The 63,358-nt window shown below is 35.0% G+C and overlaps 1 protein-coding gene across 1 annotated transcript; it reads right to left on the bottom strand.

Annotated features, from left to right (window-relative positions):
* Positions 1-3,571: 3,571 nt before the first annotated feature.
* Positions 3,572-41,014, bottom strand: LOC123231737 (desmocollin-2-like). The gene is made up of 16 exons (XM_044658038.1): positions 40,938-41,014; positions 39,205-39,404; positions 36,213-36,332; positions 35,693-35,848; positions 32,088-32,232; positions 30,083-30,249; positions 28,964-29,098; positions 28,321-28,506; positions 24,796-25,043; positions 20,139-20,281; positions 18,313-18,537; positions 15,111-15,338; positions 13,339-13,463; positions 4,963-5,250; positions 3,729-3,774; positions 3,572-3,650 (listed from the first exon to the last, which is right to left on the bottom strand). Exons 2-15 carry the CDS (start codon positions 39,304-39,306, stop codon positions 3,739-3,741), a joined length of 2,304 nt encoding a protein of 767 aa, XP_044513973.1. The 5' UTR covers positions 39,307-39,404; positions 40,938-41,014; the 3' UTR covers positions 3,572-3,650; positions 3,729-3,738.
* Between the last annotated feature and the right edge of the window lie 22,344 nt (positions 41,015-63,358).

Genomic DNA, 63,358 nt, shown 5'->3' with positions numbered 1-63,358 from the left:
GAGAGAGAGAGAGAGAGAGGGAGGGAGAGAGAGAGAGAGAGAGAGTGTGTGGTGAGCTGGGATGATTAATACAAAACCATTAGTACAATGGGAAACATTGTATTTGGTGGTTCTAAAGCCATTCTCTGCAATGGTGATGATTCAATATACTGTGCCACTCCTGTAAGACTTAAGAAACTTTATAAAGGGATTTTTCTTCCCTTGGTCTCCAGTCTCTCTCTCCTAAAGCCTGTATAATACACAGCTTAACTTTTTCCCTCTCCTAACCATAATAGTATATACACTTCACCTGGAAAGTTGATTCAAGTCAACCCAATCTATTTTCCAACCTTTTGATAATTAACATTTTTTCATCTTTAAGACACATTTGTCATTATTAATTCCTATTCATTACACATCAGTCTCTTGTTTGTCCCATTTGACAGTAAGCTCCTTAAAAGAACTATCTGCTATGTAATTCTCTAAACATAAAGATAGAAAATTAATTAAAAGTCTTTTTATTGATATGTATAGTAAATGTTTTGTTTTCCCATTCCATTTACAATCTTATAAAGTTATAACTAATATAACAATGAATATCTTTAATTTTAGTAATGAAAGGTTCTTCACTAACAAAGATATCTTAAAAAAAGAGCATTCTACATATAATTTACATTCTAACTATGTACATTTCCATAAAACCAAGAAAATTATACTATACATTTGCATAAAAAGCTGAGTAACTTTTTAAAAAGTTTTTTAAGTTTTCCTTTTAAGCATCCATACCCTCTGGTTAAGTAGCACACAATTTAGGATTGTACAGTATAAGTAAAGATAACATCAATTGATGGAAAGGGTATTAACTTCTTTAAAATATAAAAAGAGATAACATACTTCCAAAAGTTTTAAGTATACACTTCTATAACAAATTAATTCAAAATATAAAATAAAGTTCTAATGACAAATACTGTTATCTACATAAATATTTCCTATAAAACCTCCTACCAAGCGGTATATATAAAGTACCTACACCTTTGAGATGCAAATAGCAAATTGTAAATCCATCCTTTCCCCAATATGACTTAGGCTATCTTGCTACACTTATATAAACCCTTTTCCCCTTGAATTTACTGAACTTCTAAAGTAGAAGAAAGCAAAGGATGTGGGTGGAAAGAGGGGAGGCACTGGGATAGTATAAAAGAGATCTAATAAAGAGTTTTTGTTGTTCAGTGTGTCCAACTCTTCATGACCCCATGGCTTTGGAGTTTTCTTGGCAAAGATACTGGCATGCTTTGCCATTTCCTTCTCCAGTTCACTTTACAGATGAGGAAATTGAGGCAAAAAGGAATAGGTGACTTGCCCAAGGTCAAATAGTTTGGGTCTGAAGCCAGATTGGAATTCAGGAAGATAAATATTCCTGACTTCAGGCCCAACACTCTATTTACTGTGCAATGGCACTAAGTTATATGAAAGCAATTCTTGGCAAATAAAAGGGGTGAAGAGTGGTAATACTCAAGTAGGCAAAAATAGTCTTTGGTATCCTATTCCCCCCTTTTCCTTTCTTCTCTCTTACTTCTCAGAATCCCTTCTGTTCCAACATCAAGGGTTCCCAAACCCAGTTTTCCCATGCTCAAAAATACTCAAGATTCTTATCCAATTTACTTCAAAACCCCTATTCCCTTACTTTGCAATCACCAAGGAAACAATCATACTATATCAGGTGAGAATAAACAAAGTGTAACAATTTAGCCTTCCAATAGCTGTTTCCCTGTTATTCTAATTAAATCTCAATCTGGTTGTGCTTGGGGCAAGGATATAATGAAGTGACTTCTCTTAAATCACATTGATTCTTGAAGCAGGGGAAGATAAAAGAGCATTTGGGAAAGCTCAGCTTGTATGGAAAGGAGGTAGAAGTGGAGAGGGAAAGGATAGCAGAAGGGAAGAAAATCATATGTAGGCCAAGGAGAAAGGTATTCCAAGATCCATTTATATGCATCATAATTCATGAACTCAGGGGAACACAGATGTCTGGATCTCTACACTTCTCTGGTTAGAAAATGTCTATGGCCAAGCTATCGTGGGAAATATCAAAAGCTTCGTTTGGCTGTATAAAAATAATCATTATCCTTTCTTTACCCATTATGACTAATGGCCATGAAAATAACTGATTATATCATTAAATTATATCATGACTTGTTATTCTGATTTGATTATGATACAAAATTCTCCACATATACTCATTCTTCACATTTGTGGCTTATTAAGTTCAGCTGCATAATCATAACTTTTTAGAAAGTGTATTTAGCCACTCTATACAAATTTTGAAGATATGGAAAACTTAAGAACATTAAAAGTTTAATGTTTATATTATTGTTCATAAGCAGTATTAAAAAATCAGGTTAGCATGTTGCAACGCTATATATTATTAGGAGTAAGTTTCATAGTGAAAACCAGAAATTATCCAATCAAAAGCAAGTCATTTTTCTTTTCTCTTCCAAGAGGGTGTCCATGTTGTGCACCCTACAATTTTAGTACTGAAAGGTCATACTTATTTCTGCCATTGAATGGAAGGGAATAAGTCAGAGAAACTGGAAAGGGCTTCTAATTCACAAAGAGAATAGAGAAAAACAAATAGTTATGATTATTTAGTCCAGGATTAAAGGTATGGAGCTAAGTCCTTGATTTTACAGATAAGGCAGAAGAAGATGAAAAGACTTACTCAAGGTCATACAACAAGAAAGCATCAAAGGAAGGATTTGAGTTCAGATCCTTTGATTCAAGTTAGTATTATATATGTTCAATTATTTAATGAGTTCCTTTTTTTTTCTTCTAACATAGTAAGTAAAAGTCTTTTTCTCCCCCTTCTCCAGCTCTCTTCCTACTCCCTCTACTAACATTTCCTCCTCTCTCTCTTCTCTCCCCTTTTTCCTCTACTTCCTCCCTCCTTCCTGTCTCTCCTTCTTTTCCTTCTTCTCCTCTCTTCCTCACCCCTCTATATGACCAAGGCACTATATTCACCTGACAAAAGTTTCAAGTAGTGTCTCATTGTGTTTAGGTGGTTTAAAATTATTACAATCCACAAGAGCATTGGTATGGAATCACTTAGCATGGTTTTTTAAGTCCTGTCAAAGCACCATCACCGAAGTCTTAAAGACAAAATATTTTTGTTTTTTAGAATGAGGGAAGAAGGGAAGAAAAACATACAAGTGAATTCAAAAATCCTTACAATGAAGTCTTAGAAATAGTTATTTGTCTATTTAACCACCCAAACAACGAAAATGAATTTCACTTTGCCATCTGCTGGCCTCTTAGGAGATAAAACAGATTAGCAGAGGCAAAAAATGTATGAGAGTAATTCTTCCCTTCAAAATTAAGAAAAATTTGCCCTCATCAGTCATCAAATTTAATTTTTTATTCTTGGAGTCCTCCAAAGTATCTGGAAAAAGCTGTAGAACTATTAACAAATACATTTATCTTTTCATGCATGTTTGTGCTAATGTAGCAAATTTGGGTTCCAGCTGATCTAAAAACTCAAGCCCTTCTTCTTCTTCATGGCGCTCACTGCAACACCCTACAGAACCAGCCGCAGAGCCTCTTCCTTCATAATTATATGTAAGGACATAGTCTTGAGCATGGGTATTGTCTTCATTCTGATTACAAAGATGCAACTTCTGAAAAGTAAGAAAACACATTTTATTATTTTAAAAGAGGCACCTAAATTGATAAACTTAAAAATTATTTTTATTTACCTTTGATTGCTTAATTTTTAACCAGAGTGTGTCCTCTAATGGATTCCTATACACAAAAAATGTACATGGTTGGCCTGTATCATAAGCATACTATAACATCAACATTTAGCAGATCACACTGATAGAAGGCTGTGCACAAATGTGTTCTACATAATCATGTTTTCATCAGAAAATTACAACTAAAAGCAATATTTGCTCATGAAATGGAGGTAGGACCAAGATTCAGATTTTTGAATATTTAGTACAGTTGATAAGCAATTTAAGAAGATGTTTCTATACCTCAACCATGTTCCCCCAAACAAGAGCAACAATGGAAAATATTTTTCCATAGAGTTTAAATGAAATCAACGAATCACATGAGAAATGCCAAATGAAATTCAAGGACAGAGATTTCACAAAGAAGTCAATGCTTGTACTGCAAATAATAAGCCTCCAAGTATAGTATATTGAACCAAAAAACAAAAACAAAAACAAAAACAAAAAACCAACCCACAGATAAATGATGTTATTATCCTTTCTTTTAAATTTGAGCTTAGAGTTACCTCATGACATGAAAACTAGTCACGAGAAAAGAGACCTAGACTTGGATTTACTAATAGTATTCAATAGATTGATAAATCATATGTCCTTATCTCGAATAGAGATCCAAAAGATTAAGGCATCTGAAATACATGAGGCTCAAAATATTTGAAAATTTAGAGAAAAAAGAAAGAGGATAGACTATCTGTTCTTTATTTCCTCTCACAGCCCTGTACTGTGTAATGAACTTGTTGAGAGAAGGAATACAGATAGTAAGAAGTACAGACTTAAGGAGTTTGTGAAATTTAAGTATATGTTTATCTTAATTTTGCTATAGTAAGTGATTTTTTTTCTGATGAAACACTGAAATGAAATGAAAGAATTTTAATGGATGTCATTAGACACTGCTAATGGTACTGAAGAATTACATACTAAGTGAAATTTAACGGATAAAATAAAGTCTATTTCTGACTAAACATAATCAAATTAGTATCTACTGGAAAATATGGAATATTTATCCCCAAAATATAAATTTAGGTTAGCTTGTTGTTACAAACTGTCTTCAGTACATGTGTGTTTATATGTACATATAAACACACATTATAATATATATTATATATATACATATATAGCTATACATATATATACTTTCCCTCCAAAATAATTCTAATGCAAATGCAAATATCATGGTTTGAAGACTACCCAGAAAACTTACTTCACCAAGACGTGGTTGAGTAAAATTGTGCCACTCAGAGTATGTATATCTGCAGGCATCAACTTCAACTTGTCCTCCAGCCCTGCCTGAATCCAGGGTGTGATGTCCTCCTCTGAATGATTCCAGAGTGTGATGACCTCCTCCTCTACAGGATTCTAAGGTCTGGTGTCCTCCTTTCATCATTTCAAAGCATTCCTGGCCCCCATTTTTAATTCCTGATCCCAATGTGCCGCAAAACCCTTGACCATTACCATTCAGCATCTGTGTTGTAAATCCATTTGTGGAACACTGAAAGAAAACATAATCATTTATGTTATGTGAGCAACAGAGGAAAAACATGAAAATATTTATTTGCAATAATATTGAGGCAATTCAACTTTGATATTTGTACATTACTATGTAATATGGAATGAAATTCACTGTAAGGGAGGTCTGCCCTTAGCACCTTTGCAATAAACATTAATCATATATCACATAAGGAACTAAGGATACCGTAATAAAAATGTGCTGTCAAGAGATTACAATCTGCTGTAGGGAGTAGGGGGAATGTGTATTACACAGCATGTATGCAGATAAGAAGAAAACAAGCTAGAAAGTGACAGAACCAGAGGAACAATCCAATCAAAGTATTTTATGAAAATTTGGCAGGGAAGAGAATTCTAATCTAGGAGGATCAGGAAGCGTTACAAAGAGGAGGAGAACCTAAACTGAGAAAGAAAAAGCAGACAAACAAACTAAGCTTCCAAGGGTCAGTTGTTTTTTTAAAGTATCCCAAGTGCTTTCCACATAGAGGTAAGGATGGCTGATAGAGACTGGATAAATGATTGCAATGTTAGTAGGGTTTCCCAGATAAGAAAACTATGTATTGGGTCATTTCAGTCCCTTAAGTTAAATCTCTCCTCTACTAGCTCATTCCCTACTATATCCCAACTATAAATGCCCTTTGTGGAACAAAAATTTCAGGAAGAAGAAAACTCAAAGACCTTGAACATAAACAAATGAATCAACAGGAAAAAGAGTAACAGCAGAAGAAAACATGGTCTCCAGATCTAGTAAATGAGTTCAGATATCTCTGAATAAAAATTGCAAAATAAAGGGAAATGATCCAACACTTCATGAGGCAGACAAACTTGTGGAATTTGGGAAGAATATGAAACTAATATGTTATTCCTAGGTTTCCCAGAGGATTACAACAGTATATAAAACCTTAACCCAATAATGAAAGAAATAATGAACGAGAACTACTAAATATAAAAAAATGAAATTCCAATAGAAATAATCAGAAAAAAATCTCAAGGCTGCAGAAATCAACACAAACAGTGGTTAAATTTAACAATCTGATTCAGAGACAAGTTCCACAAGGCATCAAGGGAAAGACCTTCAAATACAAAGGAAAAGATTAACACTGCATTCTGGAAATTCTGCATTCACTGGAAAAAGAGGAAGGGAATGCAATAATGTGTTCCAAAAAGTAATGTAGTTCAGAATAAGCCCAGGGCAATCTATCCTGCAAATCTGAGCTTAACCATACAAGACAAAAAATGGACCTTCAAAAGAAAGCATTTGAAATATTTCAAAATGAAAATTTAAAAATTTAAAAAATGAAAAAATATTTGAAGAGATTATTTGCTACTCAAAAACACACAAAGGAAAGAAATGTAAGAGTAAATAAATGTAGCAGGCAAGGACAGCAACAGCAACTGAGTGACAACAGCAAGACAAGTAAGAGACTTTTTTGCAAATATACACAAGGAGATAAGAATGAAAGTGGAAATCTGTGCATAGGAGAGGGGTTAAAACCATGAAGAATTAGAAAGGGAGTGTTATCAATAAAACCTTTAGATTCCCAGACTACAGGTGAATGCTTCTTTTGTGGGACTACATTACAATATGGAAGGGTACAGAAAAGGAAGGGAGGAGAGGTGGAAGATAAAAAAGAATGAGTATTGTATACATGTCAATCATGGGCTAGCAACAAGGGGAAGGTGAACTCTGTGATTTCAGAAAGAGAAGAGCCTAGAAGGGAGTGAGTGAAGAGGAGGAGGGCAAGATTAAAAAGGTATAAGAAGGCCTTACTTAGGAAATGGGAGGAAGTTTCACTGATGAATGCTCTTTTGAGTGAAAAGAGATGGTTGGTGAAAGAAGAGGAAGACTTGACCCTGACAAGGTGTGGGGGATTTGGTGCTTGAAACATCAATTTGTTTTGGAAGAAGGGAGATGGAAACCTTAGGGGCTGGCACTAGGAGAAAGGGACACAGGAAGATTTCCAGGGAAAAGTAGAAACAAGAGAGGACGTAGTTCAGTGTTGGATTGCACAATCAGGGATGTAGTGGAGGAGGGACCCTCCCATGAGGGAGCCTCCTCTCAGAAAGCTATAATAATTGGCATTGTTCTGAAAGTGAGGCACAACAGAAAAGAAGAATTCATGGGAAAAACCCTCCAACATAGTGGAGAAAGCATCTAGAGGGAAGCTTAGTGTGTATTTTTCCCTCTTCAAAAAAAAAAAAAACCTCATTTATAATATGAGATCTCTTAAAGGGAGAATAGAAGGGATAGACAGGATACTATGGTGATATAAGAAACAGAAAATTGAAATTGAAATTTATTTTTTAAATGAGCTATCAGTGTCATTGCTTTCATTTTTTCCCTATAATTATAAATCTCACCATCAAACTCCTCCCTGGATCTCCCAAGTTGATATAGTGTGGTCAGATTTGAAAGTAATGATAAAAAATAGTGATGTGCTGGTAAATGTTAAATAACCACCTCACCAGAAAAAAAAAGGACAGCAAGATAATACTTTTTACATTTACTTTGCATTATTAACATTTTCTCCGTTGCTTTCTTAGGTTTAGACAATTAAAAAACAATAAAGCCATGATTTGTAACATTTGTCAATTTAAGAGTTATAAGTTCATTGAAAATTTAACAATTTACAACTCACAGTGAAAATTTAGCAATTAGGAATCTGGTTCAAACTGTCTCCAGCAACGTAATCATATACCCTTTATCTATGACATTATCAAATGAAATGGAAACTTTCTATTTTCTCCACCAGAGAGCTGATATATATGATAGTTATGTAATCCAAACTCTATGCATATGACTAATTTTTCTATATTTCCCTTCTTGATCACTTACCCAAAATTGAGTATAGTATATACAATTGGACATGTGTTACCCCGTCACTTTAAATTCAGCACATGTAAAACTATGGAGAAATTGCTCTAAGTATTTTAAAAAGTATTAAGACCTGGAAATTGAGGGGATGCTCAACAATTGAAGAATGGCTAAACAAATTGCAGCACATGATTGTGAGGGGCATACTACCAGTGTGCCTTAAGAAGTGATGAGCAGGCTAATTTTTTAAAAAAACTTGAAAACTATATGGGATAATGAACAGTGAAAATGAGCAGAGCCAAAATAACAACATACACAGCCACAGAATTAATGCTGAAAGAATAAATTTTGAATACTAACTACAGAAAGTGAACTGAAAGGTAAAAACATGAAAAAAAAAAAGACTTAATTCATATAGATGTGTTGGTCTCCAAGATACTCAATACTTTCATGTAGGGAAGGGTTGGGATACTGGTGGATAAGATTTATTATGTAGATACAAAGAAAAGTAAGCTAAACATATGTCAACTGGAATCTAGAAAACCCCAAACTTATAGCCACATAGGATCTGAAAACCCCGCTAAGCTCAGTTAGTTTAACAGCTGATGACCTCAAAAGTCTCATGTGACAAGGTCAACTTTGAGGTCTTCAATTTTCAAGTTTTATATCTCCTTCTCCTAGTGGCCATTTCACCTGGATGTCATAACGAATGTCAAATTCATTTCTCAATCTGAACATCACCTTTTTCAACTAAGTCTAGCTCTTAATCCAAATTTCACTAATTTTCTAGATACTACAATTTTTCCAATCGTTCTTTTGTTATTTTTCAGTTGTGTCCAACTCTTTGTGACCCCATTTGGGGTTTTCTAGGCAAAGATAATAGAGTAGTTTGCCATTTCCTTCTCCAGCTCATTTTACAGCTGAGGAAACTGAGGCCAAATGGGTTAAGTCACACAAGATCACACAGTCAGCAATTTCTGAGGCTGGATTTGAACTCAGATTTGAACAGGTCTTTTTGACTCCTGGCCCAGGGAAGTTTATCCATTGTGCCATTTAGCTACCCATTTTTCCAGTTACCATGCTCAAAACTTGTGGGTAATCTTTGAGTTTTTCTTCTATATTCTAGAAGTCTAATCAATTGGCCAGTCCCTTTGGTCCTCTCTATAGCAGCTCATATTCTTTCCTTTTCCTTCCACTCATACTAATTTAGATCCTAATCTCTTGTATTGAGAATCTTCCCTCTAGTCTCACCCCATTCCAAATTATCCACTTAAGCAAAACTTAATTTTATCAATACATAAATCAGTGCACTGCTGAAAAAAACTTTCATGACTTCTTATCAATAGGTTAAGAAACAATCTGCATGGCCTGGCGTTTTAGCCTATATTACAATTAAATGCAAATATAAGGTCTTCTCCAATTCCAACATTCTCCCCCTAAGGGCTGGCCCACATGTATAGATCCATTCTTTGCTCACCAAAACTTTTCAGAATAGAGAACTTCTTTCAAAGTTCAGCTGGGATACCAGCTCCTCTCTGAAGTCTTCCTTCAACTCTTGAGTAAAAGATTTTTTCTTCCTCAAATTTCCCAGAGAACTGTCAGGAGCTCTCATTTTTTTTTACACAGTAGTTTATAATAGTATTTGTGAGAAATGCATTGAACCATTCTAAGGCATTTCATTTCATTTCCTTAATTATCATTATTTTTTATTATTTCATACTCTACTTTAAAGTGTTTCTCTAACTACTAGTTAATATTGATTTATATTTCATCAGTGTGCATTTTCCCTCCATGCCTTAAGATAGTATCCATGAATTACTATGGCTAAAAACATCTGGACAATAACTTTCTGATAATAAGTGCCTTGCAACTTAGACTCAATCCTACATGATACATATTCTAGTCCAGTGATGGCGAGCCTTTTAGAGACAAAGTGCCCCCCCCCCCAAAGACCATGTGTCCTACCTCCTGATTCCCAGGCCCTCCCACTCAGGGGAGAGAGAAAGCACTCCCACTGGCTGCTAGGCAGAATCACAGGTGAAGTGAGGAATGTCCTCAATGAGTGTAGAGAGAGGGAGGGGAGTGGCCTGAGTGCTCTGCTCCCCTCTAGCTCTGCCACCTGTGAGCCACCCACTTGACCCGCTGTGTGCTCCCATTGGCTGCTGGGCAGAGGGTCACCAGATAGGAATAAAATGTCATCAGGCACGGTGGAGAGGGGGAGGGGAGGAGCTTCACATGAGTCCCTCTGCCTTTCTAGTAATGAACTGTGTGTGTGGGTGTGTGCATGCCCACAGAGAGCACTCTGCATGCCATCTTTGGCACCTGTGCCATAGGTTTGTCATCACCACTCTAGTCACTTGTAACAGATACTTTTTAGTTTGGTAGTCCCTATGCATGCTTGGAGTCTGCAAGTATAGTCCTTCCAAAACTTGGTATCACTTCTGTGCCACAATGAGTCATTAGATGAGGACCTTAGGGGAGGAGTTAGTGTTAAGTAGGAAAAATAGCTATTTTAATAGGGTTTTTTTTTTAAGTTTAATTGATTGGGAAAGCATGGCATGCTTTCTCAGGTAGACATGCCTAGAGGGGATCTAGGTTGTTATAACAAACATATAGAGAAACTAAGGTATTATCGTTTTAGATGTTGGCTGCATATATCAGTTAAAGACAAACATAGGAGAGAGAAAAACAAAACAGCATTTTTCATTCTGGCTAAGCCTACTGTATTAAATTAACAATAAACAACATACTGCAAGTTATTTCTTTTCTTTCTTCCAGTGACTCCAACATAGGTAAAAAAAAAACAAAACCTTTGAGTCCTTTCTTTCCTTTAAGCCTCATATGGACATCAATCACCAAGATATGATAGTTCTTCATCTGAAACTTCTCATATCTGCCTATAATGTCTTATGTTGTCCTACTAACACCAGAAAGGGAAAGTAATTGACTGAAGATCAGTGAAAGGGCAGAAACACTCAACTCTAGTTTTGTTTCGGTGTTCTTCACTAGAAAAATGATCAGTATAATGAATTGGGCCTTTAAGAAGGACAGGGTCTTCAACAGAAGATTAGTCATGAAATGGAATACAGAAAGGAATTCAGTTTGACTTAGCATATATGAAAAAGGATAGTATAAGGTTAGAAAAATAAGCTGGAGGGGGCAACAAGGTGAGTCAGTGGATTGAGAGCCAGGCCTAGAGATGGGAGATCCTGAGTTCAAATCTGCCAAGTCCTTACTGTTTTTCTGCCTTGGAATCAATACATAGTATTGATTTTAAGATGTAAAGTAAGAAATTTTTAAAAAGAAAGAAAGAAAAATAGGCTAGAGTTTGAATGAAATAAGGATCTGGAATTCCAAAGGCAGAAGTTTATATTTTTTTATGTAGAAAGTGAGCCTTGAGGGGTCCTTTTTAAAAAACAGAGGATCAGATTAGTATTCAAATACTAATATTCATTAATTATAGATTAAGTTATACTTCTTTTGCAAAGCTTTCCTAGACTCTTCTAGGACAGGCACATCATATTCCATTATGCTTCATTTTATTTAATTTTTCCAACAGCATGTATTCATATCATGTCTCTTTGTCACATTTTGGTCATTCTAGCAATATTTCTAACTTTTTATTTGGTAAAGTACTCTGTGACTTTTGATGTTACTATTGTAATTGTTTTGGAGTACCATAAACCCTGCTTGTATAAAATAGCAAATTTAGTTAATAAATGTTGTGTTTGTTCTGACTGTTCCACCCACCAGCCATTCCCCATCTCTTTTACACTCTTCAGGCTTCCTTGAGATATAGCAATCCTGGAATTAGGCCAACTAATAACCCTATAATGGCCCCTAAATGTTCAAATGAAAGGGTCAATTGATGCAGCAAACTTCATTATGGTCTTATTTTAAGAAATTGCCACAGTCACCATAACCTTCAGCAACCTAATCAGTCAGTATCCGTCAACATGGAGGCTATACCTTCCTCCAGCAAAAAGATTATGACTTGCTAAGGTTCAAATGATGGTTCTTAAACATTTTTAAATTAATTTTAAAAATTGTATTTTTAACCAACAAAACATTAAGTATGAAACTACTTTTTTAGATATAATGCTATTGCACATTTAATAGACTATAGCATAATGTAAACATAATCTTTATATGCACTGGGAAACCAAAAAATTTCATATAATCCACTTTATTGTGGTGGTCTGGAATCTAACTCACAATGTCTCCATTTATGTCTGTACACAATTCTACTTATTTTATTGAACTCTGTTTACTCATTCTCTTTATAGTATTTGCTCATATGTTTATTATCTCAAAGGGCATTTTCCAGTTTCATATGATACCAGCTGTGTCTGCAAGTTTTAAAGTATTTGAAGAGAGAAACTAGTTCAAGCTTCTTTTGTACCACCCAAAGCATGGTATAGTTTCCTGATCACATGCAGTAGGCATTCAATAAATATGTATTAAATTATATAACTATTTATCAAGTAAAAATAAGAGGTGCTTTGAAACCTACAAGGAAATAAAACTAGATACTCATATGTACCCCATCTCCTATCAAGTGTTGTTAGGGAATCTGGGAGGGATTCTGCTATGTTCAAAGAGAAGAAGGATGAGGAGGACTTAAAAGACACTTGCAAGATAAAAACGGACTATAAAAAGTTCAATTTTCCTTCCAAATCATTTTTGCCTGTATAATGAACAAACAGATTAAGTATTTTATTTTTAAATAGAAAGGTACTATTTGCTCAATGATCACACAAAACATGTTCAGTTTTTTTGTCCAAAACACAGTTATTGACAAGGAAAATACAATCTTAAGTAGAAGGTCTATAATCTCAAGCACAGAAAGTTTCCTTCATAATTATTTAATATCCTAATCTGTGGATCTATTTTATATTCCTATATGTTTGGCTCCCCTCGCTATATGGTAAACTCCTTGATAGTCAAGACTGTCTTCAACCTTTCCTTTGAATCTCTAGGGCCTAGTACATAAAATATACTCAATAAATGCTTACTAATTGATTGCAGAAGAAAACTAAATTAGTTATGGATTTTAACCACTACAGTTGCCAAAATTTAATGTAGTCACCAACAAATGCCTTCTGAATATTCTTGTGTTTTCTGAAAAGGTATCTGATGACATTAAAAAAATTAACAGATATCAAAACTGTTTTATAGGAAGAAACAAAGCCTCACACATACAAAATGTCTATCCATTCCTGATTGAAGATTTGTTCCTAAAAGCACATTACTTACCACTCTATCATCTCCAGGAGCTTCTGTGTTTGATATAATTAAATTTTGCTGTGCCATATCATCAGGAAAAGGTTTTTTTGCTTTTGAAGGACTCCAAATTCCACAGACTAAGGTGAATAAGACACCTAGGTGAGAAACAGAACCACTTGAGTTTAATATGTAAAACAAAAAATGCAAGGTATATAGAAAGATTATTTCTCAATTGATTATTTTAAAACCTTAGATCATTCTTCAACTTTCTACTTATAGATTAACTGAATACAGTTGAAAAATATCATCAGATGTACCTGAAGTGGCTTTTTTGGCCACTCCAAACTGACCATATGAATGTCATCTTAGGTTTCACATTCAGTAGTAGTCAAATGTTTAGATAAATTTGACCATTTTCTCTAGGTGGCACAGTGGTGTTAACCCTAGAGTCAGAAAGACCTGAGTTCCCATCTGACTATAGCCAATCTGTGTGACTTTGGACAGGTCATTTAACCTTACTTGTCTCAGTTCCTCATCTGTAAAATGGAGACACACTGGAGAAAAAAAATGACAAGCCACTCTAAGATCTCTGCCAAGAAAACACCATAGACAAGTCCACAGGATCTCAAAAAGTTGGACACAACTAAACAGCAACAACAATTATTCTCTAATAGAAGTAGAATCTGCTCACTCATTATTCTGCTACTCCCTTCAGAAAAAGGTTATAAACTTTGAATAGAATATAAAATTTACATACTTCATAATACATATTTAGAGAAGAGGTTTTTTTCCCCCCAAAATAGTCTACTAAACACAAAAAGTATAAATTGTTCCTATGAATACAAGGCAAAGAAAGATCGCTCTGTCCTGAATAAATATTCTTGGTGAGTATTGTGATTTAAAACTCTGCATCATTTCTCAACTGTTAAAAATTTAAATTCTATATAAATCTTTAAATGGCTGCAAAGTGCAATAAAATTATGTGTTTTTGTTAATACATGGCGTCCCTAAGGTCTTCATACAGTTTTAAGCTTTAATAACATAATTATGCAGTAAGACTTTGGAAACATCTTATATAAGTAAGATATACCCACATATTTATAGAAACACATAATTGCCTCTTCATATGACCCTACCCTGTGGTGTAGAAGTTAAGGAAGGTTCTCAAAGATTTGCATAATAGAGCTTAAACTCTGAAAGATTCCGCTGTGCCAGAGTCTTCAAGAAGAGACCTGACAATATTTTGAATCTTCACTACGAAGACCAGCCTAGCTAAGTAAGGAGTAGCTTATCCCCAAGTGTGTTGACCACATAGCAATTAGCAAAACAAAGAAAAACACAAGTTATATTTATGCATTATGTATTCCCATACACAATGAAGATAAAGTCAGAACCTTTTTGAGGACTGATGATTTTCACATTGGTTGCTGAACATACATATATATATATATATATATATATATATAACATATTTATATAAAAGCACAACAGTGGAATGAGAGGGAGCCTTGCCTTGCAATTAGAAGCTTTGGACTGGATCCTCAGCTCTGTCTCCTGCTACCAACCTGACCTTTTGCAAGTTACCATTTCCATAATGTTCAGATTTATCATTGACAAAATGATGGTGACAACAGTTATATTATCTCCCTCACAGGGCTGCTGTAAGGAAGACAATTTGTAAAATGTAAAATTCTATATTCACAGTATGTCATTGTGGCAAGATCTCAGGGTTGGAAGGAACCTCAGAGTCCATCTAGTCCAACTAGCACCATTATTATAGTCAGCTAAACAAATGGACTTACAAAATAGCAGTGCTATTCCCAATAGTATTGCAAGGATGGCCCATGGACCCAGTCTGGTGTCTGGATATGCCGATCTAGCAGAAGCACAATGATCTGGATGATCACAATTACAGAGATAAATGTTCAATCTCTTTGTTGACGTCTGGCCATGACTATCACTCACAGTGATTGGCACGATATATTTTCCATATTGAGCATTGTTCTGATAAGAAAGGCGTGCAGCTGTATCTGAAAGAAAATAAAAAGCCAAAAAATGATCAAATCTTAAGTTATATTCACTGTTGCTCTATGGTTTTCATTATAATTTTCTACAGTGGTTATACTTCTTTTGAGCTATGTGCCATCATTCAGCAACTTTTATTCAGTGCCTAACCTTTATAAGTCATTTTCTTAGGCAATGAGGTAAACAGATATGAATAAGGCACAAACTGGCTGCTGGGAGCTTATACTCTAAGAAAATAAATGAAACAAAATGAAACAAAATAAATGAAACAAAACAAAATAAATGGAACAAAATAGATGAAACAAAAAAAATGAAACAAAATAAAAGAATATGAAAAATTCAAGACACTTCTGGTCAGTAGTAGATCACAAAAAATTCCATGGACGAAATAGTAATTAAGCTGAGTTATTAAAGATTGATAGTTTTTCAATAGGCTAGATGGGGAAAGGGAGGGAGTTAGAGAAAATTATTCTAGGCATAGAAGATCTGACAAACATTGAATGAAGGTAGAAAAGGGTTAGCAAAGATTATACAAAGGGATTGTCTAGGATAAGTCTAAAAAGGGAGAATGGAGATAGATTAGGAGAATGTCTACAATGCTGCCCCTAAGGAGTTTAGGCATTTTTTTGGCAACCATTGAAGGGTTCTAAGCAGAATGACACAACAAAAATTATTTTAGTTAAATTTTCACTACTGCTTAAATTATAAATATAACTATCTTTACCTATACCCTGACTACAAATAAGTACAAATGAAATCATCTTATTTGTACTGACCAACACATCTTTCTATAGAATATCTCTGTGAAAACCTTCTAAGCACAAAATACCAATATTTCACCAACATTTGTCACCTAGAATAACAATTAGTAGTTTTCAACATATATTTAAAAGAATTAACCATAATATTGGGTATCTTTTATTCTTTGAATATTTGTCACTAAAATTACATAAATTGCTAATCACATTCTACCACTAAATGCTTTCCCACCACCTTACATACTGTGGCAAACATTGAGAAAACAATACCAGAAAAAATTAAGATTTCATTCTCACATAAAGGATACATACACATTACGCCCATGTGTATTTGTGTCTTGATATACAGACATAGTTGATATTAGCTGAGCTAGTTGTAGTCACAATTCTGATTTTGTGCCATTAGAGAAACATAGCATCAAACTTTTGTTATCTTCAATCTTTATCAAGACTTTCACCCCAAGTTATTCAATCATTCACATAACCCAAACATTCAATTTTCCACAAGCTAGCTTTGTGATATTTTGTGTAATTCAAAAACAAATCATAAGAAATGTATTTCAAATATAGTTCTTAGTTCTGTACTACTATTAATGATTTTGAAGATAGGTTGATACAGAATGACTAGTAACTGACATTAAACAAGAGAAATAAAGTAGTTTACTACCTTGGAAAGTGATTAACAACTAATACTTGCCACTACTAGGTTAAGTTCTAAAAAACTTGGAGGCTCAAACAAAAACTTTATAAGATTTTAGTTGTGGCTAATATTTTATTTTTTTATTTTATTTTTTAAATTAAAATGTTTTTATTTTGACTACTTTCCTATAGTTACATGTTTTATGTTCTTTTCCTCTCCCCCAAACTCCCCCAACCGCCATAGCCGACGCACAATTCCACTGGGTTTTACATGTATCATTGATCAAGACCTAATTCCATATTATTGATAGTTGGGCTAGTTATCATTTACCGTCTATGTCCCCAATAATATCCTTATTAGCCCATGTGTTCAAGCAATTGTTTTTTCTCTGTGTTTCTACTCTCACAGTTCTTCCTCTGTATGTGGCTAGTTTCCTTCTCATAAGGCTGATATTTTAAAATAAATCAAAGAATTTTTGCATTAGCATGGGTTTAGAAAGTTATCTAGTACAACTCATAGCTGAATAGGAATATCCTCCCCAAATCCCTGACAAGTACTAGTTGAGTCTTCAAATCACTAGTGTTCATAAACTCTCCAAGGCTGATATCACATTCTGCTTTAAGACAATTCAAATTTTTAAAATTTCCCTGACATTTAATAAAAATGGGCCATAGAAACTTCTAGCCATTGCTCCTAAATTTGTCCTCTAATCTGGAGATTAGAAACAAGTCTAATTTCTCTTTCATATAATAGTACTTCAAATATCAAAAGCAGAAATCATCTCTCCCCCTACAACCTATCCTCTTCCTACCTTTTCCTTTTCCTTTTAAGACTACCACCATTATCTCAGTCACCCAGTCAGTAGTTACTTTGGTGTTACCCTTGATTCCCCACTTACATTCATCCGTAATCCATTATCAAATCTCATCATTTTTACCTTCATAACATCTCTCCTATACATCCCATTATTTTCACTCACACAGCTACAACTTTAGTACAGATGGTCATTAAGGTAATAGCTTTCTAGTTGGTTCCCAACCCCAAGTTTTTCCCTATCCCAACCCATCTTCTATTCAGAAGCCCAAATGATTTATCTAAAATGCAGGTCTGAACAAGTCACCATTCCCTCCCACACATACACACTCAATAAACCTCAGTGGCTCCAAATTATTTCTAGGATCAAATATAAAATCATGTTTAGCTTTAAAAGCTTTTCATAACTAAGTGCTTTCCTATGTTTCCATTCTTCTTACATTTTATACCTCTCCATCTACTCTTAGATCCAGCTACTTTGGTCCACTTGCTATTCTTCACAAATGATATGCCTTGTTCAGTTTCTTTGTCTTTATATTGCTGTTGTCTGGCTCCTAACAGCCTTCTGCCTGTTAACTTTCCTGAATTCCCTAAAGACTCAATTTTAATCCCATTTTCTGTAGGAAGTTCTTCCTAGTCATACTCCTCCCAAAACCAGTGCTTACTTTCCCTGAGAACAGAGTTTGTATTGTACTAATCTTTGTACCTCAGGTTCTTAGCATATATCAAGCATCTAGTAGATAAGAAATTAAAGAATAGAACAAGTACCATTAAACCTGGTAACTGTCCACATTTTCTGGATATCAGGAGAACTGGGTCCTAATCGGAAATCAAATGGAGGCCCATTTGTGGGTTCATCAGAATCAACAGCAACAATTGTCGTATATTCCATCTTTGGTTTGCAAAGTATTATTTTATCTTGATGGATGATTGGAGCATTATCATTCACATCTTCAAGGATAATTCCAAGTGTGCCAGTACATGTTTTACCATCTAGGAAAATGAAAAATTTCAATGTATCTTATACTCTTTTATCCATTTCTTGATAGTAATCAATTAGATTCAATTTTAAATCCTAATCATTTAGAATCTTAAATCCTTTACTACATCTGAATGTTTGCATCCCTCCCCCATCCTACTCTCAATATTTGGGACTCTATAATCAGAATAATAAGACATTGTGAAGAGAAACTAATGCAGTAAAAATATTAATTATATAAACTTAAAATATATCATTTGAGTTGATCACTATCCTAACCTCTGGCATAGTTATTTCTGATTAATGTAGTGAAACAATGCAAACATAATAGGGAAAATCAGGGAAAATACCAAAATAGAATGCCTCTATAATTCAAATTTCTTATTTGAACCTATCTATCCATGTTCCCCCCCTCCCAAAAACGTTTTTGTCAGGTCTACTAAAGACAAGACTAAAGTTTCTTATTTTGAACATTCTCTTCTGTTTTCTTCATTTCTACAAGCAGTGTAAATAGGCACTTAAATGACCAACACGCTGTCCTATATTGGGAGTATGTCCAGGAAAAACAAGCAATTTTGAGGAAGGATAATCTATAGCTGACTATCACCCTGAATAAGTTAAACTTCAATTAGGAGAATGGTAACCTAAAAAGATATGCAAAAGTAGTTAATAAACTATTATGAATACTATGCTGTTGAAAAAAAATAAAATCAACTCCACTGATATTTGATGTTAAACTACTTCAACACTTTCAAGATCCTCGCTTTTATTCAAATGATTCCATCCTCCATATAAATACCAATTCCCTTTCATCATATGCCAAGGTAGATTTTCACATGCTACAGTATCCAAAAGCACAAATCACTGAATGCCCAAATCTCTAGGCCTAAGTTTCATCATCTATAAAATGTAGGAGTTTGATTATGACCAACAAAGGATTTCTAAAAGTCTACCTTAAATTAATGATAACATATGCACTCCCTCAACACTTGCTAAATGTAGGCAGAGAAAGTAGCCTCAAAACACACTAGGTAGTTCCTTAGGAGTAACAGTGAAATTGCATATATATAAATATATATACACACACACACACACACACACATACAAATATATACATATTTAATATTACTGTATAATACATTATACATTGTTGATATGCACATATATAACTACATCTTATATATGCTATAGATACTATTATACCTGGTATATTCTATTATACATACTTATATGTATAATATATATGTATACATGAAATACAATACATATTTTCAATATATATTACATATTTCTCTGAGCTAATCCAAAAAATGAACAACCTACACACAGGTCATCATGAGTTTATCGTATTTTATCTCATGAATCTTAGATGGAATATTTAATAAATATAAAAGTCAATATATAAATTAGAAATAATTAGAAAAAGATTTCTAAATTATCAATAAAAAAGGCCAATACAGAGTAGACATTAAGTTTCAATAGCAATAGAAAAGGATGTAAACCTCGACTGGACATTAGTAATAAAAAGCAGTACAATAATAAATACACTTTGGTTAACTGAGTTCTGGCATCACTTTATGGTGATTTCTTTTCAATATTACAAATGTCTATTTACCTTTGTCTATTGCAAGCACTGTAATGCTGTAAACACCATTTTTAACAACTTCTGCCTCTCTGTCCAGTTTTCTGGAAGTTATTATTGACCCTGAAGTTTCATCAATAGTGACCCACCCTTTGGGATCATTTAATTTCTTATACCTGTTAATAAGAAATCAAAAAAAATTTTATGAAACTTACAAATGTGAATCATTCCAAAATATAACACTGACATTAAATGACTTTCTTATTATGATTCTGCAAATACATTGAAAGCATGATCCCATTACTGCTGAAGCTGTAAGGAGAAAGCATGATGAACACAGGCCTAGAAAGTACCCCAGCCTATCAGCAAGGGCAAGGACAGGAAATAAAAGGGACCATCATAAAAGACGAACGCTGTGGGGAGACAGGCTCCAGCCAACTAAGTGATTGGTTCTTTTAAACTCCTGTATGTGTCATCTCATGCAAAGCTAACTTCAAAGCTTGATTCTCTCTGTCCTTACAATTAATTGGTTTCATACCCACAACCCACCCATCTGAGACTTGGGTTCTCTGAACCAAGTTTGACCTTTGCTTTACACTTATTTGGCTCTCCATTTATTTATTTTTTAAATTAATTTACTTATTTTTAAATATTTTTCCATGGTTACATGATTTATGCTCTCTCCCTTCTCTCTTTCCTTCCCACTCTCAGAGTAGAGGCAATTCCACTGGGTTATACATGTATTATCACTCAATATCTATTTCCATATTATTCATTTTTGTAACAGAGTAATCTTTTAAAACCCAAACCCCAAGTCATATAAACAAGTGATAAATCATATGTTTTTCTTCTGCATTTCTACTCCCACAGTTCTTTCTCTAGATATGGATAGCATTCTTTCTCATAAATCCCTTGGGATTGTCCTGAATCATTGCATTGCTATTAGTAGCAAAGTTAATTACATTTGATCATTCCACAATGTTTCAGTTTCTGTGTACAGTGTTCTCCTGGTTCTGCTCATTTCACTCTGTATCGGTTCATGGAAGTCTTTCCAGTTCATATAGAAATCAAGCATTTCATCATTCCTTACAACATAATAGTATTCCATCATCATGAGATACCACAATTTGTTCAGCCATTCCTAATCGAGGGACACCCCCTCATTTTCCAATTTTTTGCCACTATGAAGAGCATGGCTATGAATATTTTTGTACAACTCTTTTTTATTATCTCTTTGGGGTACAAACCTAGTATTGCTAGATCAAAGGGCATGCATTCCTTTAAAGTCATTTGGGCATAATTCCAAATTGCCTCCCAGAATGGTTAGATCAATTCACAACTCCACTAGCAATGCATTAGTGTCCCAATTTTTTGGCTTTCCATTTAGAAACCACTTTTCTCTTCTAGAGAAGTGCTGTCCTCTTGCCTATTTGTTTTTGGTTTTGTTTTTTTAATAATTCCTGGTACACACAGCCAGTCCTCCCCATGTTAGACTACCACAATTTTATCTAACTCAGTACTTGAAGCCTACAATGTCAAAGCCAGTTCCCCTATCAAGAAGGCTCCAGAGCTGTGAAGAAATTTGGCCCAAACATTAGAAAAATCACTAATTTGTCAGGTGCACTTTCTATTGCTTCAGAAAGAGAGAAGCAAAAGTTTAGTTCAGGCAGAGTGGGAGTCAGTGAACCTTAGACCTATACAGCACCTGGAACAGCTTCACACTTCTTCCATGGAGCAGTGAATCCCCTTAAGCTTCTAGGCAGTGAAAGATGCTCATGGGCTACTAGCACTGAGGAATCCTTTGAGAATGAGCCAAGGTAACTTTTGTGGGTATCCTGACAAAGCAGAGCAGGTTTTCTGCTAAGTTACTCCCTACCAGACTAAACTACCACCCTTTCCACACCCTGGACAATGTAGACAAATTACTTTAGAAGTTCAAAGGTGCATCCCTTACCATCTTAGAGTTAAAACTATCAACTAAAAGGTTTACTGACTTCAGCAAGACAACTTGCATTGAGGTCCTAAGTGAGGAAAGAACTTCTATTCATGCAAAGATATTCATGACCTACCTGGACTGCTACTGCTATTACTACTACTACTACTGCTATTACTACTACTACTACTGCTATTACTACTACTACTACTACTACTACTACTACTACTACTACTACTACTACTACTACTACTACTACTACTACTACTACTACTACTACTACTTCTTCTTCTACTACTACTAAGTACAACATAAAATTTTTAGAGCACTTACTTTGTGCCAGGCACTCTCCTAAGCAGTTTACAAAATTATTTTCTCATTAGATCCTCACAACCTCTCTGTGTACTATCATTATTGTCATTCTGCTGATGAGGAAACTGAGCCTGAAAAGAAATTAAATAACTTGCTCAGGATCACATTTGAATTTGAAGCAGGATTTGAATTCACATCTTCCTTACTCCAAGTCTAGCACTCTAACTCTACTGCACCATAACAATCCAGGGCAATTTCAATGCCAGGTCAATTGGGCAGATTCACCTTTACCCTGACTTATAATGCTGAACTGTGAAATGTGAAGGTAGATGTGTTATCATGAAAAGCCAAACTGGACATCTAAGTGATCAGTCACTCTAACTAAAGCTTTATACAAATTATTGCTCCTATACCTTAACAAAGCAATAAAATTCATCTGCCAGAAGGAAATGAAGGAAGCTTATAATCAGATTTAGTTACCCAACTTTCAGATGGACAAGAATAGACCTATTCCACCAGGATGACCATTTTTCAGTGTCAGAGGGGTCCTATACCTCACTTGCTTGGCTTTCCACTTAGAAACCACCTTTCTGCCCAGTGCTGCTTAGATACAACCTGACTAGTGAGGCTTTATTGTTAAAGTTTTATATTTTCCACAATGGCTCAGAATAAGGCCACATGAAAAATTCAGAATATTATGCCTGGTTGTGACTGAAATTGTGACACAACTAGGTAACTACAGTGGTGACATAATGTGAGCTCAAATATCAAATCATGAGGTATGTGCCTACCCTAAGGAACTGGGATAGATATAAGGACAGAGCAAGCAATATTGCTAAAATCTCTATAACCTTCCCTCATTCCTAGGTGGTGACAACATTAAATTTCATCACAGACGACTTTAGACCTAGACATAGGATCTTATTTTGATTTGTTCCAAGATGCCTCATTTCCTTCTCTAGACTCCAATCACAGCCAAAGCCACCTGCCTGTTCCTGAAGAATATTTTGTTTTTGCTATGTATTCTTCCCTTTTCACATTACATTAGTTTCTCTCATATTTCTTGATAATTTGCCCTCCTGAATGACATGGAAAGAATTCACTCCTTCATGAAACTTTCCTTTTTCTATCTGTCATAAGTAGAACATGAACTAAATCCTAGAAAATATCTCAAGGAACATCCTTACTCCCAGAATGGCTCCTCCACCTAATGCCCACCCTGAATTTTTGTTGTAATACCATTCATTCATCCACTGAGAACATGGACTTCTATAAGAACTATGATTTCCACCATTATTGTCCACCCCCATCCACCCTATGTTCTGCAGCTCCTAGAGAAGCTGGAAGCCAAACGACTAACTTGCAACAAGAAAAGTGGCATAGGAATGAGAAGTTGACAATACCATGCCCCTTGGAGCCCCAAATTTGCCTATATTCTCATAATCTCTACCCTGACATATCTTCCCAGAAATTGGTTCATCAACCAGATTCTAATTCCACTCTCCTATTGAGTGATTATTCTCATTCCATCCCTCCTGTCCCTTTGGTCTAGAGAAATTTTTCTAGCAAAATCACCTCAATAGTGAACTGAAATATTCTCCAAGAGTAGAAACCTTTTAATCTCCTTTTGGCCCTGAGTGTGTCCCTAGTGTCTAGAATTAAGTATATTAGGGGTGCTTCATAAATATTTTGAAATTTACATTGAATTCACATCCTTGGCTGCTATAGATAATAGGATAAAGGTTGGAAAAATACATTGTTTAGATGATTATTGCCTCACATAGGCAGTGGGACAACCTTCAGGACTTTGTGGACTGGCAATGATACAAAGCTAAAGAAAGGACATGGAACCTGGAAAAATGCACAAGCCACAGACAGCCCTAGAGAGTTCCTCCTTCCCCAAGGCTATTCCAAACCACAGCAAGTTTAGAGAGGTCTCCTGACTGGTAGAATGGTGTCTGAAGTCATAGTATTCTTTCAGAAGGACAAATCAAGAGAAAACAAAGCTGACCCTGGCCTGTGGCAGTGCTTCTTATCAGCAAAGGGTAAGGGTGGAGAAATGCAAACAGCTGACAAAGGAAGGTGACTGTCAGACAAATGGTCAGTTCTTCTGACATGGTTTGTATGTTGCTTCCTGATCCAGTACTAACCTCCTAACCTCAAGCTCCATTCCTAAAACCGGTTTTTCAGCTCATTACAGCACCTGGAATCTCAGTGCTCTGATGAAACCCTAATAAGGACACGGTCTCACTTTTAATTTTCTACTTTCTTGGCTCCTAACCCAGATCCTGCTTGTTTCCTCAGCAGGGGATTGCCCTTCCCTAGCCTTGGTGTTTGCCTAATCCCTGGACTTCACTCAGGCAGGAGAGGACACTGTGTATGTAGATAAGGAATTGTTCACATCCATTTATTTAATTATATATTTAGATAAAGAATTATTTGTACCTTATATCACTGCTGCTTCTGGTTTCTGTATCATGTGCTTTATACCCACTGGTTCTAGTCCCCACATCAACATTTTCCTTAATGCGAACATTTTGTGCTGCTGGGTTACAATCTGGACCTTCATCCTGATCTATAACATTAATGGTGACTGTAGCTGTGTTCATGCTCCGTATATCACTGGAGAATGGTGCTTCATTGGCTGCAGTAATTTCCAGCGTCACTTTGTGATTTTCTTCATAGTTCAGTGGCTACAAAAGACATCATCAGTTTAAATGTGCATATGCAACATGGTCAAGTCAATGGTAAGTAGTCAAAGTAGAGAACAAATGGAATCCCATCCAAATAAGAAGAGATATGAAAATTCAGTCTCATAATTATACATATACCCCAAATATGAGGACAATTAGATGATCTTTAAGATCCCTCCAGTTCTGCCTCCTATGAAAGCCCATAAACCTGTAATCCTCATATGTCTCTATGGTGGTGGTGGGGGGGGGAGGAAGAGCACCATTGCTCCAAAGGAATAATTAGAAATAGGCAGCTGTCATTTGTTTTGATAAGTCTTGGGAGGTTCCCTGTTATGGATACATACTCCACAAAGACAGTAGTGTTCTCTACTGTTGTTATCAAGTTGACAAATGGGTGCCTCAGTTACCCCTGAGTAGAGAATCACCAACTACTACTGCTACTTGTATCATTTCTAGCTAAAGGAGATTCTAGAATCTCATGCACTCCCTAGACCATAAATCTTGGAATGTGCTGACTTTTTCTCCAGTATGTCCCAGGTGATAATCACTTGGGAGGACAGCAGGTAAACAATGCAGAGCCCAATTTTGAAGGACAGACAGTGTGACATTATGGGAGACTGCCACTCCAATGTAAAGAGGGTTAATCTGGCTAATCAAGATTAAGGGTTTATTAGTTTTTGTTTTAGAAAATTAATGAAAAAACTCACAAGGAATCATGCTTTCCAAGTACTCTCAACATTTATACAACTGAACCCTGTGTTCATGCTAAGAATGTTCCTCTTCCTCACCTTTACTCTCTGGCTTATTTGGCTTCCTTCAAAACTCAATACTAATCTACATTCTTTAAAGGGTCTTACTTAGCTATCCCTCCTAGTTCCTTCTCCCTACTCATCTCTTTCCTCTGAGATTACCTTCCATTTATATTATATGTATTTTTGATAATTTTTTTCTTCTCTATTAGAATATGAGCACTTTGGGGGCAGCAACTGTTTTCCATTTAGTTTTGTTTGTCTATTTTCCTTTTTTTTTGTATCTCTAAAATTTAGTAGAATGCCAGGCACACAGAGAATGTTTAATAAATACTTGTTGTCTGATTGTATACAGACTCCCTTTTCTTTCATCTCCTCAACTCTTTCCCCAGATACTTATGCATTCTAAGAGAAGTAGAAATTGGGGATTCACTGATACTTAAGAGCCAAAGAATGAGAAGAATAACAAGAGAGGTTGGTGGTTTTTTTGCTCCGTGGTAACTGAGGCAGTTATTTGTCAACCTTTTAACCACAACAGAAAAATTTATTGTCTTTCTGGAACATGTGTCCATGTGTCCATGGCACAATTGAGAATTACTTACAATTATTAGAAACAATTGACAGCTACCTAGTCACATGGGCAAAAAAAAGAAAACTTCAGAAAAGAACCTAAAAAAGTCTTGTCAGCAATTGTGAAATTTTGAATAAGAAACTGAAGAATACAAAGACACAAGTTACATTATTCTTATTGTTGTTCATTGAAGGAAAGGGAGATAGAAGAAAAATACTAATTTGTGAATAGAACAGTTGGCTAAGAAGGCTATGTCTAAAAATGGGATTTTTATATAACTTACAATACACAGATGACTATTTGCTTACCAGATATAGAAAACACTTAACAGAATCTAATAATATTTACAAGGTATCTTTCAAATCAGATCAAAGGGTTTAAAATTAAAATGGATGGAGAATGAAAGAGACTGTCTGTGTATATGCTCCAACTTAGATGATAGAGAGAATAACCACAAAGGAAAAAGTTGGTTGGATATGGCATTGTTTCTAGTTTGGATTGGAACTCAATGGCTGCCCAATTCCTATGATTCTGAGATTTAAAGTATAAAAAAATATAAAGTGGTTTCAAACTTTACCCACTGAGTATATTAGTGAAATGTGATACTAATTTCCCAATAGCATGCCCTTTCCAAGAAGCCAGAAGCTCCCCATAATATTTGAATTCCAGCAGATACGATGAGTTAAAAATACTCAAATATCAGTATTTACTTCTGGGATGCTACTGAAAATAAGGGCAACTAGGTGATATAGTGGATACAGTGCTGGGTCTGGAGTCCAGAAGACTCATCTTTCATAGTTTAAATCTGGCTTAAGTACTTACTGTGTCAACCTGTGCAAGTCACTTAACACTGTTTGCCTCACTTTCCTCTCTAAAATAATCTGCAGAAGAAAATAGCAAACCACTCCAATATCTTTGTCAAAAACCCAAATGGGGACATGAAGAGTCAGATATGACTGAAAAACGACTGAACAACAACAGATTGAAAACATGACTAATTCAGAAATCACTAAGTTGGTAGCTTTTTTTGTTTATCTAAGAATCACTTAGTTTAGAGCAAGGGTTCTTAACAAGGGGTCTGTAAGTTGAATGAAAAAATTACATATTCATCTTCACTAAATTTTTCTAAACAAAATGTGTCATTCCTTTCAATTATTTAAAAATTTTATTCTGAAAAGTAGCTGTAAGATTTATACTAGACTGCCAAAGATGCCCCCCCCATACACACACACACACACACACACACACACACACACACACACACACACAAATAAGACTTTCTTCTTTAGAGGAAGAAGCGGTCTTAGAGAACATATAACAAACATCTAATTTTACTGATGAGGAAATTAGATTGTTAGAGGCCAAGTGACTTGTTGCAGTTCACATAGCTAATCAGAGGCCAGGATAGAATATGAAACATGACCTTTGACTCCAAATTTAATGGGGATTTTTTTCCATTATTGTCATGTTGTCTCTCAGATAATTATATGAGAAAAGTTCATGATATTTGTCAGCAATAGGAAGCTACCAGTAACTCAGGGGTCCAGCCACTTGAACCCTATTATAGGTTGGGGTGCCATAGATATTCATCCTAGAATCCTTTGGTCAAAAATGTGAGCTTAAACAAACTAATTTGAGAAAATTTTGCCTTAGTTCTAAGGCTTTTGAACTTTAATAGTTCCATAGCAGCACATGAGAGCAGGAAAAAATATGGCTTCCTTTTTACTTTGGAAAAACTTTTCTTCTGGTTTTAATATTTGAAGATTCACAGAAGGGTCAAGACTTCCCAATTATATATCCAAGTGTCAAAGAATTCTACTCAGAACTAGAGGTTGACATGAAAAAAAATCTAAGTATTTGCTTTATTCCTGTATATCACAAAGTTCATTTCACTTAATTCAAGTCAATATGGCAAGTTTCAGACTATCCAAGCAATCATTTTTTTCTTTTTTCTTACCTTAATAACAGATAAAACACATTCATTGGTTTTGGGGTCTGTCACAATCTGAAAATTTTTATTTCCATTACCCTTTAAAATCGTATAATTAGCTCTCCAATTTGGAGTGTTAGGCAAATCCTTATCTTCTACGGCTATTCGCAAAATATCTTTCTTGACTGTATTTTCCTCAATTGAGATTTCATACTGAAATAAAGAAAAGTCCTATTAGAAATTTCCATTACAAACAGAGAAAACTATATTAAGGGTGATGAAAGCTCTCCTCCCTCCCCCAACTCCAAGAGCACTTGATGTCATAATATTCACAGAAATGGTTTAAAATAAGGAATTCAAATTGTCCTGTTATTAAAGGTAATTTTTAAATGATGCATTTTGAGCAAACCTTGGCCAAGTCTATGTGACAAGGGAATACAACCACTATACTAATCAAAATGATAAAAATAGTTTTCTACTTCTTATGTACATCAGCTACTGAAGCTTTAATTTTACTTGAAGTAATTTGAATAATGATACAGTCCATTCTGTAGGTTTCTTCAGGAAGTTAAACATTATATTAACTCATATAACATGATTCATGGTGGAAATATTTAGATATTTCAATTAGATATAATATAATTTATGTTAAATAGAAATGAATACTTACTGAAGACTTTGTGAAAGTGGGCACATGGTCATTTGCATCTTTTACTGAAATGATACAAATTGATGTATTCATCAAACCAAAAAATTTACCATCCATATCTTGTACTTTCATTGTCAACTTATATTTGTCTACCACCTACAACCAAAAATGGGAAAAGTTAATGTTTATTCATGGTTTAAGATCATATATCAATTTGGGAATGAATCTTTTTCTCATGAATATGTCTTGGATATAGACATTTATCAGAGAAACTTATAATTTTTTCATAGTAAATTATTTCCCTTATAATCTGAATTATGATCTAAACTTAGATTTGTTTGTTTAAAACTTTATAATTTTACATATCAAAATTATACATTTTGTTTTTTAGAGATACTACATTGTATTCCGAATACTTCTTTCAAGACAAACAATCAGCATGTGTTGGTCCATCATCCACATTTGTTCTTTCAGTTCCTTTCATGACCAAAACCATATTTCTTCAAGTCCACTTATAGAAGTTAAGGGTTTAGACTTATTTAGGTTCCAGCCATGGATAAAGCAAAGTAGAGTGATCTTCATTTAGATTTGACTATAACCATGGTTTCAGTTGAATGAACCCATGAAAAAATAAGCTATCAATCCACATGAAAAATCAAAATAACAATTTCAAGAATGATTTTCATGAGACAATCCCATTGTACTTACTTACTTACATTCATCCTACTTTATACTGTTCTTCCATCCTTGGGTAACTAACCCCCCAAATATCATATTCCTTTTTTTTTTTGGTGCATCTCACAATATTAAATTAACAAAAGAACCAGGTTAAATAAAATATAAAAATCACATAACATCCTCTCACTGTATGTTGACTTTTAAAAATCTCACTGACTAGCACTCCCCACCTCCCACCCAAACTTTCAGCAAAAAGGCATTTCTCTAAGTTGGAAATACTGTTTTTTAAAACCTTACCTTCTGTCTCAGAATCAGTACTAAGTATTGGTGGTTTCAAGGCAGAAGAGTGGTAAGAGATCTGACTGTCTATCCACTAAGCCACCCAGCTGCCCAATAGAACCATTTTAGTAGTATTTTCAGTGAAACCTGATGCTGATATTAGATGTTATGCTTAAAACTTACCTCTCTGTCCATCTGATGTGATACTGTAGTGATCACACCTGAAACTGGATTTACTGAAAATAATTTAGGAGAAGGGGGCTGTTGATCCATAATGGAGTACTTCAGGCGAGTATGCATTGTATCGGGCTCGTCTCTGTCTGTCGCAGATACCTGCCCCACCGTAGTGCCTATGCATTTTGGGGGGAAAAAACCTCTTCAGTCTCCACAAAAATACATTATTCCTCCCACCTATATAGTTTTATCCTAATAAGGTGGCCTCAAATAATATTTTTTTACCTTACTACTGTTCCAAGTGTTATGCTAACCCCACGCCATTAATTCTCAAAATCTTGCTGGACCACTATTGGATAGATGATTTATTATTTCTGTGAAATTCACTGTCCCTATAATAGCACTTGATACAACATTAAGGTTTTGTGGAACTAATCCATGCTATTAATGAGAGTAAACCTATACTCAGAAAATTCATGAGAGTATAATCAAAAATATGATAAATAATTCTGAAAAGAAATAACTTTAAATGTTTTTATAGCATTTTCCTAAATATAGATAGAGAATAGACCTGCAACTGAAATAGCCTGAGAAACTCCCACATCAAGAAAATTCTTCCATCTATTTAGGATGGTACTTTCTCTTTAATTTATAGAATTTCTTAAATCACCGAAAACTTAAGTGGCTTACTCTGAGTCACATAGCATAATATGTGCCTGACACAAAACTTAATTTTAGGTGTCACTGACCCCAAGTTCAATTATGATGCCTTTCATAAATTTTCACAAATAATTTAAAATATTTTTAAGCTACCAATTATATGTAACTATGTGTTGAACAACCACTGTGCTTTCTATTTAGCATGGCTCAAATACAATGTATTTCCAAAATTACATACTTTATCTATAATGTTATTAGTTGTCAGGAAGTTACTTGATTTGAATTAATAAGCTATGTAAAGTTAAAATAATAAGAAAACTATAGTCATCCAAAAGAATGCAAAGTCTCTATTATTAATAAAATTGATAGATCTTTTTATGATGGCAAAAAATTAGAACTTGAGAGAATGCCCATCAATTGGGTAAAAACTAAACAAGATGTGGCATATGATTGTGATGGAACACTATTAGGCTATAATAAATGACAAGCAGAATAGTTTCAGAAAAATCTGGGAAATCTTATGTGAATTGGTCCAAAGTCAAGTGACAGAACCCAGTGAACACCATATATAGTAGCAACAATGTTGTAATGATGATCAATTGTGAAAAATTTAGCTTTCTAATCAATAAAATAATTCATGACAATTCCAAAGGACTCATGAGAGAAAATGCTATTCACCTTTGGATAGAGAACTGGTGAACCCTGATTGCAGATTGAAGCATATCTTTTTCATTTTATTTTGCTTGCTTTTTTGGCAACATAGATATAATATATATATATATCTATAATATAGCATAATATAGAAATATGTTTTGCATGACTTCACACATATAATAGGCATCAGCTTGCCTGCCTTCTCAATGAATGGGGGAAGGATAGGAGGGATGGTGGGAATTGGGAACTCAAAATAAAAAGTTTTTTCTTTCTTTAGAGAGTGAAGAGGTTAAGGGAAATGGGTTAAGCAGAAGGGGTAAATTTTCTTTAAAGAAACTACATTAAAGCAACCTCTTGCTAAATTATCAGGGGTAGTTAGATGAGCAGATGGAAAAAAACAACATGAATAATAGTTAAAACAGATATTTTGAGTTTTGGTTTAGTGGCTCTTGTAGGAGTTAAACACAAGCAACAATACAAAGAAACAAGAAGCAAGGGATCTATATAAAGCAGAAGTTGCATGAACAAGATTAAATATCTGATATCTGCCTATAGAAGGAATTTCTTTATAAGAGGCTTCCACTGAAGGCAAGATGATTTACTGCAACACCAAGTCAATATGAAATTTGACAAATTAAAAAAATATTTAAAGACAATATTCAGAGCAAACAATGTTAATAATTATAAACAATGTGCTTACCAATTCTAGAGCCTTCAAGAACCTCAAAATTATAAACTGACTCTGTGAAGATTGGGTAGTTGTCGTTTTCATCTTCAACTTTGATAGTAAGTGGTAAAGGAACATCTGAAGAATATCCATCGGGAGTAGTGGCATATGCTACTAACTATAAAAGAAGAGCACAATATAATAATTTAATAAAATAAGATAGCAACAAACTAAAGTCAGAGATTTCTTCATTTTCCTTTTTAAATATTTTTTCATCACCTCTATAAAGCACAACAGAACTGAAATTGGAAGTGGCATTATATCAACCACAATAAGAGATATAAGACTATTTTTAGAAAGTGTTACACTTCAAATGTAAATTAGAAATGCAGAAGGATAAGCCAGAGTCAAGTAGGTCTAGACTAGAAGAATGAAGAATGACATTTAAATTCAGGGACTCTATTGCTATTCTAAGCTCTGCCCATACTCAGAGATGTGTACAGAAGGCAACCAAAGATGAGTTTCCTGGTTATATTTCCTATTAATTCATTTATATTACATACCCTAAAATCTTTGTGATGGAAACAAATTTGAAATTAAAACATATCTTTTGAAATTGGGAAATAGAAATAACAGGAAGAAAATGAACATGTAACTAAGAAAAATAAAATAGTTTTCTGTGTTTCAAAGAGTTTATCATGGATACTGATCCTGTTTTAACTCATGATAGTCTTAGAAAAATCAAAATGAAATAGAGGTGGATATTTGTAAACCAAATTGACAGCGATATACATATAGTGAAATAGGAAATATTTGACTATAATATTAGTGAGGAAACTTTTCCCCATCAGAGATTCCTATTCCCAGAGCACTGGAGGCAACTAAGTTTATTAGCTGGGGATGACAGAAGAGAATGACAATATGCAAAGCTTTAAGCCAACAAGTTTTTAAATTATGAACAAGAAACATAAAACTTTGCTTTAATATATTGTAACAAATTATACATACATCTAGAATAAGGGCAAGGGAGAAGAATATAAAAGAAAGAGAAAAAAGAAAAGGAAAAGAAAAAGAAAGACAATCTAGTATAGGAATTCCCATTAAAGATTTTTTCCCCAAAAAAAGATTCCTAGTCTCTACAATCCTACCCCATGAAGATCTCTGAGTGTTTCTTTTAGTGCTAGTAAATTATCCTGGTTCAATCAATCCTTTTGATTTTATCTACACACCCTCCCCCTAATGACTGCCAAAACCCTCCCACAAACATTCATCATTTGGCCACCTGATCTGTTAAAACAATCTTAAGGCTACCTACTCCAATGGACCATGTCACCCCTAACTCTAGGACTATCTTTTGCAAAGGAATTAAGAGATTAACCCCATATCTAGATAGCTTTCCCTCTTTAATGTATTTGAAGAAATTCTTGTTTTTTTTTTTTTGTTTATTTTTTTGTTTTCAAGGAAAGAGAAAGTCTTTTCAATTGATTTTCATTTCTAGTATGTCCCTAACCTGACACACATTCCATAGACTTCCTTTTAGGTATCATATCACCTAAAAAACCTTCAAATGACAAACAAAAAAAGGTCAAACCCCTTAGCTTGGCATTTAAGGGCATATATAACATAGGCTCCAAACTCCCTTCTCAGATTTATATCTTTATATATTTTCTACATTTCAGTCAAACTGGATGACAAACTGCCAGATCTGCTATTTGGCAAACCTGTACCAGTTTCCAACCTCTATACTTTTGCTCACACCATCATTCATGGCTAAAATACAGTTTTCCATCTCTATCTGCTGAAATTCTTTCCATTGTTAAAGTCTAAATTCATCACCTCCTGCATAAGCCTTCCTAACTCTTCCTTCTCCTTAACCTGAAATTCATTTGCTTTCTAACCTGCATTTTACTCAATATTTGTTTATATCCCTTCCCTTTCTCTCCAATTAGATTGTAAGTTTCTCCATTACAAGGCCAGCATCTAATTTTATTCTTGTATTTCTAGTGTCTAGGGAAAATGCTTTGCATGTAGGCATTTAATTAAAATTGATTCAGTTTAATTTACTGAATTTCTGTTGTTGCGGAATACTTTTTTCCATGTAATAATTTCTTCTTTGACTTTTCCAATTAGTCATAGACTTTTACTTTTCTGGAAGAATATGGATATTAGGCTATACAAAAAAGCTATTAAAGTGTATTTCATTATTATTATTTGCCCTGATCTTCCAAAAAAGCATTTTCATAACCTCTATTTCAAATTTTTAACTTTTGTCTAATGTTCACTATTAAATACCTACGTAGTAGATAATCTTTAGTTTTATCTTCATTATTAGCATGCTTCATGTATTTTGCTATTATATAACTGAGTCCTTCAAAATGAAAAGGTTCTCTTTCTAGACTACCATCACAATTTCATGTTTTTTTATAATGGACAAATAGTACTGATATATTGCTGCTATAGTTCAAATGGTGTAATAGTTTATAACTAAAGAAATTGTCCTTAATGTTTGAGAAAATTTCCCAACTAGTAGAGCTATTCCAAATTGAATGGATTGCCTCAGGAATTAGTGGGCTCCCTTTTACTAAAAGTCTTCAATCAAAGGCAAAAGAGGTATGACCATTTGAGGAGTATGTTATTGAGGAGATACTTAAGTTAAATTAGATATCTTCTAACTCAAGAGACTGAAATGAATTGAATTTGTAATAAAAGGGCAAGGGAATTAAGCAAATACCTAATTATACATTAAAGTGGTCTTTAGTAAATAAGAGGCTAGAGTAAATAATTCTTAATCCTCATATTGACACTAAAAGATGGTATAATTACTACAATTTTAACATTTCATGGGTCATAGTTTTAGTCTGCTCATCAAGAAGTTCTCATAGCAAATCATGATAAATAGCTTAACAAAACTATGAAATTTAAATATCTCTCATTCTAGCTCTATAAACAAATATATCAGGTAAACCTTAAAGTTCTATTACCTTACATGATGAACAGTGAAGCAATTAAACTTGTATCTCAGTCAAAGACCTTATTCTTTCTGGTTACCATAAGCACTTTTCTTTAGCCTCTCTTATTTTGTCTTTAAAGTTCTATATAGATTTTTTCCAGTTCTTTAAACATGGTTGTTGCCCTTCTTAGGGCTTTTTCCAAGGATTAATTAGATTGGTAATTCCAGATCACTACTTGTTCTATAGAAAATAAGAGAAAATGTAGTCCTAGACACAATTTGTTTTAGTCACATACAAACTAACTTTCAGTTCAAACATGGTCAGATCATAGCTTCAAAGCTAGAAAGGTACCCACTGAGTCTAACTTCCTCCTTTTACCACTGAGGAAAGTAAAGCCTAGAACAAAGATATATTTTGTTCAAATTGTTATAGAATGGGAATTAAACCCAGGCACTTTTACTCTAAATACACTTAGTCCTTTTGAATATACAATACAGCTTCACTAGAGATGAGGCAATTGTCAGCAGGTACAAATTTCTAAAAAAAATACTTTACTTGGACATTAAGATCCGCTTAGAACATAACATGAGAAGGATAGACACATTGAGAACAACAAAAGTTAATATAAACATCGAGCAACAAACAGAATGAGCTATAAATAACTTCATAAATAATTTAAACTCATACCTCAAAAGCCTCATATGTCTCACGATCTACAGGACCAGTACAAAATAAATTCCCAGTATCTTTTTCTATGTAAAATAAATTAAGAGGGTTTTGGTCAACTCCAGGTCCACTGATGGAGTAGTAAACAGTATATTTCTGGGCTGAATCAGACTGGACCTATATGTAGAGTAAATAATATATTTAGAAAAGGTCAGAATTTATGAAAAATTACTTTTTTAAAATTAATTTTGAATGTACATAGTTATATGCTTATGGAATTTGGAGAGATAATTTAAAAAATAATAGCTATACATAAGTATCTTTAATGTATAAAGCACAGTAGGAAATACCTAGAAATGAGAAGGAAATTAAGTAATTAGCACTAGATTTTAAAGATAGAAATAAAATACCTGAAATATAACCCCAAAAGTTGGGAAACCTCGTTAATGATAATTGAGTCCAGATAAATTTCTAAGTATCTGAAAAGTTAGTCAGTCTGAACTGAGAATCTGAAGCATTTGTGTGTGTGTATAAACTTTACCTGCTGAAGAAACAAGGGGAAAGGACCTAGGGAATTCTCTTGCATTGAACATGGAATAGGGGCCCATCTTCTCTTGGTACGTCTGAGAATTGTTTCTTGAAGGCCTCTTTTGTAATGCTTCTAGATTTAAACAAAAACGAACAAGAATCATGTGTTCTCTAAGCATCCAATCATCCATAAATCTAAATCTCCAAATAATTAGAATTGAAATAAAAATAAAATAGTGGAATATTAAGGGAGTTGAAATCAGTCTTTTAAAAACTTGACTAACAGTCATCACCAAAGAGAGATTTACAAAAACTCTTCATCTTAACTCTTATTACAGCAGTCATGTCATTGTAATAACATTCATGGAAACATGGAAGGGCAAAATGTAGAACTGGAGAATTAGAAAGGGCCTGCTAGCTGAGGCTGCTATTTTTACAACTTCTGGGTTTCAAAAATTCTTAATTAAAATTTACCTAGTATAACAGGTTCTGAGAACATTTAAAGTAAAGGGGAAATAAATCATGCTTCCTAGGGACCTCTCAAGATTAATGAAATTTACTCCTAAAGAATAAGAAGTAAACCAGAATGTTCACATCTTGCATTTCAAGTATTTTTAAATCCTTTTTTGTTGTTGCATTGAAATCTGGCTGGATTAAGAGAAAAATACTTTTTACACACAGAGCTTAAATATGATCAACTTCTTTCTCTCTTTTTTTCAGGAGAACAGGTTTTCCCTGAATAACAGGTTAAAAAATACAAATTCAGGGTGGAGATAATGTTTCTTTTATTATAAAATAGAAATATAACCATTTAAAATTGTTAGTTTATCTTGCATAGATAAAAAATTGTTAGCCTTCTTTGCATTTATCACATTATGCCTTTTAATACAGCTATTTGTATAGATGACTTATCACTCTATCTGACTAACTTCCTTGAGAACACGTTTAGCAGAACGGGTCTTAGGTGAGACATGGGATGTCTTTAGTAGGAGCTCAAAGTTAATGACTCCCTGTCATTAATAGAAGACCAAGGTTAGTCCCAGAAGACATTGTAATGGCACTCTGAAGCACAACCTGTTTTCTGTGATCCTTCATGCCTTGTATATAAAAGGTCTCGTTTTTAAAGGCTTCACAAGGAGCTGGTCTCCATAAATGATAAGCCATATTACAAACAAAGATGAGATAAAAAACTCATGGCTGCAAAGAACAATAGCAGATCAAGACAGAAAGTGCTTCTTAAGCACCTACTATGTGCTAGGCGCTGATCTAAATGTCAGGGATACAAGGAAAGTTCAATTTTTAACAATCCCTGCTCTCAAGAAGCACACAGTCTAATGGAGGAGTCAACATGCAAACAAGATATATACAAGGAAACTTGGAGGCAATCTCAGAGGGATTGCCCTAGCATTAAGGGGAAGCAGGAAAGGTATATTGTAGAAGGTGGAAATTTTACAAAGGTTTAAAGGAAGCCAGAGAAGCCAGGATGGAAAAGCAAAGAGAGAAAGAGGATTTCAGGAGAACTACTGAAAATGCCTTCATTGAGGAGTTGAAGTGCTGTGTTCGAGAATGGTGAGAAGGCCACTGTCATTAGGATCATAGAGTAAGTGGAGAAGAATAAGGTGTACAAAGATTATAAAAATAAGATAGAAGAAGGGCTTTAAAAGGAAAGGATATTTATTTTATTATAGGCACTGGAGAGCCATTGGACTTTACTAAGAGGGTGAATATGTGGGTGACACGGTCAGACATGGACTTTAGGAAGATTACTTTGATAACTAAATAGATGATATACTGAAGTGGGAAGAGACTTCAAGCAGGGAAACCAACCTGATGCTATTTAATAAGTGATAAAGCTCTGTACCAGGTACTAGTGCCAGCAGAAAGAAGGTGTATAGAGATATTGTGAAAGCAGAATCAATAGAATTTGACAACGGGATGAATACTGTGAAGAGGAGAGGGAGGGAAGACAATAAGGAATGGAATTGAGAGGGGCAGTAAAGTGGCTCCCTATAGAGAAACCAAGGCAGGAAGTCCTGGGTGTAAATCCAGCCAAAGATATTTCTTAACTATGTCTCTCTGGTCAAGTGATTTAACTCCAAATGCCTAGCCCTTACCACTCTTCTGCCTTGAAACCAATATTTAGTATGGATTCTAAGACAGAAACATAAGGGTTAAAAAAAAAAAAAAGAATGGAACTGAGGATGAACTCTAGCTTATGAGATTGGGGCCTAGGAGCATGGTAATACCTTTTACAGTAATGGGGGAAATTAGAAAGGGATGGTTTTTGTATAAAAATAGTAAGTTCAGTTTTGGACACATTGAGTTGAAGATGTCTATAAGACATCCAATTCAAGATATCTAAGAGGAAGTTGGAGATGTAAGACTGAAGGTAAGGAGAGAGGAAGGTTAGATGAATAAATCTAAGAAACATGTGCATAGAGATGATAATTGAATCCATGAAAGCTGATGAGATCACCAAATGAAATAGTCTACAGGGAGAAGAAAAGACGATTCAGGACACAGCCATAACAGTGGACCTTACCATTATGTCACATAATACATGGCAATATATGATCACCAAAGGCACATCAGCAAAGAGATCAGCCAGGTGAAATCACAACAAAGTTTTAATATCTTCAATCAGAAATCATCTTTTATAAGCAGTATCCCTTTGGTTTTGTGTTCCTAACTGGATGCAACTGTCTGAGAGCCTGAAAACTTCTGAGTTCCCATTGTATTTCCTGCTACCTATGTATCACACAACATTTCTCTCTTTGTTTTGAATGTAACACTATCTTACCAATTCACAATCATTTTGTATCCAAGAGGGTGATTAGGTCTTATCTTGTTAAATGTGAGATTTTATAGTAAAGTCAAAGGAAAAAGTGAAACAAAAATGAAACAAAAACAGTACTTTTTAATTATCCTCCAGTTTTGAAGAGGCTAATTTTTTAAAAACACTAATATTTTTTTAAATAAAATGCTATATCATGCTTTTTTAATACCTTCTTTTGATGTTTAATTATAACATTTATGTCTTTCTGTTTCTGTTCCTGAGTATTCACAAGAGATATGACAAAACTCCTCTTCTCTGGAGACAATAACATTTTATTTGTTGGATATATTGAACCATCTTTTAAAATTCCAAAGTCAGGATCACTTGAATAAATGAGGTTTGCAGACTTCAAGCATTCTTCCAGATTAACTAAATGAGAAAAAAAACCATAAGTTTATACAGAGATCCAAGTAAATGTTCCCAGATTTGAACTCAGGACCCCCTGTCTGTGGGCCTGACTCAATCCACTGAGTCACTTAGATGCCTCAAAGATGCACTTTTTAAAAAAGGTATCAGTGTTTTAATCTATGTTTTGATTCAGCTATACTTCAGCTGAAAAAACTCTTCTTTGAATAAATGTTAGCCTTTTAAATATATATATGTGTATATATATATGATATACTCTAAAATGTTTTATTAAGAATAATTTTAATTTTTTTAGGGACAAAGTACTTAAATTATTGAACTGACATTTTAGGTGAAATTATGATTCACCTGAGAAAATCACATTTCTCAAAAATAGCATGGAATCCAAGAAAGCAGCCTTTAAGCCAGTTTAAGCTAGAAACTGAAGTAGTAGCATAAACTTTTACAGAGACAAAAGAAAAACAAGGGAGGAAGGGAGTTACCTGGACATTTTAAAGAAAGAAATAAGCAAATGAACAAATAACTGCTTTAAAAAGTCAATGACAACTTTGAAAATTTTTCAAATAAAATAGGGAGCATTGGATAGTGCTAGACCAATGATGGGCAAACTTTTTTTTTTTTAAATGATGGTAGTCCAAGTCAATATCTTTATTTTTTTTTTAAACCCTTGTACTTCGGTGTATTGTCTCATAGGTGGAAGATTGGTAAGGGTGGGCAATGGGGGTCAAATGACTTGCCCAGGGTCACACAGCTGGGAAGTGGCTGAGGCCGGGTTTGAACCTAGGACCTCCTGTCTCTAGGCCTGACTCTCACCCCACTGAGCTACCCAGCTGCCCCCAGATGGGCAAACTTTTTAAAGAGGGGGCCAAAGGAAAAGAAATGCTTATCTGTCAGTCTGTTTCTAAGGCAACTCTTTCAAAGTTTCATTGTAATGTATCCTACTTATTGTATTCGTCAGATTAGGAATAATGTCATGCAGCCAGGATAGAACATTTCAGGGGGCCTGCATCTGGTATAGTTTGCCCATCACTGTACTAGACCATTAAAAAAACCCACTTTATTCTGATGAGTCCTAAGTATTCTCTAAAATAGCAAAGGGGCGCACAAAATGTTATGAACACCTAGATGTTCTGTTACCTTTTCCACCTTCAAATCTATGAACTCTCCCTTTTCTCCCTCCTCAGTCTTGAATTATTCCCAGCCTTTTTGTTACAGCAATGCCTATTCTTGGAATTCACATTTTAATTGAAGGCATTTACAAGTAGATATAGAAATATAAAGGCAGCAAAAATTTTAAAGGCTTAGGAATTTTTTAAATTACAACCAGAGGTATAACCACAGAACAAACTTTAAAAATATATAATTCAATAAAATTATGAATATCAAGCATTGTTAAGAGTATTTTGTCTTTTGTCTACTTTCAAATGGTACTCTGAATGGTCATGGTAAATAATTTTATGGTTGCTTCCATTTTCTGAGAGGAGACTTAAAGAACAAATTCTAAACTATATTATAAATTTTTCTACCATATCTTACCTCTTCCAACAATTTCATTAGCTTCTAGTTTAGTTGGGACATAGAAAGTCACATCATTGCAGGCTTCACAGGCAAAAATCAGAACCTAAAAATAAAACCAAGACTATTTGAGATAATTATTCTTGATATAAAATTGTTGTTTTAAATTGTGCATAAGGCAATCATTCAATTTAATCTATAAAATTAAATGCCTTCAATAAAAGGGAAAATAAATAGACTTAAACAGCAATTCTGAACAATTTTTTTCAAATCAGTTTAAATTTTAGTGTGGTCCAAATGTCATAAGGTCATTTTAGGCTATTATAATGCACTGAGACTGTTGATATAACATAACACACACTTCTGTGAGTATATGATTGAAGAGAAGGGGAGAAAAAGTGGTGAAAGGAAAGAGAGAAGGAGAAGAGAGAAGGAAAGAAAAGAGATGGGAGGAGAAAATTAATATATCACAGTGGCTGTCACTGATACGAGAAATGCCATTGAGCCACAATGAACAAAAATTGACAATTGATTGGAAATGTAGAAAGTGTGGAGAGTAAAAGAATGCCTACAAAGTTTCAAACCTGGTTGACTGAAATGATGGTGGTACCCTCTACAGAAAAAGGGAAATTCAGAAGAGAGATGGGTTCTGCAGCATTGGTTTTGTTCAATTTTAATGTCTATAGAGCTTCTGGTCTGAAATGTCCAATAGATAACATGTGATGGAGGACTGCCACCCAGGAGAAAGACTAGACCTGACTCATCGTTTACAAGATTCATAAGACTTGGCTCCAAAAGGAACACTGTTTTAAAACACTCAGATCCATCAATGAGGCTTCTAGAAAAAAAAATACTGCCATCAACTTGCTGCATAATATCAAACAAGTGTTTAACCTCTTCTTCTTTCTTCATACATATGATGACCCCTTCCATCTCTAAAATTTTAGACATATATATACACATACATTCTAAGAATGTAGTATAGGTTCTGAAGATAATTTTTAAAATTTCTAAAAAACCATAATAGAATCATTTAGGTAAAGATATAATCCAAACAGGGGCAGCTAGGTAGCTCAGTGGATAGAAAGCCAGACCTGGAGATGGGAGATCTTGGGTTCAAATTAAAACCCAGATACTTCCTAGCTGTGTGACCCTGGGCAAAATCATTTAACACCAATTGCCTATCCCTTTTTGCTCTTCTGCATAGGAACTGATATTAAGTATCAATTCTAAGACACCCAAGAGCAGCTGGGTGGCATAGTGAATAGAGTACTAGCCATGGAGTCAAAAAGACTCATCTTCCAGAAGTCAAATCTGGGCTTATAATTCTTATTAATTTTGTTACCCAGGGCTAATTACTTAACGTTGTTTGTCTCAGTTTTCTCATCTGTAAAGTATGCTAGAGAAGGAAATAAGAAGTCACTCTAGTATCTTTGCCAAGAAAACTTCAAATAGAGCCATAAAGTGTTGAGCAGGACTGAAAAATAACTGAAAAACAACAATGTAACCCAAAGTAATGTTTTGGGGAAGTATACTACACATTTGGTCATCTAAATTATCTGTTTTGTGTTTTTTCCCAAAAGTCATAGTTTCTTGTTCTCTGTTGTCTTTTTCTCCCTGCTTCCTCATAGAAATTTATTGACATTTTAAATTGTCTAAAAAAAAAAAAAAGAAATGAAATATTCTGTATTAGAGGAACCACCACAGTGAAAACAGATTATTTTAATAAACTCCAAAATGAATAAAATTGGGAGGTTGAGGAGAATTACAAAAGAGTTATTACCTCTGGTGTATTTAAAATATGATTTGATTTGTAAATATTTTATTTTTTTAAAACTACATCAAGCAAAACGGATAGGATTTAAGGAATTTTTCCTATATAGAACAAAACAACATTATGTCCTGTGAATGGTAATTGGATAGATTTTATCCTACTCTGCTTTTACTATATTTTCTTGTATTAATTCAGTTTTCCCATAATAATTTTACAATGTATTATATGAATAGTCTGTTGAATCATTTTGTTATCAATTTTGGAAATCAGTACAATTCAAAGAAGACAAAGTTAGACTGTACAAGATTGGTTCATGTGCGTTAAAACATGACTTTACAGTGAATCCAGTGTAGGTTTTTTTTAAAATCAAACTATTTTTAGTGGAAGCATGAAGTATAAAAAATGGTTCTCTGCTAAGCTGAGTCACAGATGGAGACATGTAAACCTAGCTTTTCATTGTTCTAATTCCAATGGTCTATACCTTATCCTGAGAAATAGCAAAACACAACACTCCCAATTAAGCAAACTAGATTAATATGTATGTGGGAAATATTTAACAAAATAATTAAAAATACAACAGAACATAAATAATATTAATATGTGGTTTTCTAAGTCAACATGCAGCCCATGTGGTATCCTTTCTATTTGAATGTGACATCACTGCTGTATACCACACTTTTAAATTAACAGAGGATGATCATTATATATATATTAAAAATATGTCAGAAAACTTAAAGCCCCATATATGGGGGCTTTTGAACTCTGGAAGAAGATGAAGACCAAAGAAGGATTAAGCTCCATAATTCCCATGAATTAAAAGGTAATCCCAGATGAAAGCAAACCTACTCAACTTTCATTTTGTTTCTGGTTTCTTAAGTAACAGTGAATAATCTTCAGAATAAAATCATAAGAACTCTGGATAAATAAGAAAATAATTAGAAGGGGAGAAGGGAAGGGAATAAGCATTTATTGAGCCCCTACTATATGCCAGGCACAGTGCTAAGTACTTTATTATCTCATTTGATCCTCCCACCTGGGAAGTAAGAACCCTGGGAGTAAGAACTACTATTTTCCCCATTTTATAATTGAGGAAACTGAGACAGCCAGTGACTTGCTTAGAATTGCACAGTTAAGTGCTTGAGGCAGGATTTAAAATAAGCTCTTCCTAACTCCAGGTTCAGTGCTCTATCCACTACCATCTAAGGCCTTAACTATTCTTAATGAGTTCAAGTCGCCTGGCCTAGACAAACTACATCCTAGGGTATTGAGAGAATCTGTGAATATGACTGTCAAACCACTATGACCTAGATAGGACCAAGGAGAACAGGAAAGGTCTTGTGAGTAAAAACAGGAAAAAGTTCCAGTTTTCAAAAGGGGGAAGAAGGTCTTTCTTCAAATTGTAGAATGGAAATTTAACATAGATTTCTGAAGAAAAATTCTAGAAAAGATTATTAAAAGTACAACTTGTACTTAGAAAAGATGAGGTTCACAATTATCAACTGGGATGGATTTATTAGGGGCAAGTGAACATCGGAAATGGTATATATGCCATGAGAAGAAAAATATATTAGTCTGTTTTCCTGGGCATGTTTCTTTTTATTTAATCTGTGGAACAAGGGAAAGTTTGTTGGGTAGAGGAGGTAGAGTATTGTTGACCGGAAGAAGAAAGTAGAAGATTGTAATATTAATGTAATATGCCATCAAAGGGCATCAATTAAACAAAAATAAAATAAAATGGAGACAAGAGAACAAACTATACCAGACTAATCTCATTTCTTAATAGCACAACTAAATCAGAAACCAAGATAATGCCAACGATTATAATACTGATTTGAGCAAAAGCAGTACAGAGAGTACTGCTCTAGGTGTACTTTCTGCAGCATGACACTGTAGACCACCTTTTATCTCCTGAATAGCCTAAGTTCTTTCAGCTCTTGTGAGACTGTACTCTCTTAGTTTTCTCCTACCTATCTGATCATTTCTTCAGTCTCCTTTGCTGGACTTTAATCCATGGCACACTCACTAATGGAAGGGGGATGGGAGTGTTCTGATGTTCTGGAATATTCTTAGGCCTTCTATTTTTCTATACTTTTAAAAAATTCATTGGCTCTTTTGAATTTTGTTATTATCTCTTTGTAGATACTACCAGATATACATAAACAATCCTAGTGTGTCTCTACTCACAGTTCTCAATTCTCACAGTTCTACTCACATAATAAATGAACTATTAGACATTTTGCACTGTATGCTTTTCAATTTAAACTTCCCCTTCTTTTTTTTTTTTTTTTTTTTTTACTTTTTCTTTTTAAACTCTTAACTTCTGTGTATTGACTTATAGGTGGAAGAGTGGTAAGGGTAGGCAATAGGGGTCAAGTGACTTGCCCAGGGTCACACAGCTGGGAAGTGTCTGAGGCCGGATTTGAACCTAGGACCTCCCGTCTCTAGGCCTGACTCTCAATCCACTGAGCTACCCAGCTGCCCCCCCTTCTTCTTGATTATTTTTGAAAGCACCATCTTCATTCCAGCTAACCGAATTTGCAGCCTAAATGACATCTTCAGCTTCTTACTTACTCATCCCACATACCCAATCCATTGCTAAATTTATGTTTCTATCTCCATGTTCCTTTCTCTATACTCAGAGCCAATGCCCTAGTTTAGGTCATTATCATCTGCCACCTGGACTATTACAACAGGCTTCTGTTTGGTCTTTGTTTCGAAAGTTTCTACCCACTCTAGTCTATTTGCTATACAACTGCCAAAGTGATATTTCTAAAGGACAGGTCTTAGGTGCATTCTCTCTATTCACTTTCCTCCTCCCTTCCTTCCCCCTTTCTCTCTCTCTTGTTGTCTTATATCTATTTTTTATGTACCTTACAAGAGGAGGGGGAATTGATCTTTGATTCCTTTCCTCTAATATATTACAAGAAGAAAAGGGGAATATTAACAGTGGTATTTGTACATCGATATGTTAATGAAATACAAATTCCTGTTAACACTTTGACTACCATTTTGATCAGGAAAACATAAAGAAACAGACATGATTGAAATGAACAGGGTAGTGCCATTGATTAGACAGAGATTGGCCATTTTCCTAATGCTTGATAAAAGGTTGAGCTCCTCAGCTCCAACCAATCAACAACCATTTTTTAAAGCCCTTCCTAAAGGTCATAAACTCTGCTATGGTTGGAATAAAAAGAAAAATCCAGTCACTGTTCCCAAAAAGTCTACATTCTAACAGAGAAGACAATATGTAAATAAAAATTTAAAGTTGGATAGAAGGTAACCTTAGAAGGTATAGCTATAGCAGTTGGAAATGGGAGTGAAGGGTGAGGATGGGAAAGACCTCTAGAAGAAAATTCACATTGATCTGAATCTTATAGGAAGCCAGGGATTCTAAAAGGGAAGAATGACATGAGTAAGTATGGTGGGCAACTAGTGCAAAACCTTAAATATGGGACACTGAAAAGGTGAGAAAAGGCCAGATTGTAAAGAGATTTAAATGACAAACACAGGATTTTGTATTTCATCCTTAAGATAAAAGGAACCAACTGAAGTTTATTGTATTAAGGAACAGGGAATAACGTAGACCTATACATTAAGAAAATAATTTTGGTGTGAAACTTGAATGAGAATGGGGAGAAACTGAGGCAGAAATATCTGTTGGCTATAATACTCCACATGGAAAGTGTTGAGGATGGTTGTATGAAGTAGAAAGTAGTGTACACAGAAGCAGAAACAATAAGATTTAGCCATTGATTGTATATGTGTGGTAAAAGTAAATATTCAAGATTGTGAATCTAGCTGCCAAAGAGGATTGGTGCTATCCTAAATAAAAATAGGGAAGGTGGAAATAGGGTAGGTTTATAGAGAAATATGAATTCTGTCCAAGATATGTTGAGTTTGAAATGTCTAAGGGATAAGTGATCGCAAATGTTCAAGAGGCAGTTGGTAATGGGGAACTGTGACTCAGGAGAGAAACTAAGGTTAGATAGATCTAAGAATCATCTGCATAGAGGTGATAATAGAATCCATGGGAAGTAATGTGATCGCCAAGCAAGATAATATTGATGGAAAATAAAACAGGGTCCAGAATAAAGCTTGATAAACAAGCAATACACAAATAAAGATCCAGAAAAGGAGATGAGAAGCAATAATCAGAAAGGTAAGAGAAGAACAGAGAGAAATCAGTGTCATTAAAACCCAGGGAAAAGAAAGTATCCAAGAGAAACTGATCAATAATGTCCAATCCTTCAGAGAGCCTAAGTAAGATCAGGACTGGGAAAAGATCATTAGAAATGACAAGAGGCTATTGGTAATCTTGGAGGAAACAGTTTCAGTTCAATGAAGCCAAAAGCTAAATTGCAGAGAATTTTTAAAGGAGTTTTAAGAGAGAAAGTGAAGGCACTATGGGGAGTTGGGGCAGACTCAATCTAATGGGCTTGGGTAAGAGTTGACAATCAAAGAAGCATTTGGCCCCTCAAAAAGAATAACTTGGGATAAAAGAGAAGATTTTTCTATCCTCCTCCCCTATCAATCTCATTTTGGGATGTGAACTTTGGGGGGGTTGAAAGTATTAGTTTTGAATGTATACTTTTATGACAAAGAGGATTGCCCCCAAATTGGCCTTTTGTTAATGTAGCAATCATTGATTTTGTTCTTTTTTTCTTTTATCCACAAATTATTGCAATTTATATGTTGACTGTTTTTATGATCCATTGGGGTCTCTCAAAGGATCACAGGGGTGTATGCATAAATGGAGATTTTGAACCTTGGAAAGACATAGATGACACACAAGAATCATGTAAAAATAGTTCCTTGAACTGATCTGGACCATTCATATGTCCCGATTGCAAAACAAACACAGTCTCTTCATATTACATGTTAAATTTTTATTGATTCATAGTGGCTTATTTTATGATGATCACATATGACACAAACCTAATAGAAGTCACTAGCACACTGGAAGAAAATGTCAGAGAAACTTAAACTAGTTGAAGAAGTAAGCTAGAGCTAGCAAGATGAAATTTAATAGTGAGTAAATGCAAAGGCTTCTGCTTAGGATAAAAAAAATCAAATACATAAATACAAAATGGAGAAAATGTGACTTGAAAGTAGTGCTTTAAAAAAAACAAAACTGTAGTGGAATCCAAACTGAATTGGAAGTAAGCAATGTGATATTGCAATTAATGGAACTTCAGGCTTTAATCACAGAAATCAATGCCCAGAACAACGGAGGTGATAGTACTCTTATATTCCGCACTCATAAAATGACATCTTAAATACTGTGCCTAATCCTAGTTATTGGGTTTCAGAAGAGACATTAGCAAGGCAGAGTAGATTCATAGTTGGATAACCAAAATGGTGAAGATAGTCAATATTGTCATGTGAATAGATGAAAGGACAGGGAATGTTTGGCCTGGAATTGAGACGATTTATAGGGTTCATGGTAGCTGTCTTCAAGTGCTTAATTCTCACTTGGAAGAAAGAATAGATAGGTTATTTATCTTCAAAACAGAGAAAAATATAGAAACAATGGCCAGAAGTTAGGTGGTGAAAGATTTTAGCTGAGCTAAGCTATATACAATGGAAGAAGCAATGATTCTAGAATAAGGACCTGGGTTAAAATCCTTCAAATGACATGGCCTATATGACCTTAATCTTGGACATCATTTTCCTCATTATGGAGTTTGGACTAGATAGCCTCTGAGAATTCCATCAAGCTCTATCTCCACTATCTTCTCAGGAAAAAAATCTCCTAATGGTTTGTTCAGTCTGAAAATGACATGGGTTCCTTTTGGAAAGATTATGGAAGTACTAGGCTTTGCATCACTAGACATCTTCAAGAAAATTCTAGATAGCCATTTCCTGGAGAGACTGCAAATGGGATTCAAGATTTGTATAGTGGCTTGGACTAGATGACCGTTAAGACTCTACAATTATGAATCTGAATGAATCAGAAGGCACTTCAAAATGTATGTTTTATGAGTCAATATTATGAACAATCATTATCTTTGTGCTATAGATGATAGAAATTGCATGAAATCTGTATTAAAGCATACGCTCAAAACTGAATTTCAAATAATGAATATTATTTCTTTTATTGTATTTACCTTTTCTTTTTTCACAAATTTATGAGTTCAAATTAATGAAATTTCAGATAGATATTATCCAACTTCCTTTCATTTAAAATCTACTTGATACATATTTATTAGAACCTAAAGTTTGCAAGCCACTATGCTTTTATTTTTAAAAAAGTATAATTACATGTTATTCTTTTAAATTCCAAAATCTCATAGTGGGAATGGATCTTGGAAGCTATTTAATCTAAGCCATATCTGATCCAGAATCTCTTTTATACTATCTACAATAAGTAATCACCCATCTTCTACTTGAAATATTTTTCTAGAGGAAGAATTTGTTACCTCCTGAGGAAACTCTATCTACTTTTAAATAACTACTTTAAAAAAAGAAAAAAAGAAAAAAATTAAACTAGAAGTAAGAAAACTTAAGTTCAAATCTTTGTTCTGACACTGAATAGTTTTGCAACCTTAAGCAAATCACAATCTTTCAGGGAATCAGTTTACTTATCTGAAAAATGAGACTGACTAGATCATCTATTAGGTCTCATCCAGCTTCAATACTCTACAATTTATTACTAGACATTTGGTGTCCACATGAGAAATTTATTTTGGCAGTGGCAGCTCACATATCAAGTCATGGAAAGGTCGCAAATTTCTTTGGTTGAAGCAAGTAATACATGAAATCATGATTTTTTGAAGCAAGAAAAGTTATGTAATAATATCACCAATCATGTACAGCATCCCCCTTTATAAGTAAAGGTCACGTTTTAAGACATTAAGGGGGGAAATATAAAAATGACTGGCATATGATACTATGTCACAGTTTATTTTGCTTAGTAAACCCCCTCAAGTAATTCAGATTAGCAATGGTAATTTACGGTCACAAAGAGTTACTTGGGGTGCTGAGCTATTAAATGCTTTTATCACAGTCATACATCTGACTATGCCAAACAAAGGGTATGAAAAAAAATTCTATCTCCAAATCATTCAGCAAGCTGTCTTGTAATTTTTTGTGGGGGGGATACACCCATGATTTCATAAGTATAGTCAACTTCTAGTGAAAAAATTACTTAGATCAATTCCTATCCACACCTACTCCTTAACTTAAAATCAAAAGGATGGCTTAGGTCACTGGGAGGTAGAGTGACTTGTCAGGGGTCACATGACCTGTATGTGGCAGAAGTAGGAGTTAAATTCAAATCTTCCTGGCCCTGAGGCTGATTAGATCCATTATGTCTCAATTTTCATAGTGTTGGGTGGGTGGGAAGCAGCCTTGACTACACACTTTGAGATTCAAATTATATACTCTATGATAGAAATGTATATAGATTTTCCAGCTATTTTTAGAGAAGTAACTGGTAGATGAACTCTAATTCCTTAAATTCAAAAACACACAGGAGTGACTTAAGTAAATAAAAATCATTTCCCATATTGTATCATACCTGTGTTAACTTGGAATTGCTTTAAAAGGAAATCTAGTGTTTGCTTTTGTAAATTTTTACTAATGGTTGGATATTCTAGCAATATTTTTTCTTCATTTTTGGAAAAATCTTAAAGAATGAGGGAAAGGAATATCTAAAATAACTTCAAATATAGTTTGAGCAGAATCCAAGAATCATAAAGCTTTTTAGCAATTCCTACGTCTTAGAAAAGAAGATACTGTACAAATTGAAGATCATTTGAGGTAACAGATCTGGAGAAAGAAAAACATTTAAGAGATCTTTGCCCCCAGCCTCTTTTGAAAGGTAAGGAAACTGAGGTCCATAGATATTAAATGTCTTGTCCAAGACCAGACAGGAAGCAAGTAGAACAACTGATTTAAAAAGCAATATTATTTCCATCCTATCTGCTAATAACTCAGAAGATTCACTGTGGTTTTAGAAGCTGAAGGTGCTAATTTTAAAGGCTTCCTTTGGAAGATTTCTTCAAGAAAAAAAAAATTAAAATTTCCGTAAACTCTAGTGATTTTTAGATAAGAGTATGTGTGCTTTTAAAAAAGGTTCCTAGACTACGCACCCAAACTGAAAAATAAAATACATATACTTTCTAGTTGGTAATATTGTATCATTTGTACCTATATAATTAATATAACAAAATCAGTAAAGAAACAAATGTATTCATCTGGGTATCAATGCACAAGGTATTTGTAAAAAGGTTATGTAAAAGAGAGAAAATTAAAGAAATATATGTATCAGTTAGTAAAGAACATACTCAAATTCAGACCTTTTATCTAAAATGTCCCTTTTAAAAAAAAAAATAAGGAATTGTGAAAAGGAGAAGTTATCAACCTGCATAGTTATTCTAATTGTCTCCTAGGCCAGCCCACCTAAGATTTAACTCCCAGAAAAACTGTTTCCCAGCCCTCCCAACCTCCAGGCATCTACAAAAACCACAACTTTCCAAACCAGAATCTGCCATCTCCAAACCGGTCTGGACACCTTACTTGTTTTACACACCAGCTTTATAATAGAAATAACAACATAATCTTTTTTCTAAAAAAGTAAAAGTTTGAGTATCTTTCAAAAGATTTACAATAGCAAGTAAATCTAAACATTTTACTCATATGCAAAAAGGTTTTCTTTATACTTAGGCAAGATTTACGTGTTTTTAAAATGAATATTGTTCTCCATAGCTATTAGATTACAACTGATGATGTATCAACTTCACTTCAATTTTTCAAATAATTAAAATTTTATCCTTGTGGCTTTATCCTCCATGTGATTAGAGCGGTTAAAATAATTTATCACCTAATGACCAGCACCTAGTGAGCCTCTCAACCCAAATAATCCAGTGTACAACAGACATTTATGTCAAAGCACTTCAAGTTCCATAAGACCTGCCAGAGCTTGTATACCTCTAGGACATACTTCAGGAAAACAGGGCCACCTCCCCACCCAGCAGAAGCGTTCAAGCAGGGTTTTATGGAGGAAGAAATCAGTGACCAAATATTTAGTTATCCACGCTGTGCAAAGCACTGTGCTAAGCATCATGAAGAATACTAATAGGTTACGAGCTTGATCCTTACCCTAAAGTCTGGGTTGGGGAGACAAGGCATTTGTATACCATATATGTCTATCAAGAGACAGCCAAATTTGGCACCTATGAGGTATTCATTTTACAGGCCTCTGCTGCACTGCAAGATAAATCCAAGCTCATCTAAAGGGAGCAGAAAAGTAAAGGGTCCCTTTTGTTTGCTCCCTATGGATGTGCCTCTTCCCCCATTTCTTAGGGTACAACCAGAAAATATGTAACTTGTAGCCACCAGCTTGACTTTTGTATGCATCCAGGATTTTCTTACTTGAGCTTTTGTTTATTCTCTAGGCAAGTACTAGGGGTAGGAACACAGTTTCAAGGAGGGACTACATTTAATCTTTATATATATATATATATATATATATATATATATATATATATATATATATATATATATATGTCTATTTTATAAAATCCTGTCCTCCAGTGAGTCGTTTTCCATATGCACACCATGTCAAATCACACTTTACATTAAAGGCTTCCTCAGAGGGACATTACCCACTAGGCATTTTCAAACCTTGGGACAATGGGATAATGTATATAAAAGGCCTTAAATAAGTGTTATACAAATGGAATTTATTAGTTTCATTAAGGTTGAGCAAACTTGCACTAACACTTGCGGTCCCAGCTGCCTTTCTTCCCTCTCTCTCCCTCCCCTGCCCACCAGCTCCTGGATCCCCTTAGCTGAAACAAGCTTCCCATTCAAAATAAGCTTTTCTCTTTCCCTCGGGTTTTCTTCCTCTCCTGGGATAGACAGCCTTTGGGGCAGGGCTGGGAGACAGAAAGAAAATTGTTCCCTAAAGTTAAATCAAAAGCCGAAATCCAACCAGAAACGCGAACAGGTTTGGCCCCACCCGGCTTCACACCCTTGCCTCCCCACCCAAGGATAAGGCGAAGTTTCTCCCAGAAAAGAAAGGCAGCTTCTCGCTTTTCCTTTTCTGCCCCAACTTTTGTTGTAGTTGTTTTTTTTTTTCCTTTCTTTCTTTCTCCCTCTCAGCTCCAGGTCCCCCATACTTCCTGGGGGCTCTCAAGTTCCAGGAAACTAAATCCTTTTGTCTTTTCTCTTTCACCTCCGGAGTAGATGGGCTCTTTTGTTGGGCAGCAACCACGGCAAGAGTTTGCAGCTCAGCAAAGGAACCCACGAAAATGAGCCACAGCCACCCCAGTGGCGAGGACAGGACCTTAGCTTAGGGATAGGGGTGAAGAATAAGGCAGTTTCCCAGTGGCTGTGTAGGCTTCAGAAACTTGGGCACTCGAAGGCATGCACGCACCTTTCATATCCAGAGGCCACAGTTTGAGAAGGAAAACTAAGGGAAACGCCCGTCACCTTCCCAGGCTGAAACCCCATTCCCAGGTTCTGCTCCGCTCCTCTCCCAACTTGTGGCTCTTTTGGTTCTTTCTTCCTAATCGCCCTTTGTCCCCTACCGATTTCACAACTTCAAATTCCAGATCTCTTCCATTCCCGACCTCTCCCAATCCCAGGCGGACCTCTACCCTAGGCAGATTCCCCCGCCCCACGTCTGCTGACCCCACCCCCTAGGAAAGTTCCCCCACTGGTAATGGGATCCTCTTCCTCCCAGGAGTGCTTTGACCCGCGGCCATACTCACCAAAATGGTCAGCGGGACTTTCAGGCAGCTTGTAGCCCCTTGTGGGCGTCCCTGCCTGTCTGCGGCCATGGCAAGTAGGATCTGAGGTCCGTGTAAGGAGAAAACCGCTGTCTCCGAGGGAGGCACGGAATACCGAGGCAAAGTGGAACAGTAAGAGAGGAAGCACGGGGTGCAAGCTCCAGCCGTGACCACCTCCGCGCCTCCCACCTGAGAATGTAGCGTGGGAGTGAGAAGAGGAACAGAAGAGCTGCTACTCTTCTCAGTTTCTCACACCTTTCCCAATCCTTCCTGCCCCAGGAGCTTCTTCCCCTCTGACGTAAGGCAGGGGCCACCAGAGCTCCCAGAAGACACCGAGGGGCCCCTCCTAGCAGTTCTCAAGTCTTATCACGAAGAAAGTAGTGGTAGAAAAGTGTCTCAGCTTGCCATCATCTCCCTGGCGCTTTTTTTTTTTTTTTTTTTTTTTTTTTTTTTTTTTTTTTAATTAAGCTGAGCTGGGTAGTTAGTTTCTCAGAAACAGAAGAATCCAATCCTCATCACTCGGTTTATCTTTAGGGCACTGTTACCAACCCGTTCTAATGGAGCAGAGGTATACAAAAGACTCCCTTAGAACCTCCTTATTCCTGGCACTCTGTTAACCCTGACAAAAAAATAAGTTTGCCTTAAGGGATCGTTGCCTCAACATATGCTTTGATGCCAAGAACATATCTACGAAAGGAACAGCGGTCCCTCCCATTGAGCTCCTGATCTTCTGGAACATTGTCTCCAGGTGAGAAAGACTCCACAGTCGGGCATCGCTTTTTCAGTGAGATGTGCAGCTCCTGGAGCGAGCTGAGCATAATTGGTCATTATGGTACTTTGAGTGTGCTATGAAAATACAATTAAAAATATATTTACTTTTTAAAAAAATGTTTCATTTCTCTAACAAATTGTAATTAATTCTTCAGAGCAGTGTATAAAGAGCGACTATTTAGTCCACAAACAGGATTTTTATTCTACTTTCCAAAATTGGACTAGGAGGGCTCAGAGAAGGGATATTCAAACCTCCAGCAAAAGAATGAGAAACAGGCATGCAAAACTGATCAAATACCAGGCAAAAGAAATCCCCATGTTTAACCTTTAGATTGCAGAAATGTGTGCATTCCAGGCTTTATTTGCTATCTTTTAAACCTACCACGCCATGCTCTTCCAACAAGTTCGCAGGAAATACTTTTTGTTGTCGTTATTTTAGGATTTATTTTTATGTTTTATTCATCTTATTAGATGATGGGTTTAAACATCCATTCCTGCTAGAAAATACTTTGTTTTTATGTAAGATAAAAGGAAATTTATCTCAATTAAAAATGACAAAATAACTAGTATTAGAGACTAAAGAATTCGTTATAAACACAGTCACCTGCCCTAAACTGTTACGCTTTAACTCATATTTTCTCAATAGAGTTGAACTAATTCAACCCCTGAAATTTAAGTTATGCAAATTTAGAAAAAATATTTTGCTATAAACACTTTTTATTTATCTGGAGATAAAAAAAAATAAAACTCTTTACTTTTACCCCACGACTTCAGCATTAATTGCATATTGTTTGCAGTCTGACTATGATGAAAAGCTCATAACTAATTCAAGCAATAATATAGCAGCAATACTGAAGTGACCAAGTAACAATGAAAATAGACTGTTTTATTGACTCATTGTATAAGTTTTTCCAAGCTCCCATTTTTTCATTAGAAAATGTAAATTCATATATGAATATATGTATAGAGAGTATTATGTATATAATACATATAAGAATATATAAGAATATTGACATGCTTCAGAAGAGATATTTGTTTCATGTATTTGTACATACACTTGTGTATGTTTTAAATTTTTACTTTTTTTCAATACTATTCCAGATCTGAGATTTTTGGGCAGGGCTAGCCAGTTACATCTGTCTTTAAAAGAAGATGAATAATCATTCAGAAAGTTATTATTGTGAAATATGTAAAATGTGAATGCTTACTAATAATGGGAGGCATGTCTAGTAAATCAGTTTCCCCTCAATATTTCTTATATCATCATGTTTTCCGAACTTGTTTCCTCATCTGAAAAATGGAGATTTGAAATTGAAAAGGATGTTAGAGATTATCTACTCTAACCCTCCTATTTTAGACATTAAGAAATTGAGAACCATAAAGGTTAAGTTACTTGACCAAGTTCTTAGAGATAATAAGAGGGAGTCAGTTTTAAACTTTTGTCCTCAGATCTAAAGTCCAATACTCTTTCTATTGTACCAAATTGTCCATCACATTATATCTATCATGTACTGGGTGGTTATAATGATTAAATAAGATAACATGTGAAACAACTTTACAAAGAACTGGTCAAAAATAAAGTATCATTTTCACCAACTTACAAGTAGTTTCCTCTCATCCTATCTTAGATCTATGAAGATTTTTGAGAGAAAGAAATGCTGCTAACATCTATTATCACTGTATGGATTTTTTCTTCTTTTTTACATTTCTTTTTCTCTCTAGTCTGAGAAAAATACATGGCAGTGACTCACATCTTCTGAGTTAAGTAACTTAAGGAAAATTTACTACTTTTGTCAGTTAGGCATTAATGGTCTAGTTTAAATATTTTCATCATAAATATAGCATTGAGCAATTGGGGCAACTTGGATACCTGGATAATTCTGAAAATTGTCACATCTTCGGAAAAATTTCTCTAGTGTAGACTTGGTCCAAGAATGGTTGAGTAAGAGTCAGAGTTGCATGATTGAGTAAGAATCAGAATTTCACATACTCCCAAGAGTACAAACAATTGTAACCAGAAAAATCAATCATTAGCTTAATCGATGCTTGTAGTGTTAATTTTAGAATTAAAAATATGTAATGGTGATTTTTATAGTAAGAATTTAGTCCCAGGCAAAAGTCTGTGTATGTAACTAGGTTAAAAATATAGTCCTAGGATAATACCTGAATTATAATTTCAAATATGTGTTATATTTGTTGTATAATGTTGTCATAGTAATTTTAACGGTATGTGTTACCATATTAATCATAAATTAGTTACTATGTTAATCCTAGGGGTGTGAATCTATTTTATAATGTACTTTATACCAAACTAATTCATGTAAGAGGCTACAGGGACCAGAAGGCCACCCAAAAGTCATGGAGGGCAGGAGCCCTTGGAGGACCAGAGTGTCAGAGGCCAAGGACCCTTAGAGGGCTGCTAGCGGTTGGGATGTACTATGTCAGAATGATCTGTAAAGAAGCTCAGGTCAAATGTGTTCTGGCCTGTTCATGACCTGCAAATAACTATTATTCACGTCAAGAGAGACCCCTGTAGAAAAGTCTTCTCTCCCACTCTGTAAGTTCTTCTTTTTGCCTTTAAAAACTTATCAAGTTCAATGGTCAGGGTCTCAAGTTTTGAGCTGGGAGGAAACCTGCAGACCTCTGGTCCTGTGATTTCACTATCACAATAAAGCCAGATATTCACCCAGAAAGATCTCCCAGCATCTTATTTTTATACAATGGTGGCCTTAAATTCCCAAGAAATCGTGCCCTCCATCAGCAGAACTTCTTTCCTTGCTTCTGTTTAGAAAGAGTTTTCTGTGGTTAATGAAACTAAGCCAGCTAACACTTAATATTTAGCTCATCTCTGATTGTCATCATGAAAATCCCAAAGTACCTCCCTGACTCTAGCATCAATATTGTCTTTTCTTCTTTCCCACTCTTTTTTTAACCCTTACCTTCCATCTTAAAATCAATACTGAGTATTCTGCCAAGGAGGAAGTATGGTAAAGCCTAGGCATTGGGGGTTAAATGACTTGCCCAGGGTCCCACAGCTAGGAAGTGTCTGAGGATTAGATTTAAACCCAGGACCTCCTGTCTCTAGGTCTGACACTCAATCTACTGAGCCACCTAATTATTCCCTGACCTTTTAATAAATGTTCCAGAACATGAAATATTTTTGTTCTAGAGTGTTTATTTGCCAAAGAAAAGAACAGATGATGACAAATCAAGAGCTCAGTGGGACCTTAAAAAACATCCAATCCAATTCTCTTATTTTTATAGATGAAGAACCTAAGCCCTAGTAAGTGTATTTAATTCAGTAAACATTTATCTAGTTGTTGAATATGCTAGAGTCTAGCACATTAGCAGCTAATGATACAAAAGACAAAACTAAAAGTACCCTCAGGTATAATGAGAGAGAACAGAGAATGATTAGGAAGTCCATTTTAGACCGGAGGGATAATTTGCCATTCATTCTCACTCTTTTCCTCTTCTGACCTGAGTCGACTCCCTTATGATGACATCATTTCCCTTACCACCCTTCCCATTGTTGACTACTGATTCTCTCATACCTCTGATTCACTGGAAAATGCGGAATACTCCTTGGTTCTCTTTGCTACTTTAAGACACCATCCCTCTAACACCTTCCTTCTTTGCTTTTCAGACTCTTCACTTTTATCCCTGGATGCAGATCCTATTAGTCATTATACTTTAATCCTTACCAGATGCTCCTTTCAAATTCAATTAATTCTGTTCCTAACTTATAGTCTCTCTATCTCCCCATATTCTGATCTCATACTGGGTGGGGGGAGGGAGCTTTTACCTATTGAAACTCCCTCAAATGCCTTAATTTCCCAATTTCTCAGCCTATTTAAGTTCCCATGACCTGCTCATCTACTCTACTGAGCTATACACAGAAATGATCATACCATGATCACCCACAAGTATTTCATTTCTGTGTTCACAAACTACAAAATTCTTTTATCTGATCATTATTTTTATCACATCATCTTTCCTTATGGCTTATAACCTTGGACTCTGACTTTCATTCTTTACACATCTCTTTCCAAGTTTATCACCTCTATGTTGGTCATAATCTCCATCCTAACCTATCTCAACTTCTTGGTGAACCAATTAAACTCTTTATTGTCCTGTCATCCATTTTCAAATCCTTTTCCTCTTTGCCCTATTGCCTTGACAAATCCCAACCCTGAATTCCATTCTCCTTCACTCTTCTTTAATATACTAACTAAAGCTTTTTTTAATTTTATTTTTTTTAATTTACAAAAATTTACTTCTTTATTATTTTAAAATTATTTTTATCTAATCTCAGTTGAGTATTCATTGCAGCAAAACATTTATTTCTCCCTAATTGTTTCTCTATCTTATTCTTCACAGAGCTGTTCTGAACCTTCTGTTTCCCTCAGGCCTCTCTTGATCTTGTCTCATACCTGAAGCCATTCTTGAGGAACTTCCTTTTCTCCCCATCCTCACTACACATCATTCCAACTTCAGCCCTGCTATCTTCATCTCCATTCTTTGATGATAAGATAGCCTTTCTGATTGTTAAGTCCAACCCTTTTATATTACCCTTGATCCTATTCCCCTCCTGTATCCTCTAGCAAATTTCTCCTAAAAATATTCCCACTTTCTCCCTTACAGTTTCTCTTATCTACTATGCCCTGATTCATACAAGCATGCCCTTGTCTCCCTCATCCTTAAAATACCCTCATTCAATCCTACCATCCTCCTATCATTCCATATAACTCTTTCATTTCTTAGTTAAACTGCTTAGGAAAACTTTCTCTACACAGTGTCTTCACTTCCTTTGCTCTCACTCACTTAAATCTTCTGCAGTATCATCTCTGTAACCACATTAAGGAACTGAATCTGTCCTCTAGACATTTACCCTTAAATGCCAAAACTAAAGGCTTTTTTCTCAATACTGATTATTTTATTTCTCTGCACATTTGACATTGTTGATCAGATTTTCCTCTTGAATACTCTCTCCTCTCTTAAGTTTTCATGACCTTTCTCTCTTCTAACTGGGTGACCAATTCTCATTTTCCTTTACTGGTTCTTCATCTAGATTAACATTACTAACCACAGGAGTAGCTCAAGTTCTAGGTTCTCTTCTTCCTTTATATTATTTCACTTGGTGATCAGGTCTCATGGGTTCAATTATCATTTCTATGCAAATAAACTCCTTCATATGTAATAGGGCATCCCAAAAGTTTTAGTGCCTTTTTATATCTCAATAGCTTAAGTCACCCTGTCCTACTTTCATTTCCTCAAAGAAAATACTAAATCTCACATTTCTGTAACTATACTGAATATTCCCTATGTCTGCAATGCTCTAGCCTAGTGATGGCAAACCTTTTAGAGATCAACTGCCCAAACTGCAACCCCAAACCCACTTATTTATCACAAAGTGCCAATACAACAATTTAAGCTGAATACTAAGGTTGTAATTAAAAAAACAAACAAACAAATAACTCATACATTAATATCTTTTGTCTTAAAAGAAAAACCCAATAACAGAACTTTCAATGATACAAGACAACTTTTTATTGAAAGGTAAAAGTTTGTATTTGGCATACTTTTGGATAATTAATGTGATTTTTGCTGTTGTATGCATACTGATAATTTGTCTAACCGTGGCTCATACTTTGTAAGTTTAAGAGCAACACATGTAGTACTCAGGTAATGTTAGTCTGTTTCTGGTGTCAGATTTGATATAATTCAAAGATAAAAACAGCTGCTCACAAGCATAAGATCCAAACAAAGTAAGGAAAGCAATTTCAAGTGCTTTCATTGACTTAAATTTATTTGGCAGAGAATTCCACACTTTAAGGATTTCATTTTCAGAACTAACTGTGCTATCTTTTGTCATCCCTTCTATCTTCTCAAGTGTTTTACACATGTCATAGAACTTATTTTTCCAGATAGAGCTTTCTTGAAATTCCAATAGCTCCATTTCCAGATTTTCTAAAACTAAGCAGGAAAGATCAAGTTCTTCAAATTTAGCTTTATTGGGTGAAGTAAGAAAACACAAAGTTGGATCCATCTTACAGAACTATAAAAATCTGTTACTAAAATTCACCTTTGCAGCTGTTACAATGCTAAAAAATTCCTTGTATATTTCCTGATGGCTAGTAGGATTATCTGCAAATGTAGAATTTTCTAAATGAATTTTTTGATTTGTAAACTATTTCAGTTGCCCATTTTCAAGGTCTTTTTCAAAAAACCTGCAATTTTTTCTCAAATGTTTGGATATCATGAAGCATTGTTTCTGCTGTTCTCCCTACACCTTGTAGTTATTTGTTCAGTACATTGAAATGTAAAATCTGTACAGTACAGTAGTATAAAATCTATAAAAAACATGAACTTGGTAAAGCCAGGCCATATCAATGAACTGTGGATATTCCTGCCCTTTTTCATTTATAAAGAGCCTACTGGATATTATTGTATATAAGTAAACAGTTATACCATGCCTGAACCTCCTCAAGAAGTGCTTGAAACTGTCAAAAATTCAGAGCAGAATCGATGATATAATTCACCTTTTTTGTGACATCTTTGAGGACATCATCAGATTTTTTGCTGCTTACCCTGGCATAAAGAGCTTCTTGATGCGTTATACAATGGAACTAAATGACTTGATTTTTTGTTTTTTAACAAAGAACTGTATGAAACCAGAAGTCAACCCCACCATAGAAAGTACCCCATCACTAGTAACTGAAACCACTTTTTCAGGACTTATGTCTTGTGACAAAAAAACCTCCATTACAGCATTAAAGATATCTATCTCTTGTGTTCTTTCAGGCAAAAACACCAGTTTCACCAGTCCTTCTCTCATAATGTCACCAACAGCATAACACAAAATTAATGCTAGCTTTGCATGATTATTTATATCTATCTGTGTGCTTTCATCCAAGCACATGCAGTAATAGGCTGCCTTTTTTAAGTCAGTGGTGAGTTGCTGACTAACATCACTTGCCATGCACTGGATTCAATCTTTAACAGTATTTCTGCTAAAGTCATCTCAGAGATGTATTGAATAATTCTATCCTTATTTAGGAAATCATGAAAAAGGGAATCACTTCTAGACAACATGGCCATTTTGATAATATCCCCATCAGAGAGGGACTTAACATGTTTTGCTATGCACAGTAAAATTTTAAAACTGGCAGTTGTCAGATGATTTGTTCTAGAAAGATAGTTGTAAAAACCAAGAGACTGGGAATATTTTCTCAATTGCTGTTTAAGATACTCTTTTCTTTCAGTTTCACCAAGTTTGGCAACACTTTTGTATACCATAGGTTCACAATCATGGCTCTAGCCCCTTAACTCCTAAACCTTAATAGTTTTAAACTGCACTTTGTCTTTTTTTTTTTAAACCCTTACCTTTTGTCTTAGAATCAATACTGTGTATTAGTTCCAAGGTAGAAAAATGGTAAGGGTTAAACAATGGGGAATAAGTGACTTTCCCAGAGGAAATTTCTGAGGTCAAATGTGAAACCAGGACCTCCTGTCTCTAGGTCTAGCTCTCAGTCCACTGAGCCACCTAGCTGTAACCCACTGAGTTTTAGACCTATATCACTGACAGGCTTTTAGATCTCTGTAACTGGTTGTCTCATAAATATCTCAAAATCATTAAGTCCAAAATGGAACTCATTGTCTTTCTCACCAACCCTTTTCCTCTTTCAACTCCTTTATTACTGTCTAGGAGGCCACTATCTTCTCAGGAACTCAGCCTGGCAGTTCAGGCTGTTATCCTCAACACCTTTCTCTCACTCCACATATTCAATCCATTGACAAATATTTTGTCTCTTGTTTCACAGCATTGTGTGTGTGTGTGCATGCCCTTTGTTCTCACACATTCACAACCCTCATCCCCACTTTTCACCTGGTTTATTCTAGTAACCTTTTTGTTAGTCTTCTTGACCCAAGTCTTTCCCCTTTCCAGTCAGCCCTCTACTTGATTATGAAGGTGGATTTCTAAAATATAGGCCAGATTGTGTCATCTTCCTACTAAGTAAAATCCAGGGACTTCTGTTATCTCTAGGATCAAACAGAATCTCCTTTATTTTTTTATTCCTCGTAACTTGACTCATTCTTATCTTTCTGATCTTTTAAAATGTATTCCCCTTTTATAAAATTAATATTAATCCGTACCCCTCTTTTGGCATTTCAAGACAACCTTTGAGTTTAAGAGAGAAAAAAGTTTGATTTTCAGACTGAAGCTAATGAGATTGCTTTCCCACCTTGACCTTGCTGAAGCAGGATAGAGACAAGTTATTTGTTTATCTGTAAACAAGTCTCTTGAGTGGTGAAGCAATTAAATAAGATTAGCAGAGCCATGCAGAGAAGAGTTTATATATGTTGGTGGTGACTTCTGATATATAGAAGACCTGCCTCTTGTTGAGACTGAGGTCAGAGTCCTCCAATCAAAGAAGCTTGGGAAAGGGACATCACAAAGAGCATAAATTGGTGAAAGGGGAGGAAGTCTCAGACTGAGAACTTGTGGAGTCTGGCTTGGTTCTATTGTAGCTGGTTGGGAGAAGAAAACTAAGAGAGCCACCAGCTACACATGGCTGGTGCTTTTTCTTTCTCTAGACTTCTTTTTTTATTTAATAAATTAAGAAATGGTCCCTAAAGAATTTTAATCATCATAACACCCTTCATTTACACTAGCCCAGCCCTACTTTCAGTTCTTCAAAAAGGATACTCAAAACTCCCATCTCTGTCTCTATATCAGCAAAGTCATGTAATTCTAGTGAGGAAGCAAAGAAAGATGACATTTAAACTGAGTATTGAAGGATGCCAGGATAAGTAAGGGGCAGAGATAAGAGGTATTCTAGGCATGGGGGATATTTTATATAAAGACATAGAGGAGATTGAGTATTTTGTGGGACTTCTCTTTCTGACTTTGGCGAATTGCATCTGCTTACCCCCTCCTCCCAACTTGAAAAGCCCCTAATCTTTCTTCCAATTAGAAGTCAGATTTCCTAATTTTGTGTCCTGATTGTTTTCTTTTAATTAATTGGTCTTATTTAATAATCTTTAAGGTCTCCCTGTATGAGATCCATTACCAAAGCTGAAGAAGGTGACTCTTCCTGCTTTATTAGGCAATTGATATGCATTGTTTAGTATATCAATATGTTCAGAAGCTTCAA

Source organism: Gracilinanus agilis, chromosome 1, assembly GCF_016433145.1.
Source record: "Gracilinanus agilis isolate LMUSP501 chromosome 1, AgileGrace, whole genome shotgun sequence".
NCBI lineage: Eukaryota > Metazoa > Chordata > Mammalia > Didelphimorphia > Didelphidae > Gracilinanus > Gracilinanus agilis.
Note: the sequence above shows the minus strand (reverse complement) of the source record. Positions and strands in the feature narration are given on the sequence as shown.

Excerpts from the sequence above, each read along its gene's own strand:
- LOC123231737 (XM_044658038.1), bottom strand. The coding sequence starts at position 39,306 with ATGTTATTGTCTCCAGAGAAGAGGAGTTTTGTCATATCTCTTGTGAAT. Across the intron at positions 35,849-36,212 it reads TCCCCTTGTTTCTTCAGCAG|GTCCAGTCTGATTCAGCCCA; the intron begins GTAAAGTTTATA and ends CTCTACATATAG. Across the intron at positions 30,250-32,087 it reads TCTTGAAGGCTCTAGAATTG|GCACTACGGTGGGGCAGGTA; the intron begins GTAAGCACATTG and ends CAAAATGCATAG.